Below are 72,089 nucleotides of genomic sequence, written 5' to 3' on the forward strand. Positions count from 1 at the left end.
GCTGGTTGGCATGAAGAGTTCATACCCATTTGCAGGTCGAAGCCCCTGGCCACCGGAACCATCTCTACCATAGATGGTTGCCTGCTCCCGAACCGTTGTAACTACCTTATTATGAATGGTTTCAGCCATCTGTTTTCAATAAATTAAGGTTGAGAGTGGTTAATTAATCTATTGAGTTTGTATTTAATTACAAAATCTAACTTGATTAATATATGATAGACGATAAATTTCTATAAGTTTGTATAAAACAACTCAATCTTACTTTTATAGTCCAAATTTAGTTTAATTTTGAGAAGTTTTATGTTGGTACGTAAAAATTGACTCTGGACCACTTAGATGATAATATGTGTATATGTGGAAAAAAATTTGAGCAGGTTCGATTTAGCAAATTTTTTTTTACGCATGTAAAATCAGCTCTTCCAACGAACGAATCATGTATTCACCACTGTCCATTTTGCGGGTAAATTACATCCATGACCACTGGATTTTACTCATTTTAATATTGTGGCAACTGAACTTCAATTCTTAACGGTATTGTCTACCGAACTTCACACTTTTTAATATCGATGGCTACTCAACTTTAACATATTTTGAAACCACATTTTATTTTTCAAAATCACATTTTTGTGAGCTTTCACTCTCTAAAAATTCATTATCTCTCCTAACTAAAAAACATCTAAATGACCTCAAAACGAAAATTTTCAATAATTAAAGTTCTTTAGAATATCATTAGTTCTTCGAATTTTTTATTTTGAGACTGTCAATGGTCGTTTTGAGGTGTTGAGTGGTCACCGGTGTTAAAAAATGTAAAATTTAATAGCCACAATGTAAAATTGAGTAAAGTTCAGGGGTTATGGATGTAATTTACCCTCCATTTTGCTATAAGACAATCTTACCGGTCCATCTTTCCATTGCAAGTTGCCTCTTTAGGAAGATCAGAAGAAACAACTTCATTTGGCATTAATGGGTGCACTACTGTTATTTAATGACTTTAGAATAAGGGGTTAACAAGTTGCCTAATTTTAATGAAGAGTTGTTTAATGCAGCTAGATATTTTATTGAATGCAATGGATAAAATAAGAGTTATTTAAAACTTATGAAAGTTGAGTGAGAACAGTTAGAGTTTTGGGCAGAAATAACATATGAAAGTTCATGACACAGTTGGAGTTTTAGGCTAAATATTGATTGCGTCTATCTACGCTCACCTCACTAATTTGATATTAGTAAATCTGTGTGCAGTTTTTTGACGTTAGCTAAAGTTCTTTTGATACTTGAGATAAAACAGAAAATGAGATCAAAAGAGAGATCCAAGACTTATGACCTCACTCTGATGTTAAAGTTAACGGAGTTGAGAAAGGTTGATACTGAGAAATATGCAATTACAGTAAAATCTCTATAAATTAATAATGTTGGGACTATGAAATTTTATTAATTTATAGATATATTAATTAATCAATAAATTAATAATTATTAATTTATATCATGCAAAATTCAATTGAGGATGACGGTGAGGATGATTCGGTACTTTTGGAACCAGTCACAAAAAAGGAAGCAATTATAGCATCAACCACTCTTTACAATTTTTTGTTACAATTTGACAAGAGTACACAAGAACTTTTAAATCACGGAGGATAGTTAGTTAGAGATGAAATTCAACTAGATTTAAATTTGAAGAAAAAGCAAAGTACTATAGACTCATATTTTGCTAAATTATCTTAAGTATATATCTATATATACTTGACATATGTATTTAAGAAATTATTAATTTATAGAGATAATAAAACAATGTATTTATAAAGGGTTGTTCCAAAAAATTATTATCTTATTAATTTATTAAAATTGATCATTTTTTCAACCGGCCCAAGTTGGGACCAGAAGAAATTATTATTTTAAAGAGATTATTAATTTATCGAGTATTAATTTATGAAGGTTTTACTGTAGTTGTGCATGAATATATATGTACCTTTAGCTGCATTGCAGTCTATTCTATTTATAAGTGTGTTAGGGGTAAATTTGGTAGTCTAACAGATACGTACTAAGTCAACTCATGAACACATGTTTGCCTTTGAATGGGGAATGTTCGTGGGAAGCTAGTGACCGTTTGCGTTTCAAAACTATCATCCCATGATTCCAATACGTTTGTGTGATTTTGAAACTCTTGTTCTATCATTCTGCGTGACTTAGCAGTTATGTACTACGCAAATCCGTTTCAAAATGTGGTAAGTGAAGTTTTTTTTATATAATTGTGAATTTCTAAGTTCGAAGCTCGTCAGACACTCTTTAAATGGATCATCTTTCAATTAATTTTTTTTATATACGTTAATATTTAAATTCGAAATCTAATTTAAGCGATTTGAAATTTTTAATCATTCAAACCAATTTTAATCGATTGATAACGTTGAAAAATAGCAATATGTATATTAATTATTAAAATTGGATGAGATTAAAGTTTTTGTCAAGTCCATCTATTAAATATTTAATTGGTCATACAATGTCCAAAATTTTAATATTTCGTGGGAAAGGATGGTTGGGTGGGAGCTGACAGTTCATCAATTTAATACTCAGATTTCCAACTTATCCACTTGTCAATTTCTTGTCTTTCTTTTATGGGATAACTTTCAATTTGTCCCCCGTTACATATTTGATACGAATCGAAATCGTCTTAGAGTTTTAATCGTAAACTAACAAAAAATATTTCTTCTCTAGTTAAACTAGAAGGAGTCAATCCCGGTTTTATAGACTAAATCCATAGGAATAATGAAATCCTCATTATTGAAGGTAAAAACCTTAACAAAAGCTTCTTAAAGAAGATGATTAATTTGATTGATGAAAAGTTAGGGATTACAAAGGAAAGAGATGAATTTATATCATCTCAAAATCTAACTAACAAATTACAATAAAGGACAAATCACTTAACTTAGGATAAAGATAAAGGGGTGGTATGGTTGTAAATATGGAGTGACATAGATTGTAAATAGAGAGTGACAGTATTGTAAATAAGGAGGAAGTTGGAGTAAAGAGCAAGTTCATTAAAATGAATCCACGCGGAGCGTGGATTGGTTTTTGAACTTTTCTCCAGATCATTCCTTCTTTCACGCGGAGCGTGTTTTTCCCCAAGCGGAGCGTGCCCAATCCAAGTCCCGCGTAGGTGACCTCCTAGACTTTTCTCCGGATCAATCCTCATTCACGCGGAGCGTGCCTTCCCTCAAGCGGAGCATGCCCACTCCAAGCGGATCGTGGATTGACTGTTGAACTCTTCTCCGGATCAAACCTTCCTTCACGCGGAGCGTGCTTTAATCCACACGGAGCGTGCTTGAGCTGTTGAGCTGTTGTGTGGCACTGTTTTGGCCTCTTTACTCGCTTGTTGCTTGTGCTTGGTTCTTCCTCCGACTTCCCTCGTCTGGACCCGATCCTCCAAGGAGATGCCCCGCATCATACACTCTCTTTAAAAAGAACTTGACCCCAAGTTGCTTGCCACGCATTGATGAGACGTGTTCATTTTGAGCGGACCCAAGCCCTTAAATCGAACCAAGGTGTTGTTCGAGATGAATTCAAGAAGTCCACTCCACATATTGCCGGATTCACCATCTCCTCATGAGCTTCTCCCTATATCTCAAAAAGTGCCTCACCCCAGACTTCATCTTCTGTGGTACTCATCTCCCAATCCCCACAAATATCGAATGCTCTACCCACATCGAATGGTATGTCTTGGCGAAGCTTGTCAAACCACTTCCCAATAAATGCTTGGATGGTCTTCTAACGCCCCTCATTTCGTTGAACGGACCACCCATGGATCCTCTTGATCTCCCCATCACGAACTTGAGGAATCAACACAATCTTCCTCCGCTCATGGCCTACCTCGAATGGAATGTCCCGACGACACGTATCAACCCAATTAGAATCAATCCCATAAATACTCTTCAAAACCCCAACATGACCTTGAGTCGAATATGCCCGGGCCTTAATATACCTCACGCCATCAACCCGGATGCTAGGCTCAACCTCCACTCGCTCATAGCCAACCTCAAATGACATGTCCCGGTGCCATATATCAACCCAAATTAGAGTGATCCCCTGAGTACTCTTCATAACCCAAACATGACTTTGAATTGAATATGTCCGGACTTTGTTATCACTCATTCCACTAACTCGGCTATCATGCTCAATATCTCCTTGCCCATGGCCCACATCAAACGGAATATCCCGACGACATTTGTCAACCCACATCATAGTGAACCCAAGCACACACATAGTAGCTCCTCCCTCACATTGGGTTAACAATCTCGGAACTTCAAGACTTGCCACTTTACTAACTTGGCCATTATTCCCCAAGTCTTGAATTCCGTCTATCTTTTCAACATCTCTCGGACGGCTATCCCCATTCATCAAAGACTTCATAAAACCCACTCTCTTCATCCCAAGATCACTTCTCATTGACTCCTCGTAGGGTTGAGGCTTCCTCAACAAGCACCACATATACCCCCACACATACATGTCAATAAAGCACAAAATAGTGAGTTCTGAGTTTACCAAGTCTTGACTTCCTTCCATCTTTTCTATGTTCCCCGGGAAGCCATTCCCCCTCAATAAACAAACACCAAAGCCCACAACAAGATCACCATTCATGGTCCCATCATAGGGAAGGTTCTCCCTCAACATAAAGCTCACATTCCTCATAACAAGATCACCTCTCATGGGCTCATCATAGGGAAGGTTCTCCCTCAACATAAAGCTCACATTCCTCACAACAAGATCACCTCTCATGGGCTCATCATAGGGAAGGTTCCCCCTCAACATACACAACCAAGATTCCAACACATATATTTCAACAAAACACAAAAGAATAAGTTCAGATTTTACCAAGTAAGGGACTTGATTCTTTTGCATGTGGCATGTGCTAGGTGTCTCGGTGCTATCAATAGGCTTCCTATAGTAACCTTCATCCTCCTCTCTAGAGCTCAACTCACCATATGTAGAGCTAGATGCACTATCTCCCGGATCCCATGCTATGTCATGTGGTAGCTTCCTTAAAGGTGGAAACCCTTTAAGAAGCCCTTTAGGTGGCTCTTTGGAAGACACGTACTTGTCACCCTCGGACATCGGCTTAACTCCCTCACTTCCAACTTCGCTACCCCCCTTCTCAACCTCATTCTCCTCTTTGGATTTAACTTCACTAGGAGAGTGGCTAGCTAACTCATCCATGGAACCCAAGTCAAGATGATTCAATGTCTCACCCGTTCCACCAATGCACCCATTCACGTTCAACTCCCGAGTTGGACAACCTTCCAAAGTGGTCTCCGCTTTCTTACTAGGAGAACTCTTCAAAGGTGTAAGGACATATCGGATTCCGTCTTTGCATATGGTGTAGGTGTTGCTTCTTCCCGCATGTGAGGCATCACAATCAAATTGCCATGGCCTACCAAGTAGCACATCATAAGCATCCATCTCCACAACATCACACATAACTTCATCCCCATAAGCTCCAATAGTGAAAGGAACTTTACACCAATGAGTAACTTGAAGCTTTTCCACCTCGTTGACCCAACCAAGGCGGTAAGGTTTAGGATGTGGCTCGGGAACCAACCCAAACTTGCTCATGGCGGACCGACTAATGATATTTACTTGGCTTCCTCCGTCGATCACCATCTCACACTTCTTCCCAAGAACTAAGCATCGAGTTCTAAATAATCGATGACATTGGCTATGCCCCTCTTCACTAGGCATTAGCACCCTTATTACCAAATACACATTATGCTTATTGCCATCATCATCAACTTCGTAGGTGTCTTCAACTTGGCTCCACTCAACACTTCCCGACTCATCCTCATCTTGGAACCGATCTTCATCATCATCATAAGCTTCCTGTTTCGATTCCACCCAATATTTCCCGACTCATATTCATCTTGGAACTGATCTTCTTCACCATCATAAGCTTCTTCGTTTCGGCTCCACTCTACATTTCCCAACTCATTTTCATGACGGAACCTTCCTCCATCATACTCATAAATATCTTCATTGTAGTTCCGTTCAACATCCTCCAATTCATCATCACAATAGAACCTACCTTCATTATCTTCATAAGGAGCCCCGTGTCGATCCCTCTCAACACACCAACGCTCACTCTCATCATAGTAGACCCCATCTTCGTCTTCCTCATAAGTGGCCCCATATTGGTTCCACTCAATGCTTCGATGTTCATCCTCCCCATGGTAAACTCTACCATCTTCATCATAATCAAACTCATATGCACTATGACAAAGTTCACCATCCTCACATATTTCATCTTCGGAAGCATGCTCTCTCTCTAACCTCATCCTCGAATTCGCCTTCATAATAATCACACTCCTTAGTTCTTTCTAGCTCATTCTCGAATCGGTTCTCCTCTTTATCAATCTCCTCTTCTAGCTCCTCTTCTTCATGTTCGTACTCAAACTCATTTCCTTCTTCGTCCACAATCCATCTTTTCCCACGACCTCTCGTTTCCTTCCACTTCTCCCTATAGTTCAAATCGGCTAACCCATTTGAATAGCTACCCGACCCAAACGACATGTTACACCCAACTATAGTTGAACCACCAACATCTCTCCCATCTCCATAGCCATCAATCTCCACACATAGACTAACTTCTTCATGCTCCTTAAAGACATTAACAAGCCCCAAGTCACTCTCCCCTTCCTCAAGAATAATGCCTTCACCTTCCTCAATCTTACAAACAAGGTTATGCTTAAGAGGCATTTCATCAAACACTTGGGGAGCATCACTTGCTACATGGGCTTTCCCAACATCCTCACCTACAAACACTCCTTCCTCCTCACCCATACACGAACTCACATTCTCATTCATAACATCATTATCAACAAATCCACAATGAGAATCTAAATCCACTTCAACATCATAAACAACATCACAAACATCCAATCTCTTCCTAGAAATAGGACTATCCACAACTTCAATATGAGAAATTGAAAGTTTAGGATTTACCTCTTCAATGTGTAAAAGAGAAAAGATTAGTGATGGATCTTTAGGAGGAACTTCTATGGTGGATTGGGAACTATTTCGGATTCCTTGCTTGAGGCTCTCCACGGATGCCATAAGCTTCTTCGTTAGCTCGTTTATCACCCGAAAATCCTCCCTAGAAGTCTCTCTATACCTCCTCACGATGGCTTTGAGATTTTCCAACCCCTTGTTGGCGGTTTCTTCGGATCTATGAGATGAACTTGGTTGAACCATAGTCGAAAGAAGTCTCCGTTAAGGAAAACGATCGGCTCTGATACCAACTGATACAGATCAAAATCATCTGAGAGTTTTAATCGTAAACTAACAAAGATATTTCTTCTCTAGCTAAACTAGAAGGAGTTAATCCCAGTTTTATGGACTAAATCCATAGGAATAATGAAATCCCCATTGTTGAAGGTGAAAACCTTAACAAAAGCTTCTTGAAGAAGATGATTAATTTGATTGATGAAAAGTTAGGGATTACAAAGGAAAGAGATGAATTTATATCATCTCAAAATCTAACTAATAAATTACAATAAAGGACAAATCACTTAACTAATTAAATGGATAAAGATAAGGGTAATTTAGGGTAAAGGTAAATGGGTGGTATGGTTGTAAATAGGGAGTGGCATGGATTGTAAATAGGGAGTGGCAGTATTGTAAATAAGGAGGAAGCTGGAGTAAGGAGCAAGTTCATTAAAATGAATCCACGCGGAGCGTGCCTAATTCCACGCAGAGCGTGTTTTTCCCTAAGCGGAGCGTGTCCAATCCAAGCCCCGCGTAGGTGACCTCCTGGACTTTTCTCCCGATCAATCCTTATTCACGCGGAGCGTGTCTTCCCTCAAGCGGAGCGTGCCCAAATCCAAGCAGAGCGTGGATTGGCTGCTGAACTCTTCTCCGGATCAAACCTTCCCTCACGCGGAGCGGGCCTGAGCTGTTGAGCTGTTGTGTGACACTGTTTTGGCCTCTTTACTCGATTGTTGCTCGTGCTTGGTTCTTCCTCCGACTTCCCTCGTCCGGACCCGATCCTCCAAGGAGATGCCCCGCATCATATTTATCCTAATTAACGTATGAAATAACATCAATTTTATTAAGGATAAGTTCTTTATCAATTATTTTTCATATTGTGTTCTTTATCATTGATTCGATCTTTATTTAACTTTTTCGTTCAGTTTGAGCGGTACGTATCGTTAGAGCGATTCAGCCTATTATCGTGAACAAATAAAAATAAGAGTTTATTGACTAGGATATATAGAAAGTAAAAAGTAAAAAGACATTAGAGAAATCAATTTTCAGTAGGTTCTTCCAATCTCGATCTTTTCTTTTCTAATTTTACGATTTCTAGTATTAGAACCGCTAAATTGATATTCTCCCCTAATACCAAAATCCATTTCTAATAGGTTCTTTCAAGTTCGATTTCCACATTGAAAGACTCTGGTGGAAATTTATTTTTGTAATTCTTTTTTTACTTTTTACTTTCTCTCCCCTAATTCAGAAAGTTATTTTTTTATTTGTCTATACGGAAATGAAAATGTCTACATCAACAGACCGAATACCTCAAAGGCTCATGTTGCCTAAATTCGATGGAAAAGTTAAATAAGGACTGAATCTATAACATAATTAATGGTCATGGATTTAATATGTTGATTAGAGGTTTGATCTTTAAACAAACAAAGAGATTTATTTTATTTATTTTATTTTTTTTTTGCCTAAATTCATCAATAAATTGATATAGTTTTGTGCTTTTTTTTTTATAGATAATTTGTAATTGTTTTAGTTCAAACAAAATTTATTATACATGATAGATTTACACTAAATATTAATGATACATCTTATCCTAAATGAAAATCTTTTTTTTTTTTTTGAAATTATCCTAAATGAAAATCTTAACTACCTAGAAATCGGGGGTAGATACAGGGGCACGGGGCCTCCGGCCATCGGAACCACCATGACCCACTTCACAAAATTTGAGGTTGTGGTGGTTTCGGTCCCCTTGTCTTCAAGAAATTTAGATCGGATGTTGAATTAGCACCTCCAAAAATGGCCCAAGTCTTGTTAGGTCTAAATCCAAAATTCTAATTTTTTGGCTGCCCTCCTTAAATCCAAATTTCTAATTTTTTTTAGTTTATTAGGCCATTTCTAAATCTGATTTTTTCTATTAGACACAATTTTTTTTACATATTAAAATATTAAACACAATGTAGTTTAATTTTGAAAAGTTTTATATTGGTACTTAAAATTGGTTCTTGACCACTCAGATTATAACACGTGTATATACGTAAAAAATTTGAACAAGTTCGATTTAGCAAATTTTTTTTTTTACACATGCACATGTAAAATCGGCTTCGGCTTCCCAACCGACCAATCTCGTATTCGCCACTGGAGAGAGTATCTACTTAGAAAGGTCATGATCATAAAATAAGGATAATATAAAATAGAACATATGAATTTGGTCAACTTGTATCTTAGTTTGCTAAAGCAACGTATCTGTAATTAATTGTTGCATTTAATTTAACACATCTAACATCTCAATCATACAGAGAGACATGCATGGCGACCCATGCATACATGCACATATATAAATATCTACATATATATACACTATTTCATCAAACTATAAATTGTGTAGAAAGCTTACATTTTTCGTGTTATTTATATATTTTGCAAGGTTTATAAAAAAGAAAAAATGGAGAGTAGTAGTTTCGGAAGAAGTTGGAGAAAAAATACAGCAATGCAAGTTTTCTCCAACTCGTGTCGCGAAGAAGAAGATGACGATGAAGAAGCTCTGAAATGGGCCGCTTTGGAGAAATTGCCTACTTATTTACGTCTTAAAAGAGGTTTACTCAATCAAAATGAGATTAATGTTAATAAACTTGGATTAGTAGACAGAAAAAATCTAGTCGAAAGGTTAGTTAATATTCCGGAAGAAGATAATGAGAAATTCTTGTTGAAGCTCAAAGAACGAATCGAGAGGTATATCATATATTATATATTATAAGGGTATATTCATATATTATATATTATAAATAGAGTTGTTTGATGATATATTTTAATCTTAATCCCTTTTATTAGTAGACCTGTTCATAGGTTCCGGTGTTCATTTGGCCGAGTTTGAAAGAAAAATAACATTAGGTCTCTTTTGATTCAAACTCATGTGGGTGTGAGATTTGTAAAAACATAATATCGATGATTAAATATTTATTTTTAAGTATTAATTTTATTTTTCTATTATTAAAAAACATATATTTTTGGATGGATTTAATTAGATTGAATTTAGGATTTGATTAATATCCACCTAAATTACTAGCATGCTAGGTTGAGTTCGGACTGAATAGTTTTAAGTGAAAGCTAATTCAACCAATGAACCAATCTACTTTTCATTATACTAATATTCATATGGATCTTAATGACTAAATTGAATTTGGTCATTCACCGTTAAATTTAGACTGATTAAAATCTTAGGATGGAGATTTAAAGCATTGCAAGGATTAGATTTAATCAATCTAGATCTAATGGTGTTATTAAAGTCCATGTGAACATTACTGTTTAACGATATATTTTAATTTATTGAGTTTTTCATTAGGATTTGGGGTAAAAAAAGAATACCCTAATAACAACTTCATTTATTAATTTATTTTCAATATATGTTTCAATTTCAAAAGATATTTATACGTGTGTCAAAAATAATGTCTAAAAACTATTCTTAAACTTTATTTATTTTGTTTAACTTTTTAAATCCGACTGGTTCCTTAACATGATATATTGAATGAGGTGTTATTAAAGTATGGTAAAGTACTAGTAAATCAAGTGAAATATGATAATGGTTATGGTTTGATAATATTGTTGCTTTAGTTTGAAAGTAAAAGAAGATAATGTTATATATAAAATTACTATTATAACCTTATAATAAAATATAAACATGAAAAAAGTAAGGGTAATTTTGGAAAATAAAACTACTTTACCATCAAAACCCTTTAAATTGGAGCATTAAAAAACTTAACCAATTAAACTCATCAATTTCCATCACTTATGCACCCCTTAGTTATCCCTCAAAACAAACACATATCTTCCAATACATTTACTTTACCGTACCTTAAGAAACCTGATACCAAACATAGTCTTATCTTGCCATCTTCATTTATTACTGAAATTTCAACGCATGACAGTGTAGGCATGTCTTTATCTACACGTTTTAAATTCAATTAGACATATTCATGTACTCGTATACCCGACCGACCAACCAACCTTTGTTCACGTCTAGTGGGTCGAGCTTGGACAAAAAACGACTTTAAGTCGACTGGTCTGTTAAAATCCATCTATATCTAGAACGAGTTTAAATTTTATAAAATAGTCCAGACGATCCAGCTCGAGCCATCGTGTTAATATATAATTAATTTTTTTTTCTATTGAAAATGCAGAGTTGGACTTGATATGCCTAAAATTGAAGTCAGATTCCAGAATTTAAACATTGAAGCAGAAGCTTACATTGGAAGTAGGGCATTGCCTACTATTCTCAACTTTTCCACTAATTTGTTAGAGGTGTGTGTTTACATAATAATATATTAATTTTTTTACTGGATTATGAATATTTAAATATAGGGTTAATTTTAAATAAAACTATGTGGTTTTACGTTTTATTGGAAAAAAAATTATTTTGTCAAATTTGGCCGATAACAACATCAAAATGAAATTTTTGAAGAATTAAAGTTGTTTAGTATCATATTTATTATGGAACCACATTTTTTAATTTTCAAAATCATCAATTTTAGAGTTTTCTCTCTCTAAACATTAATTTTCTCTTCATAAAAAAACAATACATAAATGACCTCAAACTTAAAAAGTTGAAAAATTGAAGTTGCTTAAAATATCATCTAATTCTTGAAAATTTTCATTTTAAAGTCATTATCAGCCAAATTAAAAAAAATGAAAATTTTGCCAACTACATTATCATCTGCAAAAATGTGAAACCACGTGGTTTTGTTTGAAATTAACCCTTAAATATATATTAATCATAATTAATGATTTTGCATTTGCTTTTGTAAAGGGATTCTTGAATTATATTCACTTGCTTCCAAGTAGAAAAAAACCATTACCAATCCTTAATGATGTTAGTGGAATCATAAAGCCTGGAAGGTAACCATACAATTTATTATTACTATTATTATTATTATTTATGTAACTAAAATAATAACAATAATATTTTACTATATATTATATATATTATTATTTAAATAGATTTTATAATCCTAATTTTGCAGGATGACATTGCTATTAGGGCCACCAAGCTCAGGGAAGACCACCTTACTACTTGCTTTGGCCGGAAAACTTGGCAAAGATTTGAAGGTAATTAATTTGTTGTCCAATGATCGTGCTCCAATTATAAATCCAGTTTGATAATTATATATAACTTATGAGCAGAGATGCTTCTTCTTTTAATGATAATTAATTTGATAGTAGTAGATTGATTAATTTTCTATAATATTTTTAGTTCACAGGGAAAATAAGTTATAATGGACATGAAATGGATGAATTTATAGCACAAAGAACATCGGCATATGTAAGTCAATATGATGTTCATATCGGTGAAATGACTGTGAGAGAAACTTTAGCTTTTTCTGCACGATGTCAAGGTGTTGGACCTCGCTATGGTAATTATCTAATTAAACTTTGTTAATTAATAAATTTATTCATTCAGTTAATTAATTTACTGAAATTTGTAGAAATTTTATCGGAATTATCACGAAGAGAGAAAGAAGCGCATATCAAACCAGATCCTGATATTGATATGTTCATGAAGGTGAGAGTAAATTACAACAAATTAACTAATTTGGTGTTATTAATTATAATTTGAGATTAATCATGAATTAACTGAGTATGCAGGCGGCGGCATTGGAAGGACAAGAAACAAATGTAGTTACAGATTATATACTTAAGGTAAGTAGTAACTAATTACTCCCTCCGTGAAAATTATTAATAGAGAGATAGATGGTATTTTAGTTTATTTTCCGTAAATTTAATGCAAATCAATTATCTGCTTAATACATATGTGATTTAGTCGAATACAACAAATTAAATCTAGGAAATAAGATTTAAAAATAATATTTCATTTGTTTACAAAGGTTGTTAATTTATGAATAAAACTTAATTAACAGATTTTAGGACTTGAAATATGTGCGGATACTATGGTTGGTGATGAAATGATACGAGGTATTTCTGGCGGACAAAAGAAACGCCTCACTACAGGTACGTATAATAAATTACTATTTCTAAATATATAATTAGCATAATACATTATCAGCTCTTGAACTTATATAAAAAAAAATTGTCCCTAAATTTTCAAAGTATTTGAATAACCTTTTAACTTGCTTAAAAGTTAAGGAATCAATTACGATACTTTGAAATTTCATGTGATAATTAAACTTTTTAGATAAATTCAAGTGGAAATGATAACAAGTTTTTCTGAACAAAGAGTCAATTAGTGTCATAATTTTAGTATCAACCGAATGACATACATCAAATGACGTTTGTTAATTTCTACATTTGTTAATATGTTCTACATCTCCTCTTAAAAAAGTATTATTATTAAAAAAATAAACGAACCAAGCTTGCTCAATATCATGTTTACGAACCTTACAATCGAGTTTACTCATGAACTTTCGAACCAAATGCCATCCTTAAACTCGGTTGATTTATAAATCGAGCCGCTCCTAACGAGGTGATTTACAGCCATAACTTTAGCTACCAAATAACTATTGGCAGCTTTTTCACACACTAATAAAATATCCATGTTGTTCTGTTTGAAACGAAACAAAATTCACTAAAAAGCCCCAAACAGTCACTTAATTTTCTTGTTAAAATTTATGTTGAGATTGTAATTAAAGCCTTCATCAAATCAACACTCCCAACCCCAAACCCCAGTCTGGGCTCGAGTTGGTCCAGTCAGGGCTCCTTTTTTCCTCCTGAACCCCCTCCCACGCGTTAGTCTGTAGCCACCAGCACCGGCACCGGCAGCAGTACAATGCCTTTTACCATTAAGTCGACAAATCCTCGCCGGAAGATTATCCCAGTTTCTGGAGAAGCTTTTGAATGTTGTAGTTGCCATCGGGTATGGAATTTAACTGAAACGGAAGTGAGATATGATTTATAAAAATTGAGTTTGATGATCCTGCTGTATGTGAGATTTTTTCTAATTATTGCAGAATGTGGAAAAGAAATATGTAGTTCCCCTTAAATTGTATTAAGAATTTAATGTTTTTCAATCTTCGTCCTTCTCAATGCCGTGTTTCTATATAAAATGATTCACTCAAATTCAATATGTCATTGTATAGTTGTGAATGTATTGCAGGGGAAATGCTGGTTGGACCAGCAAGAGCATTGTTCATGGATGAGATATCAACTGGATTGGACAGTTCAACAACATTTCAAATTGTGAACTCACTCAGACATTCAATCCACATTCTCAATGGAACTGCTCTCATCTCTCTCTTGCAGCCAGCACCAGAAACTTATGATCTTTTCGATGACATAATTCTCTTGTCAGATGAGCAAATTGTGTATCAAGGTCCACGAGAAAATGTGCTCGAGTTCTTTGGATCCATGGGCTTCAAGTGTCCTGCGAGGAAAGGAGTTGCTGACTTCCTGCAAGAAGTAATTTCTATGGCATTTACTCTTTTTGTTTTTTTAGATATATGCACTGTTAACTCCTAGAATGATTTGGACTTGTTAATGGACTTCCCTTGTTGAAAATTGATAGGTAACATCAAGGAAAGATCAAGAGCAGTATTGGAATTGTAAAGACCGGCCTTATAGATTTGTTTCTGTCAAGGAATTTGCTGAAGCATTCCAGTCATTTCACATTGGGAAAAGACTAGGTGATGAACTTGCTACACCATTTGACGAGTCTAAATCCCATCCTGCTGCACTAACAACTAACAAGTATGGTATCAGCAAGAAGGAACTCCTAAAAGCATGCATTTCCAGAGAACTTTTGCTCATGAAGAGGAACTCTTTTGTCTACATTTTCAAAATCGTCCAAGTAAGTAACATTTGCTTTAATGGGAATGATATTACATAATGAACTTTTAAGCAAATTCTGAAACTGTTTAATGGTTGTAATACGGATATGAAAGAGAAGTGATTCCATTTAGATGATCGACTTTTGAGTTCCCAAGTTTTCGCAAATGTTTGCAGATTCAAATTAAAATGTTGAACGTATGATTAACTATTCTTTTTCCCTTTCAGATTATTATTTTGGCTCTCATATCAATTTCAGTATTCCCAAGAACAAAGATGCATCATGACACGCTAACGGATGCTGCGACTTATCTTGGTGCTCTTTTCTTTTCCATAGTTACCCTTATGTTCAATGGATTCACTGAGCTTGCATTGTCGATTATGAAACTCCCTGTCTTCTATAAGCAAAGGGATCTTTTGTTCTTCCCTTCTTGGGCATATGCTTTACCCACATGGATTCTTAAAATTCCAATCTCATGTGTCGAAGTTGCCATATGGGTGATTATAACTTATTATGTTATCGGCTTTGATCCCAACATTGAGAGGTAAAAAAATGGAAATATCTTGATATTGCTTTTCCTTGATTTGGAAAGTGGCATTTTGAAGAATTTTGTTTAACTTCTTTGATGGCAGGTTTTTCAAGCAGTACATGTTACTTCTATGTACAAACCAGATGGCATCTGGTCTATTTCGTTTGATGGCAGCAATCGGAAGGAATATAATTGTTGCTAACACTTTTGGTTCATTTGCATTAGTTGCAATACTAGTTTTGGGTGGATTTGTCTTGTCACACGGTAAAATTGACTCATTAATGCACATATTTTATGTAACTCAAGTATTTAAAACTCAAAACATTAATGCAACCGATTGTACATATCCTAGTTCTTGTATGTTACTTGAATCCTGATGCTGAAGGCGTACTTTATTTTGTGCTCCAGATGATGTGCAGAAGTGGTGGTTATGGGGTTACTGGGTCTCCCCATTGACGTATGTGCAAAATGCTATATCTGTCAATGAATTTCTTGGGGAATCATGGAGACATGTAAGCTTTGTTTCTTTGACCATGTAAAAGAGGAATTTAAATCAACATGAAAGACTTTTTAACATGATCCGATAAATATTTATGACTAGTTTCCAAAAATATGTGTTGCAGCCTGCTCTTTTTTCAACTGAGCCACTAGGTGTTTATTTCTTGAAGAAACGTGGAATTTTTACTGAAGCATGCTGGTATTCTATTGGATTAGTTGCTTTGATTGGATTTATTCTCCTTTTCAATATCCTTTATACCTTGGCCTTAGAATATCTTGATCGTAAGTACCCCTTTGTCACATTTTCAATGTTGGAAGTACGACCAATATTTTAATGCTTGAACTGGTTGCAGCCTTTGGGAAGCCTCAGGCAATAATAACAGAAGAGGCCTTAGCTGAGAAAAATGTTAACCGAATTGGAGGATTCATTGAACTACCAAAAGCGAGAAAAAACTCTTTCAGTGAGTCAGAAACTTTCCTATTTTTGTTAGTCTTTCTTCCTTATTCTAAGTTGTACCGTTATTAATGAATGTAGAAAGAGGGAATGAGAACCGTATAGGCATCTCAATTGGTTCACGATCTGCAAGAGTGGGAAGTTTTAGTGATGCAATTGAGAACAAGAGTCGGGGAATGGTTCTACCTTTCGAACCTCTTTCTATGGCTTTCAAAGAAATCAAGTATGCTGTCAACATGCCGCAGGTAGCTTTTGTTTATCTGTTTCTTGTATTAATGCATCGGATTATACCTCAAGACTTATATCAAGATTTGACAAGCCTTGATATTTTGATGTAACGAAATAAATGTTCACTTAATCAGGTGGAGTTCGTGAATGTCTCTCAAGTTTGAAGTTTTCACTAAATAACTATTTTCGAATTGTTTTAGCATTCTCATAGGCCATTACTTTCAATCATCATTCTATGACTGCAAATTGCAAGAAGAACATGTGTTAATTTTGTTGTCATATAATTTCTAAATATACCTACTTTTTTAATATTCATATTACCTTCAGGAGATGAAAGCTCAAGGTGTTACAGAAGACCGTTTAGAACTTCTGAAAGGTATCAGTGGTGCATTCAGGCCTGGAGTCCTAACTGCTCTAATTGGTGTTAGTGGTGCTGGCAAGACCACGTTAATGGATGTCTTGGCTGGAAGAAAAACTGGTGGTTACATTGAGGGAAGTATCTCAATATCTGGGTATCCAAAGAAACAAGAAACGTTTGCTCGGATATCAGGTTACTGTGAGCAAACTGATATCCACTCCCCACATGTTACTGTCTATGAGTCATTGCTCTATTCTGCTTGGCTTCGATTACCCCCCGAGGTTGATTCTCATGCAAGAATGGTACATATCACGAGCAATCTTTTTTCTCTGTTCTTATAAAATCAGTTTTGTGTTCTATTCATGCTTTAGATTATTGAGAGTAAGGAATAAAGGATGCTTGATGGATTTCAGATGTTCATTGAGGAAGTAATGGAACTTGTGGAGCTGACCTCTTTAAGAGGAGGACTTGTTGGACTGCCTGGTGTGGATGGTCTTTCCACTGAGCAGAGGAAGAGGCTGACAATTGCTGTTGAGCTTGTCGCAAATCCATCTATAATTTTCATGGATGAGCCAACATCTGGCCTTGATGCTAGAGCAGCTGCCATAGTTATGAGAACAATTAGGAACACAGTAGATACTGGGAGAACTGTGGTGTGCACAATACACCAACCAAGCATTGACATTTTTGATTCTTTTGATGAGGTGAGACATGTTTCTGGGCAGGGAGTTGCTGATCTTTATCGGTTCCTACTCAGGCAGTAATGAATAATGTTTTATGATATTACAGTTAATTTTATTGCAAAGAGGAGGTGAAGAAATTTACGTTGGTCCAATAGGCCGACATTCTAACATTCTAATCAAGTATTTTGAGGTTAGCTTTTCAGATGCATGATAAATTAAATTATATAAATCTTTCTCCTACTTACCGGAAGGCATCTCCTTTAAGGATATTCAAGGAGTTCCGAAGATTAAGGATGGTTACAATCCAGCAACTTGGATGCTGGAGATTACTTCAGCAGGACAGGAAGCAGCTCTTGGAATTAACTATGTTGATATCTACAAAAGTTCAGAACAATACAGGTCAGGGACAAAGGTCTTGTTAATATTTTGTTCAGATTTTTGTAGTGCCAATATTTTGTGGGAACACTGAAGAAGTTATGAACTTGTGAGAATAGTACATTGAAACTTAAAAATATAAGTTACATCACTCCTTAATCAAACCTAAATAAAGTGTCTTCTTACCGAAAAGAATAAAAGTAAAGTTTCTGATTTATTGTATTGTTCAATAATTTAGGAAAAACAAAGCCCTGATTGAAGAACTAAGCACGCCTCAACCAGGTTCTAAGGATTTATACTTCCCTTCTCAATACTCACAGCCTTTCTTGACCCAATGCATGGCTTGCCTGTGGAAGCAACATTGGTCATACTGGCGAAACCCACCGTATACTGCAGTGAAACTCCTGTTCACAACAGTTTTAGCTTTGATGTTTGGAAGTATATTCTGGGATTTGGGCTGTAAAAGGTACAGCGGAATGCAACACAATATCTGAAAACGGCTAAACTATTTTTCCATGAAACTAAGTTTTGCGAAATGTTCATGAATTGCAGAAGAAGGGAACAAGATATTTTCAATGCGATAGGTTCCATGTATGTTGCTCTCTTTTTTATTGGAGTACAAAATGCTGTAGCAGTGCAGCCAGTTGTGGCAATTGAGAGGACAGTTTTTTATAGAGAAAGAGCAGCTGGAATGTATTCTGCATTGCCGTATGCCTTTGGGCAGGTAAAAACGATTTCTTGAGTCACTCTTCTTATATAATCTGAGAGAAGTGAGCATTCAGATGGTTAAGTAATTTAGGCTTTTGCAGTTACTTGGGTTGGGTATTAAAGGTGATATATGAATAACTTCATAATTTCTGAGATTTTGATTCTAATTGGTTCTTCATCTGATTATTTGTTCTGCCTTTCAGGTTATGATTGAAGTCCCTTATGTTGCTATTCAGACTATTATCTATGGCGTTATAGTATATGCCATGATTGGTTTTGAATGGACAGCATACAAGTTCTTTTGGTATATCTTCTTCATGTTCTTCACCTTCTTATACTTAAGTTTCTACGGAATGATGACTACAGCCATTACACCCAATCACAACATTGCTGCTGTAGTTGCATCTGCCTTCTACGCAATCTGGAACCTCTTTTCAGGATTTATCATACCTCGACCGGTAACTTTTGTTCTCTTTCCTTTCCGCTTTGCAATAGAGACGATGAGTTAAAATTAACCATTGTAAATGTAAATGACAGAGGATTCCTATCTGGTGGGCTTGGTACTATTGGTGTTGTCCAGTGGCTTGGACTGTGTACGGATTGGTTGCTTCACAATTTGGAGACATAAAGGATACGTTAGATACTGGTGAAACGGTGGAAGATTTCTTGATGAGTTATTTCGGGTTCAGACACGACTATGTTGGCATTTGTGGTATTGTGGTAGTTGGATTTTGTATTCTCTTTGGCTTCATCTTTGCCTTCTCTATCAAAACGTTGAATTTCCAACAAAGATGACGAGTTCTTGTATGCAAATTAGTATCATTCCTCCAATTGTAATTAATACATATTAAGTTTTTCTTGTCCTTAGGCTGTTGTGCTATTATTGCCAAGTGTTTCTGCAAATGTTAATATCAAATTATGCTGTACTTCAGGGTCAAGCAGTCAGTGTTTTTACTATATATGAAGAAAAACCATATTTTGGCCACTCGACTTATCTAAATTTCTTCAGTGTGCTTTGAGTTGACTTTAGTTATCCTTTGTACTAATTTTTGGATAATCTAGCCATTTACTAACAAATTTGTTTATATCTGTGGCTCTCTTATGTGTCCATGCACATTGTAGTGTTCTGGTCAGTGGAAGATTCCGCTTTTGGTAAATATTTTTCCCAATCATTCTCCACCAAGAAACCGTCTCAACATAAACCAGCAACTATTAATAATATATTCACTAGAAGCAGAATGCTTTCAAAGTGTCATGAAGCCGTTTCAACCAAAAGCTCGAGCTTTTAGTTCAAACGGTTCCATGACATGGTAGCCAGTGTGATCAAGTGGTCCAGGGTTCGATCCCTGGCAGTCCCATTTGTGCTCATTTGTTGAGTTATTTGGAGGACATGGTAATTTGGGTGGGTGGGGGTATGTCAGCTGTTAATATGAAGTGGACCTTTAACTATGAGCTCGAGCTTTTAGTTCAATCGGTTCTATGGCATGGTATCTGAGCCAGTGTGACCAAGCGGTCCAGGGTTCGATTCCTGGCAGACCCATTTGTTGAGTTATTTGCAGGACATGGTAATTTGGGCCTGTGTTTGTGCACGCTTCAAGCCCAGTGGGCATTCGCGTGTAGGATTGTTTCAGCTATTAATATGAAGTGGACCCTTAACTATTAGCTTGAACTTTTAGTTCAATTGGTTCCATGACATGGTATCAGAGCCAATGTGACCAAATGGTCCAGAGTTCGATTCCTCTTTGGGCCTGTGTTGTGCACGCTTCAATGGGGGTGTGTCAGCTATTAATATGAAGTGGACCATCTGTGTTGTGCACGCTTCAAGCCTAGTAGGCTTTCGCGTATGGGAGTGTGTCAGCTATTAATATGAAGTGGACCTTTAACTATCAGCTTGAGCTTGGTTTTGAGTTGTATTTCTGGATTATAATTTGGATCCTCGTGTAGTTTTTTTTTTTTCTGCATTAGGCTTAATTACATGAGGGGCCTCTACTTGGCCAAATAATCCGATTGCCCCTAAACTTCATAGATGTCTCATTAGCACTTTAAATTTGCTTAAATTGATCTAATTACCCCTTGAACAGCTGAACTTGTTTAACGTGATCTATTGGCCTTTGGCTTGCTTAAAGTGATATGCGTTTAACTTGTCTAAATCTCCATTTTTCTGTGCCATCTATGATTTAGGGGGTTAATCACGTCACTTTATGCAAGTTCAGGGGCTAATGAGACATCTCCAAAGTTGAGGAGACTAATCGGATTATTTTAGCCAAGTACGAGTCAAATAAAAATATTTAACGTCCCAAATGTAAATTTGACCCCTATCAGTGGAATTGCAGGTGTAATAAATATACATTCAGTGGTAATTATGTTTGTCTTCTGAGCATTTTGCAGGCTGCAGCAATGCAATGCAATTAATAAACGTACACTGTGTCTGTGATGATGCTGAAGCAATAGGAGGTGAAGGACCCTACTCTGCACTTATGAATAATACTTCAAATCAATCAAGAGCCATCTACTTCATCAATCTGCATTAAATATCATTATGAATATATACCTTCTATTCTGACTGTCTGTGCATAATGAGTAGCAGTGCAATTTTTGGCAGTTTCAGAAGAAACAGTACAGACAATGGAAGTTTTCTCCAATTCTTCTCGTCGAGAAGATGATGAAGAAGCTCTGAAATGGGCAGCTTTGGAGAAATTGCCTACTTATTTACGTATCAAAAGAGGTTTACTCAGTCAAAATGACTTTGATGTTCATAACATTGGATTAGTAGACAGAAAGAATCTCATGGAAAGGTTAGTTAAGAGTGCAGGAGAAGATAACCAGAAATTCTTGGTGAAGCTTAGAGACCGGATTGAGAGGTACTTATTAAGTATTTGGCTAGTTATAAATTTAAATAAGGCCTAAACCATACGCAACCCCTGAACTTGTCAATTTTGGTCATTTTGTCCCCTGAACTTTATTTAAAAGTGGTATTAGCAACCCCCTATTTTCATTATAACGGAAACAAGATGAAGTTCCAACATTAGTAAAAGTGTTCATGGAAGTATTGGAACCATGATTTAGAAGGAGTTAAAGCTATATGCAATTTTTATAAGGGAACTTGTGTCAGTCTATACTAGCCTCATTTGCTACTTGTTTTAGTAGTGCACAACACTTTTTATTATGACCTTGGTGCTTGCAATGAGAAAATTTAATGATTGTTTCCGTTATAATGAAAAGAGGGGATTGCTAATACCACTTTTGAATAGTTGAAGCGGTAAATAGGTCGTCCCGTAAGTTCAGGGGGCAAAATGACCAAAAGTGACAAGTTCAGGGGCTTTATATGATTTAGGCCTTTAAATAACGTCTCACTTTTAAATGTGAGACAATTTTCTTCTTTGAAGTAATTTTTTTTTTTTTTTTAATCAACACAGAGTTGGAATTGCTATGCCAACAATTGAAGTTAAATTTGAATATCTAAATATTGAAGCACAAGCTTATATTGGAAGTAGAGCATTGCCTACTGTGTTCAACTTCGTCACTAATTTGTTTGAGGTATACATGTATTTGATTACGCTTTTATTCTATAATTAAGATGTGGTTTATTTATTTTATTTTCTTTGAATATAGGAAAAATACCCTGAGTTCTCTAAACACTTGTTATTTTTATTTTTGTTGATTAAACTCTAATTTTTATTCTAAATCAGATTGACCACTCAATCAATTATAATTGCGTATATTAAACTGCTAGTTAATAAGATAATTAGTACGCTGTGAATATCAAATTCAATTAACAGTACATAACTCGTGTTTCTTATGCGTTTTAAATTACATCTTTTACGGTTTTAAATAGATATAAATGCAATTTTTTATGCAAATAAAATAACACGCGTTTGATATTCGCAATGTGTTAACTTTTCTAATATTAAGTGTTGTAACAGATCATGTAATACACTAGACTACATGGGATACCATGTAGATTAAGAGTCTACATTGATATATTTTACAATACACATATATATATACAAGTAGTAGCTCCTGATATTATTCCTACAGTCAAGGAGACATACTGGCCCTACTAGCAGCCTAAGCATGTCCCAACAGCCCTTCAGCAGCCTTAGGCATGTTATTCATTAATTACATTGACTTATACTCTAACAATTACATTGACTAATACTCTAACACTCCTCCTCAAGCTGAAGCATGGATTTTAATCATGCTCAGCTTGCTATAGATACTTATAATATAATCTCAAGACAATACAACTCAAAACAAGAAACTCAAGATACTTTGGAATATAAAAACATAATTCGCGAGATGCAACCTAGAAGAACACATCGAACAGGAGAGACGCCAGAGGAACATCAAACTTCGTAGGAAACAGACAAGCAAAACTTAGTCGAAGCAACACGTAAGAGGCTGCCAGCAACGTGATTGCATAAAAGGAGATTCACCTGCAAACTAACCGGACAGACAGGTCGGAAACAGAGAGGCGACGACAGCAGAAGAGGAACAGCGACAATCTGTTGAGGTGAAATCAGACTCTGCTCACAAGGCAGACAGAAATGCCGAAAGAAACATCCCAAAATTACAAACCCACAAATTCTGCTCACAAGGCAGAAAACAAATTCTAGAATCTTAATCCAGAAACCCAAGAGAGAAGCCGAAACAAGGCTCTCATCCCATGTAAGGAGGACTTTTCTTACAGTGGCGACGACACAGGGTGGCCGGAACGTGAGAAAACGCCGATTGGAAGCGGAGAGGATGAACCAGAGGGGTGGTGAGATAGAATGACGTCCCAACAATGAGTATTCAAGAGACCCAAGCTCTTGACAGAAATGGAACCCTAGGAAATACTACCCAGCAAATATTGCACCCTTGCAAAAACACAACTCTGGAAATACTTCACAACTCTGGAAATGCTACCCAGAAAAAGAATTCAGAAACCTTAGACCTTAGGCTCTGATACCATGTAATACACTAGACTACATGGGATACCATGTAGATTAAGAGTCTACATTGATATATTACTTGGGAACAATACACATATATATACAAGTAGTAGCTCCTGATATTACTCCTACAGTCAAGGAGACATATTGATCCTACTAGCAGCCTAAGCATGCCCCAGCAGCCCTTCAGCAGCCTTAGGCATGTTATTCATTAATTACATTGACTTATACTCTAACAATTACATTGACTTATACTCTAACAAGTGTCAAAGCAACCATTTGATCTAAAAGGTTAAGCTTATAGGTAAGATCCAACAATGACTTGACTTCTATTATATTCTTTGACATAACCACCGCATGTGAACGCTTTTGGGTTTGTAGCGTGTACAACGCAAGTACATCTCGCTATGTGTTGACAAATACAGACTACAGTTGCCAGAATTTGAACCCTCAACCACTTGATCTAATCTGATACTATATCAATAACCATTTGACCCCAAAACTTAAGCTTATAAATAAAGCCTGTTTCATTATCTGACAATCAAAACTTAATGTGTAATTTTAATTGTCCGAGGAATCAATATGTTAAATAAAAATATTAGTGGCTTAATGATTTTTAAGTTTGATATATATAGTTATTATATGATTCACATCTTATAACATTTTGTATATATTATTTCTGAAAAGGAATTCTTGAATCATCTTGGCTTGCTTCCAAGTAGAAAGAAATCACTACCAATCCTTCATGATGTTAGTGGAATCATAAAGCCTGGAAGGTCAGCATTGAATTAATTATCAATTGTTATATATACTTAACCAGTGGCGGGGGGAGGGGATGCATGTGTGTAAGGGCAGAGGGACAAGGGGTCATGGCGGGTCCGTCGACCCCGACTCTGGAAAGAAAATGACAAAAATTATAATTACTGACGATAATTTAATTGTATTCAGAATCTGACACAGATTTAACATCAACGACGGATGGAATTATCCGTCGCTGATGGTTAGTCCTAAAAAATGTTTATTTTTTAACCCTGAGTATTTGATTCTGGCTCTGCCATTGCATCCCTGGCTACTGGAATTCATCTTGAGAGGGGTGGTTCCTGGCAGCCCTCCGCCTGCGAATTAGAGGGTACATGAGTGTTGCAATGGCACCATTACAACCTCTTTTCTGACTTTTTCACTATATATATTACTGTTTAAATAGATTTTGTAATCTTAATTTTGTAGGATGACATTACTTTTAGGCCCCCCAAGCTCAGGCAAGACCACCTTACTACTTGCTTTGGCCGGAAAACTTGGTAAAGATTTGAAGGTATAGTTAATACAAAGTAACATCAGTGATTAATATATTATAATTACTCTGATAATGGTAAATTAATTAATGTCCTGAAATTATTTCAGTTGACAGGGAAAGTAAGTTATAATGGACATGAAATGGATGAATTTGTAGCACAAAGAACATCAGCATATATAAGTCAGTATGATCTTCATATTGGAGAAATGACTGTCAGAGAAACTTTGGCTTTTTCTGCACGATGTCAAGGCATTGGATCTCGTTATGGTGATCTTTAATTTGATTTTCAGATATTATTCTCCTGAATTTATAATTTGTATATATTGAGCTCAGGAGTCTCGATTAATTAGAGTCACATATATTGAGTTCTTGATTAGTAGAATGAACATCAAACTCGATTAAAAGTATTATCATGTTTTCCATCATTTGAAGAAGAGTCTTGTTGTTATCCGTCCTCTACATAGTCATATCAAACAGATAAAAAAATCCTTTCGAATTGTGAAAAAATCGATGTCACATGCGATGAATTTTTTATTAGTATTTGATGTTCATAGTTTATCGGTTTGTTAACTTATAAGTATTTCAGTATGTGCAATTATAATTAATCTTTCTGGGAAGAGTGTATAAAAATAAATTGTTATTGTTATTTCATCTGTGAGCATTAGCAGCAGATTTAATGTGCGCGAGTTATTCTTAAAATGTCAAATTTGCAGAATTGCTATCAGAATTATTACGAAGGGAGAAGGAAGCAAATATCAAACCAGACCCGGATATTGACATCTATATGAAGGTTAGAGAAAAACAACTCACACATATATATAAAATAAATTTCTGAACATTATTTAGATATTGAAAGAGTTTTCTGTATGATAATTATTCCATCAAGTTATTATTATCATATGCAGGCAGCAGCATTAGCAGGGCAAGAAACAAATATAGTTACAGATTACATTATCAAGGTAATATTTAATTATGAATTAAATTCATATATTAATTAATTGGTACATATATATGATCTTGAAGTATAAGATTAACTTGACAGATTTTAGGACTTGAAAAATGTGCTGATACAATGGTCGGTGATGAAATGAGACGAGGCATTTCTGGTGGTGAAAAGAAACGACTCACTATAGGTAAACAAACAAAAAAAAAGATTAATTAAATAATATTAATTGGCCTTTGGATTTTATCTTAATTAATACTTTTTTATCCAATTAATCTCTTGAGCATTATTCAGAGACGCCCTTTAAATTACTCATTTACTACGAAAAAGAATATATTTTAGGCCTATATAAGCATGACTTGAGAGTTTTGAAGCTTGTGCTCTTGGAATATGCATATGTTTGGACTTTTGGGTATAATCGGGTCTCATGATAAAGGATTACATTTCTTTGCTGTTGTACCAACTATGTAAATGGGACGGGGATTCCCCGTCCCCGTTAGTGACCCGCCCCGACGGGGACGGAGGAATCCACGATAAGAATCCTCATGGGACGGGGATGGGGATAGTTTTGTCCCCCGCGGTGGGGATGGGGAAAGGTATCCCCTCCTCGTGGGGATCCCCGTCCCCGCCCCGTTAATTCTTGATGGGGGATCCCCGACTATTCCCCTTGATAATTGATTTTTTTTGTTGATTTAAGTACATTTTAATTAGGTGATTGGTTGTTTTCGATTTTTAGCTTTTTATGGTTTGGTAGCTATTACATAAACGGTGGTTCCTCGCGGGGAAGGAGGAATGGGGAATGGAGAAAAAGTTTTTGAAACATATATAAACGGGGAATGGGGATCCCCGTGGGGACGGGGATTCCCCGCGGGATGGGGACAAATCTCTCCCTGTTTAACTCGCTGGGACGGGGATGGGGAATCCCCGACTAGTCAGGGAACGGGGATGGGAAATGCATTCCCCGCCCCACCCTGTTTACATTCCTAGTACCAACTTGTCAATTACTAATGAATTATGTGCTCCTTCTTGCCCATGGGAAGCATAAATAAGCGAATCACATCAACCTTTTATTCTTGTGATTGTATCTTTAATTTCTTATTTAGCATATCGAATATATTATATCAATAACGGATACAATTCCTAATTGCTTAACTTGTATGTTGCAGGGGAAATGCTGGTTGGACCAGCAAGAGCATTGTTCATGGATGAGATATCAACTGGATTGGACAGTTCAACCACATTTCAAATTGTGAATTCAATCAGACAATCAATCCACCTTCTCAATGGAACTGCTCTCATCTCTCTTTTGCAACCAGCACCAGAAACTTATGATCTTTTTGATGACATAATTCTTCTGTCAGATGGACAAATTGTGTATCAAGGTCCGCGAGAAAATGTGCTCGACTTCTTTGATAATATGGGCTTCAAGTGTCCTGAGAGAAAAGGAGTTGCAGACTTCCTCCAAGAAGTAATTTCTAAAAAACATCATTAAAAGGGATGAAGTAAAAAATTAGTCTATGGTTATTGAGGGAGAATTGATTTAGACTTTGTATATAATACCGTGAAATATTAGCACTAACATTTCGTAAATGGAGCAATTTCATGTTAATTTGGTTCCACGTATGCACCATCTAATTATGTTCCACTAGCGTACTCGTGTAACCAAAGTTAGTGTCAATATTGTACGGTTTTACACGTGAGTCTAAATATGTTATTCGCGAATAACTATGGGGCTAAATTTGTACCTTAAGTAGTGCAGACGTGGAACCAAATTAATGGGAAACATTAGTGCTAACATTGCCCCTTGTTATACGTGGAGTGTAATTTCTTTCGCACAGAGAAAGAGGGCCATGGAGTCCGTTGCCCGACTCTAGAGAGAAATAGAAAAAATTAGAATCGCTGAAGCTAAATGAAAACTTTCCGACAGTAATTTCACTTTATTCATAATTTGTAACAGATTTTGCATCTGCCACAAAATCAGGACAGAATTATATGTTGTTGATGCTTAGTCTGAAAAAAAGGGCCGAATACATCCCTAGCCCTTGTACCTATACTTTCAAAACGTGCTATTTACCCCCAAAACTTGGTTAAAGTACCGATTGACCCCTAAAATCCACGTGGCGGAGTAAGGGGGATTTTGGACAAGTTGAAGTGCGTATGCTTTAAGCACGTTCAAGAGGTTAATAGATAAAGTTCAAGGAGTCAATAGGTCATTTTAAGCAAGTTCACTGGGTAAATAGGGCATTTCTAAAGTAAAGGGTGGCAGTTGACTTTCCTGCACTATTACAGGGGGCTACATATATGTATTGAGCGAAAAAAACCCACAATTTTTTTATATATTTTTGTCCATTGACTCTCCGAGTATTTATTTCTGGCTCCGCCGCTGCCCCCAATAACCATCGGGCTAAATTTGTACCTTATCCCTTATTAAAACCTAGAATAATGTATTGGATTTGTTTATGAATTTCTCTTGTCAAAATTTGATAGGTGACATCAAGGAAGGATCAAGAGCAGTATTGGGCATGTAAAGATGAGCCTTATAGATTTGCTTGTGTTAAGGAATTTGCTGAAGCATTCCAATCATTTCACATCGGGCGAAGACTAGGAGATGAACTTGCTACACCATTTGACAAGTCTAAATGCCATCCAGCTGCTCTAACAACTACCAAGTATGGTATCAGCAAGAAGGAGCTCCTAAAAGCTTGCATTTCAAGAGAACTTTTGCTCATGAAGAGGAACTCTTTTGTCTACATTTTCAAAATGATCCAAGTAAGTTGCATTTACGCTTAATTGGGGATACTTTTCAAGAATCAACTTTCAGTTTTGATTAGAATTTGAAATTTCATATAATGTCAATGGAATTCCATTTTGTTAGGAAGTGATTGAGTATTGATTAAACAAGATTAATATTGCATACTAAATCAAAATACAATATTTACATGGTTCGGCTATTTTGTCCACGTTCACGGGATAGGATAAATATTATTTATGAGAATCAAGATTACAGGATTGAGGAACACTCGCCAAAACACTTTGCTTTTTCTCTCTAAAACTTGTCAAGGTTAATACAATGTTTTTAACACTTAAAACTAGGGATGCAAACAGGGCGGGGCGGGGAATGCATTTCCCATCCCCGCGAGTTAGACGGGGATAGATTTGTCCCCCATCCCCGTTTAAAAACACTTTTTTCCTATTCTCTATCCCCGTTTAAAAACACTTTTTCACCATTTATATTTTAAAAAAAATCAGTATATATTTCTTTTCTCTTCTCCTTTCTAATTCTAGTTTAGTTTAGGTTAGGAAAAATATCCATTTAGTCCTTGGCTAATTTTTTATTTGAAAATAAGTCTATTTAATTTAAGTTAAATGTTATAAATTATAATATTTAAAGTATAATTTTAATTATAATGGGGAATAATTAGGGATCCGTCGGGGATTCCCCATCCGGAATTAACAGGGTGGGGATACCATCCCCGCCCCATCCCCGTCACGGAGGATAAAATTATCCCCATCCATGTCACGGAGGATAAAATTATCCCCATCCCCGTCCCATGGGAATCTTATCGGTGACTCACTGTCCCCGTCGGGGCGAGTCACCGACGGGGATCGGGAATCCCCGCCCCACTTGCATCCCTACTTAAAACACTCTTTTAATGCCTTTATATAGGCTGCATGAAGTACCGTTAGACATCCCACATTGCTAAATGAGGAAGCTATATGGCTCCTTAAATATGTGAGACAATCCTCACCCTTTGAGGTACCTTTTGGGGTGAGTTAGGTCTTTGTTTACATGGTATCAAAGTCATGAATGTTGGGGTTCCCGCTGATATTAGCATCACGCACCAAATGAATTGGGCGTGAGGGGGCGTGCTAAACATCCCACATTGCTAAATGAGGAAGCTATATGGCTCCTTAAATATGTGAGGCAATCCTCACCCTTTGAGGTACCTTTTGGGATGAGTTAGGCATTTGTTTACAGTACCCATATTCTTAAAAGACCTTATGAGATCATAATTAGGAAGTATAAACAAAACAAGAATCAATTTCCTATTTTTCGGAAATTTGACAGAAGAATAGCGACGGAATTTACATTCTGATAGAGAACTTGTAGAGTGGAAATTAGAACATGCCGTGTTCTTTTTGCTGTTTCTTTTCAAAAGCTTTCTTGACAAACTTTCTCTTTAGCCCAAAATGATTCAATAACATCCTAATCGACCCTGAATGACTCCTGAGTGTTCCCCGAACTTAACCGTGTGTTTCCTTCTACTGGTGTCTTTTAGTACCAAATTTATACTATTTTGTGTCTCTTAACGCAATAGACTGAAAACAAATAATTGACTTCAAACACTTCTAATTTGATTAGAATTTTGAGTCTTTCTCGACACATTTATATGGTCAAATTGGATTTCATAAATGTTTGCAAATTCAAGTTAAAACAATTTTGTAACTATGATTTTTGTTTTTCACTCGTTGCCTTTCAGCTCATCATTATGGCTCTCATAGCAATTTCAGTATTTCCCAGATCAAAGATGCATCGCTACACACTAACAGATGCTGCAGTTTATCTTGGTGCTCTTTTCTTTAACATAATTACACTTATGTTCAATGGATTCACAGAGCTTGCACTGTCCATTTTGAAACTCCCTGTCTTTTATAAACAAAGAGATCTTTTATTCTACCCTTCATGGGCATATGCTCTACCCACATGGATTCTCAAAATTCCAATTACGTTTGTTGAAGCTGCCGTATGGTTGATCATAACTTATTACCTAATAGGCTTTGATCCAAACATTGAGAGGTAAAATTTGAAATGTTTTGATAACATCTTTCCTGGTTTAATCACACATATGGTAGCATATGTTTGGGCAATGTTTATATGATCACAAAAGTTCATTTTGTCTCAATAAAATAACACATTTTTTATATTGTTCCGATAAAGTCACATTGAATGTTTTCCGGTCCGGCTACACTTTCATCGGAACTGCTGACATGGATGCTTACTCAAATCATCCATTCCACGTGGACGCACCCTTTAACCCTAAAAGCTAAGTCCGACTATTAAAATTATATATTCTGTTAGGGATGGAACAATTTGTATGTCATGTGGTTTTAAATGAATTTATGTAGCGCCAACATGGAATAGATGACTTGAGTAAGTGTCCATGTCAGCAAAGTGTGGCCGGAAACGTTCAATGTGACTTTATCGATACAATATTAAAGATGTGTTATTTTATTGAGACTTATTGGAACATTGTCCAAACATGTATAACCGTCTGTGTGATTTATCCTTATACTTTTCCTTGATGTTTGAAAGTTGCATATTTAATTTTTTTATTGAACTTGGTAGGTGTTTCAAGCAGTACATGTTACTCTTATGCGCAAACCAGATGGCATCTGGTCTATTTCGTCTGATGGCAGCAGTAGGAAGGAATATAGTCGTTGCTAACACTTTCGGGTCATTTGCATTGCTTGCAATATTAGTTTTGGGAGGATTCATCTTATCAAGAGGTAAACTAGACAGATTTATGCAACAATTTTTTGGCTTAGTACATCATGAAGGATTTGAAGCGAAAACATGTTGGTATTTAAGAGACGAATTTCAAAAAGTTTCCCTAAACAAACAATCAGTGTGATCCAATCACTCTGATAAACAGTTAAACATTCGATGTCTGACATCAAATCCTTAACCAAGATCAGTAAGTTCTTCAATAATTAAATTGATATTTATACTACGAGATTGGAAAAATACCTCTTATAGATTTCAATCGGATATTAAAGCTTCTCTAGTAGTAAAACCTCTAGTCAGTCCACTAAATCAATTAGATCAAGCCTCGAAGGAATTAGAACTCTTGCTCAATTGTGTTCGTTGTGATAATAGCAATCGTATACAAAACCTTGAAAGTTTTGTATATATATATTTGGAAAAAACGTACGGATTGAATTCCATGAATTCAATCCATACAAGACATGCATTAGGACACATGTCCTAATGCATGTAATTTAATTTAATAATATATTTAATATAATAATAATAATAATTAATATTAAATATAATAATAATAATAATACAAAATCTTATTATTATATATAATAATTAATTATATTATATTATTATTATTATAAATATAAATATATATAATAATAATTAATTAACCACTTAATTAATTATTAGTATATCCTTTAATAAAATTTTAGAGGAGCTAACTCAAAACACCTCTAAACTATTGTATTTTGAAAAAGCCATCAACTTAAATTGAGCAAGAATAATACTTTATAATTTCCTTTCAATTGAATATTAAAACAATGTTAGAATGTTTTGTCAATCCCATTGACATATTCAATGTGTCAATTAATTAATTAAAACACTTTTAATTAATCAATATAATAAAAGCTTGATACAAACAACTTGTATGTGTGTGACTTTCTAGGTTCATCTTTAACTGACATTAGAGGCATAGTACTAACTCTTAGTAAGTATGTTAGGAATCCAATTCCTTGTACTATAAGTGTATCCTATATAAGTTTAGCTTATATTTACTTATAGTTCTCTAAAGGTCATGATCTCCAGCTAACACACTGCGCCATGACTTCCCAATTAAAGAAAGAAGTTACTTGAACTTATAATTAAACTAATTATAAACCATCGATCATAATTTCCATGCACTAAAGTCCTTTCATTAAAAATCCCGATCTTGACTAGAGCCACAAAGTGTCAAGCTCTAATCGCCAAGATACTAAGAAATATTGATGAAGTCTTTAATAAAATAAGACTCTTATCAAAGAACCATTCTTTGATACTTATCTCATAAGATGAGTCTTATTGTCCTGGCCAGGAACTCATTCCATCAAAAAACTAATCAATAACTATCTTAGGATTTATCTCTATTTACTTAGAGTAATGAATCCTCTATTAGCAAACTTTTGTTACACTACTCAACTAACTATAGCGATTCACTGCCGGATTACCAGAATTAAGATCCCAGTACAAAGCAGGAACAAACTATAATTACCTGCGCAAGAACAACTAAGTTTCCTCAAGTCAAAGGACTATATGCACTGTTATGACCTAGATAATAATTATGTTGACTAGGAGTAAACCTTTGTGCAATTATTATCTAACGTCACAGTTCGAACCATTCGCCTCTTCGAATGTCCACATATTTATTCTGATATCAACATATCAATTAATATCTCATACTAACCGAGAAAATAAACAGAGGTGATAGTCTAAGGATAGATGAGTGTCCAATTCATTATCCACCGACTATGAACATTTAAGATTATTATTTTACCAAAGAAATATATCTCATTATTATTAACTCTTAATAATATTATTTCTTTGTAAATAATCTTTGGACTAATGTATATATATATATATTCATTAAGTAATTAAACAATACAAATAATTACACATGAATACATATATTATTAACTGCCATTTGGATACAAAATTCACACTGTATAATAATATACAAAAGGAATGGACTAGGGCATACAACACTTACACATCAGGCCCGTGGTACTTGGCCAAATAATCTGATTGGCCTCCTGCGGTTTGGAGATGTTTCATTAGCTCTTCAAACTATGATTAACCCTCTAAGTTCTATGTGGCAGAGTAAAGTGATGATTTGCACAAGTTGAAGCATGTATCACTTTAATCAAGTTCATGTGGCCAATAGGTCACTTTAAGCAAATTCAAAAGGTCAAGAGATTTTAAGCAAATTTAGGAGATTAATGAGATATCTTCAAAGTTAAGGGTTCAATTGGATTATTTGGCCTAGTAGTAGGGGGCACTGATGTGTCAAGCCACATTTTTTGCATATTTTGATTATGTGTGATCATATCATAGCTTTTACATGTAACTTGAATCCTGGTGCTAAGAGTACATTGTGTTAAGGTATTTTCTGGAATCTTATTTAGTTTGATTTTCCTAATTAGAATGCCGACCCCGAATCATTTCGGGACTAAGGCTTTATTGTTGTTGTTTCCTAATTAGTATAGGAATTGAAAACAAGTGAATTCTAGTAGGAAAATGATTATGTTTTTAGGTCAATATAAGTAATGGTTGTTTGCTTATTTATTTGCACTTAGAGTTTTGAAGCTTTTGCATGCATATGTTGTCAGAAATTAATATAAGATCTACGATTGGACCTTAACTATGAGTTTGAGCTTTTAGTTCAATTGGTTCCATGACATGGTATCAGAGACTCTTGAACCACGTAAATATCTTGTTTTCCAGTTTCACATGTCAAACTTGTTATAATCAACAATATCCAATCTAATTCCTATCACATTGTTTTGCTGCAGATGATGTGCACATATGGTGGTTGTGGGGTTATTGGGTCTCCCCATTGATGTATGTGCAAAATGCTATATCTGTCAATGAATTTCTTGGAGATTCATGGAGACATGTAACCTTTGTTCCTTCACCATTTTAATGTCAAATATAATCAAAATGAAAGATTCTTCGACCAGGTTTGATAAATTTATGGGACAATTTTCTGAAAATGATTTTTGTGCAGGGTACTCTGTTTTCAACAGAGACACTAGGTGTCAATTTCTTGAAGAAGCGTGGAATTTTTACTGAACCATGTTGGTATTGGATCGGACTCGGAGCTCTAATTGGATATATTCTTCTTTTCAATTTCCTTTACACCTTGGCCCTAAAATATCTCAATCGTAAGATCCAATTGTTACATTTTCGATTTCAAAATTCATACCAATATTTAGGGGTAAAATACATCCATGCCCGTCCGAACAACAAAGCTACTAACGTCATGGCCCCTAAACCTTTTTTCGTGACATAAAAGTTTTTGAACTTTACATTATTGTAACATTAAAGTTCAAAAATCAAAGAAAATCCTTTAAAAACTTAACAAAATGATGATTTAGAATGTATTTATGATTTATGGTTGTATGGATAAAAAAAGGCGATGATTTTGTCAAACTTGTCTAGACCACCATTTCATTAATTTTTTTAAACGGGTTTGCTTTGATCTGGACTTTAACATTATAATAAACTTTTATGTCAAAAAACAATTTATGAGCATAATGTTAGTAGCGCTATAGTTTAGGGGTCATGATGTATTTGATCCCAATATTTTGATGCTTTAAGGGATAGGGGTCATGAGGGTCGGTCGAATCCCCGACTCTTAGTAGAAAAAAAAAACACCAATGGAGAATCTTGTCTAAATATATAATTTCCGTTAGTAATTTCACACTATTCAGAATTTGTAATAGATTTGGCATCAGCGGACGGAATCTAAGACGAAATTATCCGTTGTTGATGCCTAATCTCTAAAAAATATATATATTTAATTTTTAACATATTTTCGTCCTTCGAATATTTGTTTCTGGCTCCACCATATGGCAGCCTTTGTGAAGCCACAGGCAGTAATATCAAAAGATGCCTTAGCTGAGAAAAATGCTCAAAGAATTGGAGGATTTATTGAGCTATCAACAGCTAGAAAAAGCTCTTTCGGTGAGTCAAAAACAAGGTTTTCCCATTTTTGTTGGTTTTTCTGGCTTGTAAGTTTAAAATTCTGAAGCAATGCAGAAAGAGGAAATGAGAAGCAAAGGAGTATCTCGTCTGGTACACGATGTGCAAGAGTGGGAAACTTAAGTGAGGTTGAGAACAAGAGAGGTGGAATGGTTCTTCCTTTCAAACCTCTGTCTATGGCTTTCAATGAAATTAAATATGCTGTAGACATGCCACAGGTACCTTTATGGCTTTTCTCCTTTTCTATATAAAAAAAACCTAATACATATACTGCTCCTCCATAAAAGCTTATTAGCTCCCTGAACTTTGAAAATGACCAGTTAATTCCTTAAAGTTGCTTAACAGGTCACTTGAACTTGCTTAAAGTGACCTATTGATCTCATAAACTTGTTTAAAGTGACGTGGGCTTCATTCAAACTGTCCAAATCTCCACTTGCTCTGCCATGTAAGACTTGGGAGGTTAATCATGTCAAATTAAGTAACTTCAAGAGACTAATCGGTCATTTTAAATATTGATGACGTCATTAGACTTTTCTGGACAAGTTTGTTAAGCCTTAAAAGAAATTGATGCAGTAAATTGTAACTTAAGGCTTCTATCTAAATTTGACAAATTCTTGATAATTTATAATAGTCTCGGAGCAATACATCCAACCAATCAATTGATGCCGCTTATAAACATTTTATTTTTAATACCAATCATCTCCCATGAATAGGGATGTTCTACACTGATCCTGAACCGTTAAGGTGATGCCACGTCAGCATCTCTGCTGATGCGGCATCATCTCAACAGTCCCGGACCAGTTTGGTTATTTTGATTGGCTGGGTGTATTCATCTAGGAGTAGAATAGAAATTCTCATACTTAGCAGACATTCCATGACTGCAAATTTCATCAAGCATAATTTCTATATTACCTTCAGGAGATGAAAACTCAAGGTATTTCCGAAGACCGTCTACAACTTCTGAAGGGTATCAGCGGTGCATTCAGGCCAGGAGTCCTAACTGCTCTTATGGGTGTCAGTGGTGCTGGCAAGACCACGTTAATGGATGTCTTGGCCGGAAGAAAAACCGGTGGTTATATTGAAGGAAGAATCTCAATATCTGGATACCCAAAGAAACAAGAAACATTTGCTCGGATATCAGGTTACTGTGAGCAAACTGATATCCACTCTCCACATGTTACAGTCTATGAATCATTGCTGTATTCTGCTTGGCTTAGACTTCCATCTGAGGTTGATTCTCAAACAAGAAAGGTACATATCAATAATTTGTTCTTTCCTTTTCTTGTAACATAGTACAGAAAGAGCAAAGTCTGAACAATTTGGAAAACAAGTCAGTTTCTTTCTTTTAGGAGATTAAGATCGGCTTATGCGAATTAATCAAACAATTGAAAATAAAATAAAAATAACCAACATAAAAAAATTATGTGGTTCGGCCAATTTGTGTGTATATCCACGGAGGAGAAGCCTTTATTATGGAAGCAACCAACAACAACTTAGAAGAGAATTAATGAACCTCACAAACCCAAAAATTTACCTAGAAATTCTATGCCTAAGTGTTTAACTCTTTATTGTTTCTTTGCTCTCAATGATAATCATAAACACCTTTGCATGTATTTATACAGACTCCAACTTAAAACACCTGATGAAATCATAATTAGGAAGTGTAAAACTCATTAGTAATCAAGTTCCTACTTTTTAGCTATTAGCAACGTCGCCAAAATAACTCGCCGAGTAGGGACCTTTGTTTCTTCACTTACGCAAGTTTAAGGCATAACACATCCTAGTCCCTCCAAGCCATAAAAGCATATTGACCCCAAACTATGAAAACGACCTATTAATCCCTTGAAGTTGCTTAAACTGACATGATTAACCCCTTAAGTTCTATATGGGAGAGAAAAGTGGAGATTTAGACAAGTTGAAGTGCGTATCAGGAGCCAATAGGTCACCTTTAAGCAAGTTCAAGGGGTCAATAGGTTTAAGCAAGTTTAGGAGGCTAATGTGACATCTCCAAGTTCAGGGGTCAATGTGATCACTTGGCCAAGTACAGGGCCGTGATGTATTAAGCTCAAGTTTAATTTGATTTCATGCAAATTACTTTTTTAACCCAAAGTAATTTAACAACTTCCTAACTGACCCAAACTTGTTCCAGAACTCCAAATTAGCTTGTTGAATAATGATTTAACCTCAACACTTTCCGTTAATGCTTTAGATTATTGAGAGTAAAGATGATTGATGGATTTGCAGATGTTCATTGAGGAAGTAATGGAGCTTGTGGAACTGACCTCTTTAAGAGGAGGACTTGTTGGATTGCCTGGTGTGGATGGTCTTTCAACTGAGCAGCGAAAGAGGCTGACAATCGCTGTTGAGCTTGTCGCAAACCCATCTATAATTTTCATGGATGAGCCAACGTCTGGCCTTGATGCTAGAGCAGCTGCCATAGTTATGAGAACAGTTAGGAACACAGTAGATACTGGGAGAACTGTGGTGTGCACAATACACCAACCAAGTATTGATATTTTTGATTCTTTTGATGAGGTGTGAGTGAGACATATTTCATGGCTAGGGAATTGTTGATCTTCATTTGTTACATATTAGGGTTAAAAAGCATTGAAGGTCATCGAAGTTAATGTCTGTTTCACAAAGGTCATTGAACTTCATATTTTATTTCAAAAAAGTCGTTCCGGCCAATTTCTGTATAGAAACTCATTGAAATGTTGACATGGCACAGAAGACAGTTGACTATATGCCAACTAAGCATCATGTCAGCATTTCTTACTTTTATGGTTGACGTGACAATCAAGTGTGTGCCACGTGGCACATTCTAAGCCACACATTAATTTACAGAATCATATCCTTATCCAACATGGCACTTAGTTGGCATGTACTCAACTGTCTTGGGTGTCATATTAACATTCTACCATTCTGGTGAATTTTTATGCATAAATCGGCTCAAAATGACTTTTATTGAAATAAATTGTGAACTTCAGTGACCTTTGTAAAATAGACATCAAACTTCAGTTACCACCAGCATAATGTACCCATATATTAGGCAGTATTGAACAATGTTGAATGACATTACAGTTAATTTTACTGCAAAGAGGAGGTGAAGAAATTTACGTTGGTCCAATAGGCCACCATTCATACAATCTAATCAAGTATTTTGAGGTTAGTTTCATACATAAATGTGAAATGATGTTATATGAATCTTTCAACTTACTATATGATGGTGATATCAATTTCTTAAAAATTTGAAGGCTATTGAAGGTGTTCCTAAGATTAAGAAGGATTGCAATTCGGCGGCTTGGATGCTGGAGATCACTTCAGCAGCACAGGAAGCAGCTCTTTGGATTAACTTCGCTGATATCTACAGGAGTTCAGAACTATACAGGTTAGTCACTTGAATCAGATTGGATATTAATTAAAGAAGCTTAATATGCGGAAAAGAAATTGCAAGTTAACTTATAACACAATATTTACGTGGTTCGGCTAATTTTTCCTACGTCCACGGGAGAGGAGAAATACTATTTCTAAGAAACAAAATTACAAGATTGAGTGACAAGATTACAAGATTGAGAAACACTCGCCAAAACCCTTTGAGTGTTCAAGAACTCTTTTTAACGTCTTTAAAACACAATATTTACGTGGTTTGACTACTTTTGCCTACGTCCATGAAAGAGGAGAAATACTATTTCTAAGAAACAAGATTACAAGATTGAGAAACACTCGCCAAAACCCTTTGAATGCTCAAGAACTCTTTTTAACGTCTTTAAAACACAATATTTACATGGTTTGGCTACTTTTGCCTACGTCCATGAGAGAGGAGAAATAATATTTCTAAGAAACAAGATTACAAGATTGAGAAACACTCGCCAAAACCCTTTGAATGTTCAAGAACTCTTTTTAACGTCTTTGGTTATGTCTCTAAGTCCCACCAATATTCATACAAGTTTTTTCACACTTCAAACACTATTTGTATGCCTTTATATAGGCCCTATAAAGTCCCCATGTACTTAAAAGTGCTAATCAGATCATAATTAGAAAGCCTAAATTAAATAGGAATCAATTTCCTATTTTTCTGAAATTAACAATGGAATTGCGACAGAATTTCCGTCCAGATAAAGAACTCGCTGAGTTAATCAACAAAACTCAGCGAGTTATATTCATGTTTCTTTGATTTATACCAATTTTGGTTTACTTATTGACAAACTTCCTTTTTAGTAAAAAACAATTCAATAACTTCCTAATGGATTGGGAATGACTTTCGAGTATCCCGAAACTTATCTGTGTGCATTCTCAAACCTTCTTTGATATCTTTTAGTTTCCAATCTTCAAATATTTTTGTGTTTAAAACTCAATAGTTTGACCCCGAAATAAATTCTTGACTTTAATTACTTCTATTTTAATTAGAATTTTGAGTAATTAAATTTTATGATATGATATATTGGTGAATAATTCAGGGTAAACAAAGCGTTGGTTGAAGAATTAAGCAGACCTCAACCAGGTTCCGAGGATTTATCCTTCCCTACTAAATACTCACAACCATTCTTAACCCAATGCATGGCTTGCCTATGGAAGCAACACTGGTCCTACTGGCGAAACCCACCATACAATGCAGCCAGACTCTTATTTACAACAGTTATAGCTTTCATGTTTGGAACTATTTTCTGGGACCTAGGCTGTAAAAGGTACAAACCAATCCTGCCCACATAAAAAGGCTAATCTTGTTCCCACATTACTCGGGTTAATTACATCCATGATTCTTCAAGTATCGGAAAGGGATTTGAAAATGATTTGTAGCAACAACCTTTAATTTCTGATACTTGGAGGACTATGAGTGTAATTAACCTCACATTACTTTCTAATTTTTATGAAATGTTCATGAACTGCAGAAGAAGGGAACAAGATATTTTTAATGCTATAGGTTCCATGTACGTCGCTCTGTTGTTTATTGGAGTACAGAATGCTATATCTGTGCAGCCAGTTGTAGCAACTGGGAGAACAGTTTTTTACAGAGAAAGAGCTGCTGGCATGTATTCTGCTTTGCCCTATGCCTTCGGACAAGTAAATATTTATGGTTTCTTGACTCATTCTTGTTCTATACCGTAAGAAATCTGATAGAGAACGCCCCTATTGCTACCAATGGGGGATTTTGGGTATAAAAATCTGATAAAATCATTAAGGAAAAATAGCATCTTTTAAGGCCTTTTTTTTAGATTGAGCCTTTGATCTTTCAATTTGATATGAGCCCTCGATCAATTATAATCACACATTACTTGTATATGGCTCCTTTGAGGCAATCATCCTCCTTTGAGCTACCTCTTGGGACGAGTTAGACCTTTCTTTACAACTAATTCAGTTGGAAGAGTATTACTCGTTTCATTTGCGACTGAAAATATATCTTAACAGTTTGAAATAAGGTTTTATAGTTTCCTTATAATCACATCGGATATATTAAAAAAACTGTTTTCGTTGTGGACCTACAATGTGTCCTTGATTGAAGGAGAACATGTGTATTGCTCTTAAGTAAAATATATCAATGTAGTATCTTAATCTACATGGTATCCCATGGATTTCTCTCTATTTCCATAGTCTATAACACGAACTATTAAAAATGCAAATTTCGAATGTAGATGAAATGAATAACACTCCGTTGACATGAATTTATATCCAAAGCTTACTATCCTGGAAACAGAGGACTTAATGTATACAATTATAATTGATCAAATGCTCAATGGTATCCCATGGATTTCTCTCTATTTCTATGGTCTATGACACGAACTATTAAAAATGCAAATTTCGAATGTAGATGAAATGAATAACACTCGGTTAACATGAATTTATATCCAAAACTTACTATCCTGGAAACCGAGGGCTTAATTTATACAATTATAATAGATCAAACGCTCAATGTGTCAGGTTGAAAGATCCGTTGCTTAATCAACAAAACACGAAAGAATCAGGAGTCTCAAATGCTTTTATTTTTCTATCAATTGACTAATCTAATCTAATCTGAATTAATTATTTATTGTGTTTTTTCAGGTAATGATTGAAGTTCCTTATGTGTTAGTTCAGACAGTTATCTATGGTGTTATAGTTTATGGAATGATTGGATATGAATGGAAAGCAAGCAAGTTCTTTTGGTATATCTTCTTCATGTTCTTCAGCTTCTTGTACTTCAGTTTCTATGGAATGATGATTACAGCCATTACACCCAATCACAACATTGCTGCTGTTGTTGCATCCGCCTTCTACGCCATCTGGAACCTCTTTTCCGGATTTATTATTTCTCCACTGGTAACTTTCCTTATCTTTTTTTCGCCGGATAAAATACATCCCTGGCCTCTGACATATGGTATTTTTAATATTACGATCTCTAAACTTCATTTTATGATGTAAAAGTCCTTGTAAATTTATATTATACTAACATCAAAGTCCATATCAATGAAAATCCGTTTAAAAAATTAACAAACTCATGACATGGACAAGTTTGATTATATCATGGACTCTCTTTTTACCCATTTCACCATAAATTATAGTCAAATACCTATTTTCAGGTTTTAATAGCTTTTCTTTGATTTGTATTTTAATATTAGTATAATGTAACACAAAATGAAGCTTATAGACCATAATGTTAGTAGCGGTATAGTTTTGGAGCTATGGATGTATTTTACCTTTTTTCCCATTTATTGATAGATAAATGGAGTGAATTACATTTATAGCCCTTCAATTATAACACTACTAACTTATGGCCCCTAAACTTCATATTGTGACATAGAAGTCTTTGAACTTTATATCACTATACACTAAAGACGGTCACATATTAACATGAATTGAGCATTTAATTATTAGTTTGAGTTCATTTCAGTTGGTTCCATGACATGGTATAGGAGCCTCTTTGACCAGATGATCAAGGGTTCAATTCCTCTCAAACCCCATTTATTGATTTAATTAGGACATGGTAATAGGAGCCTCTTTAAGCCCACTGGACATTCGCTTGCAGTGGTGTGTCAAATATTTTGGGCTTTTAACTATCCGTTTAAGTTTTTAGTTCAATTGGTTTCATAATAAAGTCCAAATCAATAAAAAATGGTTAGGGTAAAATAGGTATTTTTTACCAACCTTTATGGTGATACGGGTAAAATAAGAGTCAATGGCGTATAAACTTGTCCAGATCATCATTTCGTTAGGGATTTTTGTTTGACAAAAATTTACTTTAAAACAAAAATTCTGTCGATAGAGCCATTATTTACAGAATTTCTGACAAAATCAGCAGCTGAATTAGGGACGGATCTTCTGTACTAGCTCTTAATCCTATCAGATATTAATAAGGAGTGGACCTTTAACTATCCGTTAAACCTTTTAGTTCAAATGGTTCCATGACAAATCCCAAAAAAACTTATGTTTCTTTACAAAAACTTTATCCACCGACCATCTAAACACAAATATTTTATCCACTGACCCTCGAACTTTTTGTCCTGCTTCCGCCACTGATTGATGAGTTGAAAGCATTATTATGTTTGATTGCAGAGAATTCCCATATGGTGGAAGTGGTACTATTGGTGTTGCCCTGTTGCTTGGACATTGTATGGATTGGTTGGTTCCCAGTTTGGAGATATTAATGATAGTTTAGATACTGGAGAAACAGTGCAACATTTCTTGAACACTTATTTCGGGTTCAGAAACGACTTTGTTACCATCTGTGCCATTGTTGTCGCTGGATTCTGTCTACTCTTCACCTTCATCTTTGCCTTCTCTATCAAAACATTCAACTTCCAGCAAAGATAGACAACTTTTAGCTCCGTGTCAAGTTCGAAACGAGTAAGTAATACTCTCGGGCCTAATCTTTTCGATTTTTGTTGAGTAAATTTCTGATATTTTGATTTCAACATTGGGTATCGATGAATTGTAATCGCACATATTTTAAGCTCCTAGCTACTAGGCGTCGTTGAGATCGAAAAATAGCTTTTGATAGGGTATCAGAGATAAGGTGACTGTAGTCTTTCCGTATAAATTCCGATGATAACAGTTATTAAAAAAAACTCAAATGTTATGTTTATGTGTTTTGCACTAGTTGCATATAATTTGATTCAAAAAGCACGAGTTTTGCAATTTCTGGATATGTTTAGGATGAATTATGTATAAGCTCGATGGGATATTTGTTTTTTTTTTTCCAAATATTTTTGTCCAATACGTGTATAACATGTGATAAGAATCCGAACAAGATGAAATTACACGATGCCACATGTATACATGTGTTACTAATGAGTGATAACATGGTTCATAAGTGGAGCGGAATAACGGGATTCATAATTAAAGAGATGAGTTTGTTAATAATGTCTGAAATTGATCCATTTTGCCTATGGGAGGCTCTCAATGAGGGGCGGAGCCCCCCTAAGAGAGTCAAATCCTAGATATAGATGTGTTATTGTGATAGAAATTCAGTTTGGAAGAGTTGGTTTATGTGTTTGCTAAGTTCAACATCATTCGTAATAGGTGTGTGGTTCGAACCACCAGCTACCCATATTTTTCTCCCTAATTTTAATTTTTTGGTTTAAATCAAAATCTAATTTTTTTTTTTCTCCTGTTATTATTTTTTCTCCCCAATTGTAATTATTTTTGTTTAAATCAAAATCTAAATTTTTTTTCCTGTTTTTAATATGGGGCTTTTTCTTTTTTGTTTAGTTTTTATGTGTTTAAATTTAGGAGTTTTGGTTTAAGGATTTAATTTACTATTGAATTTATAAAAAATTTAAATGTGTCTATGCTTTTCACGTTGGTCATTTTTTATTTTTTTAGTCAATTTCACCAAAACGAAGCAATTTTATCATGTTGGAAGCTAAAAAAATTTGCCCTGTCTATGCTTTTTACGTTGATCATTTTTATTTTTTTTAGTCAATCTCCAAAACGAAGCAGTTTTATCATGTTGGAAGCTAAAAAAATTTACCCAGTCTTGACGGGCTGGACTTTGAAAAATTATCATCAACCGTAAGGTTAAAATTAGCCTCCAAATATGAAATCCTGGCTTCACCACTGCTCTCAATCATATCATTTATGGTAGCACGATTAACAATACTCTTATTAACAATAGAGGTATTTATATACCTTATCTCAGTATAAATATATAAATCAATTGAGTGTAGCTTAATTATACATTTAAAGTGAGAGGTAATGAATTCAATACTCAAAGTTCGAAATGCTCAATCTCTTTAAACTTGTATTTTACCATAAAAATATGCTAAAAATGTTTTGAGCTAGCTCATAGCTGTGTGGGATTTTCACCTAGTATGCTTTATTCTAGTAAGTTTTTTAATCACATTGATGTTTTTATTTATATAAAACCTATCCTTTTTTTTAGAAGTGTAGGTTCATCCATAATATATGTAATGCAAAATTTTACTATTCATATTTTCCAATCAATATCAGTTTTACTTTGACCTAATAAAAATATTGAACGGATTGATTTGTCATTATTTGATTGGTGCTTGAATTGTTCTATCAAACATTTATAAAATTAATTATATCTAAAATATTCAGTGTTACTAATGAAGTTTCAAACAATATGCCAAAATGATAACAACTAAGTACATTATATATAAATAAGTTAATCACAAATGAAATTGTTTAAAATGTATGTTATAGAGTTATAAATAATCTATTAAAATATACAAAACTTCTCCAATTTATTAATGAAATTATTTGAAGATCTAATGAGACAATCAAACAATAATCAAATCATATGATATCAAACTACTATATAGGGATATACGTAGACCAATGAGATGGTCTTACTCACAAGAATAACCACTACGCCAAAACCCCCTTCAGACGACGGTTTAGAAACCGTCGTCCCGCGAGATATAAATCTGTCACAGGGCTCGCTGCCGTCTATTGCACCTTCAGACGACGGTTAGGTTCTGTCATTTGAAGATACTATACATAACATCAGCCTAGTTTCGTACTGTCATATGAATATTGTTACGATGCATCTTTTTATTTATTAACGTCACTTTTAATCTCATCACATGACATACTAATAATTAAAAATGTCAAGTCGTTATATGGAAAATTGGCATATTGGTATTCGCGGTGACAGTTTTTATAATAATTTCTGTCGTAGTAACTTGTATCAGATGACGTAGGTCTTAATCAATCATGTCAAGAGATTTATTTTAGATGACAGATTCTTTTAATTTATTTTCTTTTTATTGTTGTTTAGATGATATTTTTTTAAACGTAAATGTCACTCCTTGCCTTCTTCTTCGAATGATTCTGGAAATGAACAATAATTATCAAATGAACAAGAATTTATGTATATCAATGATTTTAATTTTATTGGAGACTAATGCTCATAATCTGTTTACATTTGAACTACACAAATTTCTGAATGTAGTAAGGTTTAAAAAAAAAATAAGCAATCAATGTATCTCCAAATCTGTCAATATGTAGTCAAACTTTCAGAGGCGTGGTGGTGTTGATTGGAAAGCCAAATCCAACTTGAACTGAAGCATATCTAAGTCATCATCTCCTAGAATCCCCAAAGTCTTGATATCTGCAAAACCAATTGATGATGCTCATTAATTACGTACCGTATACAGATAGACCTAATTAATCTCCTTTTACCCTTTCTCCATTCTGAGACCCTTCACTTACCCACCCACATTATAAATAGGAAGCGTTTACCAATTCTCAATAGTCACCCAGGGCAACCTAACATTATACTTACAGTTTGTTATTTCGAGCATGGATAGACTTGTAAGGAACCTCTATCGTAAAGTTGAGTTTCAGATTGACCAACTCCGATATAAGGCACCCAGGTGGCTTGTCAATATATATGGTCCTGACCAGCGGCAATGGACTGCCGTGATGAATGGCCCTCCAAACACCCCTTATGAAGGAGGTGTATTCATAGTCGACATGGACTTCCCTGTCGATTTCCCCTCCACACCTCCAGTTGTAAGAACATGCATAAACTTGTTAACACACATAAATCAGTTCATATATTTGTAAATACACTCATGATATTACTATTATTCGCAGGTCATATTCAGGACCAAAATTTACCATCCTAATATCGGTCCCTTGGGGCATGTTTCTATGCCCCAGCTACTTGATCGCCATGCCCATAGTATTGCCACGGTAAGATGATGCTATAAATCTATGTATTTTTTACCCATAAATTTATCTATTCATGTTTGGGGTCTAGTTTATCTACTCATGTTTGGGGTCTAATTTAATTTATCTATGCATTTTATAGCTGCTGTAGAATATTTATGGACTGCTGGTAGAGCCCTTCATTGAGGGGCCATTTCCTGGCCGAGAGCGAATTGTTGAACGATACATCAGCAACAGGGCAGGTTATGTAGCAACTGCCAGGAGATGCACTGAAGAGCATGCAGTGGATATATGATGTGCAAATAGCAAGCAAGGGGGGCATTATGATGTGACGTGCGAATAGCGTACAAAAGGGGGCGTGATGTGCGAATAGCAAGGAAATTTGGATGCTGGGCAACCATTGAGTTAGATGGTGTGGACTACTGGATGGGCATAGAGCCAATCTTGAAGAACAGAATGATTACTGATTACAAATGTATTTGGTAATCAATCTGATCTTCAATGTTGGCTCCATGCCCCTCCAGTATTCGACGCCATTTAACTCTAATGGTTCCCCATCATCCCGATATCCTTGTTTACCATCTGCACATTCTTAAAGAAAGGAGATTTGGATGCCAAAGAAACACTGAGCTGGATGGTGTGGACTACTGGATGGGCATAGAGCCATTCTTGAAGAACAGAATGATTACTGATTACAAATGTACTTGGTAATCAATCTGATCTTCAATGTTGGCTCCATGCCCCTCCAGTACTCCACTCCATCCATCCAGCTCCAGTGTTTCTTTAGCATCAAAATCTCCTTTCTATTCGCGCATCACGCCCCCCCTTGTACGCTATTCGCACGTCACATCATAATGCCCCCTTGCACGCTATCCTTTTTTGATAGGCAATACAAAGTAGACAACTTATTCAAGTAGACATATCTATGTATATTCAAGTGGATCATAACATGATATAACAAAGTAGTCAACTTATTCGTTTATGTCTATTAAATTGAATCAGTTCTACTTCCTAACACATAACATGCTAAATTAATATGAAACATATGTCTATTCCTGAATCAGTTACTTCATAAACAGAACATAAAACAAGCCAACATGTTTCATACATAGACACATAACACATAACATGCTAAATTGACATGAAACATATGTCTCATCAGCATAACTCATGTTAAAATAGAAAACAATCAGGCAAGTTAGTATGCATGATCAGCTACCTTCCTAAACATAATATCAAGTTCATAACTTATGCTGATAGCATCGAAAACCCATCAACATCCTGAATGGTTTCAATCAGATAACAAGCTAAGTGGAAGGTATATTGTAAACTTATCTCATCACCATCCTGAATGGTTTCATAACATTTCCAGCTTTAAGAGTATGCCTAACATGTTATAACGAATAGACAACTTATTCGTGCATGTCTAAAACTTGTTCTCATAGCATCATAAAGCCACCACTATGTACCTGCCACTTGGATTGTACAGTTCATGATGAAGTTAGCATGGTGATGAAGTGTATGATACTGTCACCACAAGCTTAGTCATAAACTTGTGTTGTTAGAATCATACAACTTCATCACCATGTTAAACACTTTTCCATAAGCATGACAAGCCAAGTGACATGATACATAGTAATGGAGATTTAGGAGTATGCCTAACATGCTATAACAAGTAGACAACTTATTCAAGCAGACATGTATATTCAAGTGAACATGCTATAACAAGCATACAACTTATTCCTTACTTATCATCATAGGTCATGTTCAAATAAAAAAGAGTATGGTGATATCTTATCATTTTGCAAGCCATATCAGTACATGCAATTAGCCTAAATTTACCCTTTAATACATGCTTCATACATGCTCAATGACCCTTTTACAATGTTCCTCTAATACTTGATGCATGATTAATAAGCTACATGCCCAAATGAACAATTGTACACATACTCATACAGAACCTCAAACATAAACATCAACAGAACATCAAACATAAACATGTTTCATACACATACACATACTCAATCACTTCTATCAGTATAACTCATAGGTGTAAGAGTATTGTCAATCAAAATGAACATTCAAAGCTTTAGAGTATGCCTAATCAGCCAAATGTTTAATGATCATTCATACATAAACTCTATGAGTCCTAGCTTCCTAAACAGTTATATCTAACCAATCAGTTCATACCAATCATTTCATCATCACCCACAACATCATACATATATGTAATCATTCAGTTCAAATCCACATAACAATATATATATACTCAAAATCAGGCTAGTTTCCTAAATCAATGAGTTCTATGTTCATATACATACACATACTCATTCAGATATATAACAATCCAAGTGGAAGATATATTGCAAACCTATCTCAGCAGCACCACCCACAACAACATCATACATGCAACCAATCAGTTCAAACCAACATAACAACAATATATACTCAATAAGTTAAAGAAATCTTCCCATATGCTAAACGCAAGAACTGATTGACTATCTCTTGAGCCAGCCTTCGCATGTAGCATTCTTACTATCCCTACAAATATTATGTTAAAATAAAAAGAAATCAGAACATCTTCAGCAACCGGCACTGTATTGCCCTAGGTTAAAAAAGATAATGACCTAAGAATTTCAGCGGTGAATCTAACAATGAATACAATAAAATCAGTATCTAAGCGAGAGATCTAACCCTTTAAATCATAGCTCTGAAAATCAATAAATCTTTATTCCAGCTGTTGAAATCGACATACACAAAAGTAAATCGGATGAGGAAAAGAGAGAGTAAGGAACAATGAAAATCAATAGATACTTACCAGTACCGTGTTTATAGCTCACCCAGTGATTGCATGTTCAAATCAGCCATGGAGATAGAGAGGGATGAAAGGGATGAAGCTCTTGCGTAACCTAAACTGGGGTTTGGGATTAGAGAGAGTGTTTATATATCAGCTGAAATTTAAGTCAAACAAGAGCGCCTAAAATTTGGTATGGCCGCGTAAGTGAAATTTCATTTGCCGCTTTTTTGTTTTCGGCAAACAATGACATTCATTTATTAGAAGTGTCATCTGTTGAGTAAGTGAAATTTAACGAAAACGCGCGTTTTCTTTGGATGACAGGATTATGTAATCGTAATGTCATCTGAGAATCGAGCGCATTTTTTATTTCGCTTTCAGATAACATACAGTTAAAATACTGTCACGAAAAATATTCAGACGACACAAAAACAAACGTCTGTCATGTATCTTGTGTCATGTGAAAGGGAAAATGGCATAGTTAACTAACATGACACGTGGTTCAATCAAATAGAGTCTTAAAGAGCATACATGCACACCATCATTTCTCGTCGGAATAAGTGGAACAACATGGGGTCTTTGAACGTAACCGTTATTGACTCTCCCATTAAGAGATTGTCATGTGGCTACCCACTGAAATCTAGGGCACTGTCTGAATCTACTATAAATATAACTTACAATATCCAAAAGGTACACACACTTATTCATTCTTCCAGTTCACTTAAACTCACAATTTTTTTACCATTAGGTATCAAAACGGAGTCGCGTGTTCCCGGGCCCTTCTCTAAGCGATTAGTGGATCCAACAAGCTCAATTTGGAAATCATTACATCACCGTTCGTTCAAAAAAAATTATTAGATAGTGTTAGAATTGACATTGCTTAAAAATATTATAATTTTAGCATTTTGTAGAAAAATTGTATCTTATTTCTATATTTAAAAAAAAAGCAACAATAAATTCGTATTAGTGAAATAACCAAGTTATTAATAGATGAATAAGAGTTCGATTTAATACATCACGAGTTTTGAACTTGGTTTAAATAGGTGATTTCAAGTATTTCATTAGTTTTTCAACTTACTTAAAATGATATATTGGATACCTCAATTTGTTTAAAACGACTTATTGACATCTTGAATTTATTTAAAATGATCTTTTGACTTCTAAACTTGTTTAAATTAATATATATTTCAATTTGTTTAAATTCTTCCTTATTCTATTATGTGGAGTTAGAGAACTAACCGTAAATAATTAAATTAACTAAGACCCTGTTTGATAACAACAAAAATCACTTAAATTAATAAATTAAGCACTTATTTAATTTAAATGTGTCTGATAATGGTATTTTATTAACCACTTAAATTATTCAATTAAGCTACATATCACTTATTTTGATAAGTCAAAATATTTAACTTAAATTTTTTTTTTGATGAAATTTAACTTAAAATTTTAAGTTAAACATTATCAACTAATATGGGGCAGGCACTATGGGCAGTTCCCCGGGCAGTGCCGGGCAGGCTAGGGCAACGGCTGGGGGCCAGGAGCAGTAGGTCAGGGGAACGCAGTTTCTCCTAGATCTAGGGTTATTGTTAATGGGATTGGGAAAAGTTCTTGGAAAGATACTGTTATGGGAGTAGTAGAGGAGGAGCCTTGTATGGAGGAGGTGATGATGGTGGGGGAGTCCGAGGATCTGTACTCGGATTCTGATGATGAGGAGGGTATCCAAGACGATCCTCTTTGTCCTGTGATCAGACTCTCTTCAGCCGAGAAGAGGGAGCTTAGAGAGAAATGGAAGGTTTTCCTAATTGTTACGGTGCTTGGGAAGCGTATTAGCTTTAACTATTTTGCACAAAGGATCCAAGCTCAGTGGGCAAGGAAAGGGAAAGTCAGTATTACTGACCTGGAGAATGACTACTATGTCATTAAATTCACCAGGGTTGAAGATTATAATGATGTGATTAAGGGAGGCCCATATATTATTTCCAACCATGTTTTGGCCTTAAGGCCTTGGGTTCCTAATTTTAATCCTCACGATTGTTCTGTTAACAGGATTTTGACTTGGGTTAGGTTCCCAGGCCTTCCCATTGAGTATTATAGTGAAAAGTTCCGCAGCAAGATTAGAGGGCTAGTTGGAAAGGTCCACCACGTAGACAAAAGTACGGTGGGAGCTATTAGGGGCAAGTTTGCTAGGGTTTGTGTTGATGTTGATCTTGCTAAACCTTTGTTATCAAAATTCTGTGTTCGAAACAAAGTGTTCTTTATCGAGTATGAAGGGTTACATAACATTTGTTATGATTGTGGCATGTATGGTCATTCTCAGGAGGGTTGCCCGAAAAGGGAAAAGGTTATAAAGGAGATTGTGGTGGATGGTGTGGATAGATCTGAAGTGAGCCAGGGGAATGGTGGGAATTTTGGGCCATGGATGGTGGAAAAGAGGACTAATAGACGAAGAACACAACCTTCAGTTGAGCAGAATCGTCCTCCTGATGTTAGTATTAACTTGAAGGCCTCCTCTACTAAACCTCTTGTTCTTCCCAGTATCAAAGAGAAACCTATCTCTAATACTAGGGAGGAGCATGGAGCCGGTTCAGCTTTCACATCAGGATCTAGGTTTGGGGCCCTGTTGATGGAGGAAGTTCAGGATCCTGACCAGGGGGATGTTCAAAGCATGCCGGGTTTGGAGTCGGTTGAACCATCTGAGAGGGTGGTTGAATTTGTTAATCCCCTCTTTGTGCCTAAAGACGAAGCCCAGGGGGGTCACTGGCCGTGTCGGGCCAGAGTATGAAGAAGATTAATGAGGTTAGTATTCCTACTCTGTGTGGTGATCCTGGGATTGGGAAATCAATGGGAGTTACTAAAACTAGTTTGAAAAAGTAGATTAAGGGTAAACAGAAAAGTATCCAAAATACTTTGGGCTTACCAGAGAAGAGAGGGCCGGCAGGTACCTCGGCGAGGCTCTCAGGAGCCCCTAGCAAATACCTGGCTTAGGGGTGTGGGTGCGGTCAGTTTTCCTCCTTTCTATGGATTTGTTGTGTTGGAATGTTAGGGGTGCGGCTAGCAAGGCTACCCGTGTCCATATTAATGATCTTATTAAACAGTTTAATCCTTCTTGTTTCGCTTTATTGGAAACTAAGATTAGTGGAGATAAGGCAGATGAGGTGGTTAAAAAGTTTAAAAACTGGAACTGTGTTAGATCGGAGGCAACTGGCCGGGCTGGTGGGATCTGGCTTTTCTGGAGGCCAGATCGGGTTCATTTCAATATTATTTGCATGGATAAGCAATTTATTCACTGTAAAGTGAGTGTCCCCGGTAATGTTTCTTTTTTTATTACCCTTGTATATGCTGACCCTATCCTAGCTAATCGAAAACGGCTTTGGGAGGTTCTCTACTCTATGAGTGTCAACATTTCTGAACCCTGGTTCGTGGTGGGTGACTTTAATGATATCGCCTTTATGAGTGATCAAAGAGGGGGTTCTAATCATTATGTTAATCGCTGCCTTCATCATAAGAATAGTATGGATTTATGTGAGCTGTCCGATCTGGGGGCTTCTGGTCATAGATTCACTTGGAAACGTAACAGTGCCTTTGTTCGGTTGGATAAGGTCTACGCTAATGTTTTAGCTCAGACTTCTTACCCTGAGAGTTCTGTGTTAAATCTCCCGTTCCGACATTCGGATCATTGTCCTATTTTATTTAGGCTTTTGAGAGGTAACCGCCCTAGGGGAGAGAGACCGTTCCGGTATCAGTTGGCTTGGGAGTCCCATCCTAAGTTCAAGGATTTTGTTCAAGAGAATTGGAAACCTCTTTCGAATGTCCTTTAAGCTGCGGAAGGGTTCAGGAATAATGTGCTGGGGTGGAATAGAAATGTCTTTGGGCATATTATTAGAAGAAAGAACAAGTTATTAAAGAGGAAGGAGGGCATTCAGCGTAGGTTGGAGGTGAGGTTTGATCACAGTTTGGATGGCCTCCTCAGAACCCTTCAGAATGAGCTAGAAGCTGTGCTCAGGCAGGAGGAGCTTCTCTGGTTTCAGAAATCTAGGAAGTCCTGGATTAAAGATGGGGATCGGAATACCAGATACTTCCATCTTTCTACCATGATCAGGAGGCAGAGAAATAGAATTGATGCCATTAAGGATTCTAATGGGGATTGGGTGTATGAAGATGAGGAGATTCAGAAATTAGCCCTGGAGTTCTATAAGGATCTGTTTAAAGAGGAACCGGTCCAGCTGGAGAGGGCTCACTCTGTTGCTTCCTTTCCTCTGATTAGTGTGGAAAGCAGTCAGGATGCCTTTAAACCTATATCCCGTAAAGAGATAGACCAAGCCATTTTCAGTATTGGGGCTTCTAAAGCTCCTGGGATTGATGGCCTGCATGCGGGCTTTTACCATAAACATTGGGAAGTTGTGAAGGATGGTATCTATAATTTTGTCATAGGTGTGTTTAATGGTTCTCAGGATATTGAGATGGTGAATAGAACCCTTCTGGTTCTGATTCCTAAAATTGATAAGCCTACTTCCTTTTTGCATATGAGACCTATCAGTCTTTGTAATGTTCTTTATAAGACGGTTACAAAGATTGTGGCTAATAGAATCCGTGGCATTCTTCCTGCGATCATTTGTCAGAATCAGGGTAGTTTTGTGCCCGGTAAACAAATGATGGACAATGTGGTGATTGCCCAAGAGATGGTCCACACTATGAAGATTAGGAAGGGGAAGAAAGGCATTGTGGCTCTGAAGCTGGATCTGGAGAAGGCCTATGATCGTATCAACTGGAATTTCCTGATGGAGAGTCTGGAGAGAGCTAGAATCCCAGACACCTGGAGAAGGTTAATTAAGGTATGTATCTCTTCTCATGTGTTTCAAGTGATGGTTAATGGGGATATGTCGGAGGAGTTCTCCCCGGGCCGGGGTATCCGTCAGGGTGATCTTATGAGTCCCTTCCTTTTCGTTATTGCTATGGAAAGGTTATCGCACCTGATTCAAGATGCAATTGATAATGGGAGTTTCCACCTGATAGCTATCAATAGCTTCTGTCCCCAGGTGACTCACTTATTCTTTGCAGACGATGTCCTCATCTTCCTGGAAGGTAATGAGGAGCAGTTGAGTATTATAATGGATATTCTTGATTGCTTTTGTTCGGCCTCTGGGCAGAAACTTAACATCCAGAAATCCAAAAGATGTGCTCTAAGAATATGAATCCGAGAGTCTGTAAAAGGTTAAGTGATCTCTCTGGTATTCCTCTTACTGATTCTCTTGGGAAGTATCTGGGCATTCCCCTCCACAGTGAGAGAGTTTCTAAAGTTTCCTTTAAAGATACTTTGGACAAAGCTAATATGAAGTGTGCCATTTGGAAAGCCAAGAATCTTTCTCTCGCTGGCCACCTCACGTTGATTCAATCAGTTAATTGTGCTACTCCCAATCACATTATGCAGGCTTATCAGCTTCCGGGTCCTGTTCTTAATGATCTTGATAAGATCAACCGCAGGTTCCTGTGGGGGGAAGCTGTGGAGGGAAGAAAGATCCATCTTGTGCCTTGGAGTGAGGTTTGTCAACCGAAAGTTTCTGGTGGCCTGGGCATTAGGAAAGCAAAGGATAATAATAAAGTTTTATTAATGAAACTCCTTTGGCGTATGTGGTAGTGCCCCTCCTCTCTTTGGGTTCGCCTTCTCCGTGGTAAGTATAGGAAAGACAAAATCTTTGGGGGCCCTAAGGAGAGAGTTGTCAATTGTTCTTTCCTCTGGAAAGGGCTTAGCGCCGTGTTTGCAGAGTTCTGCTTGGGGGTTGGTCTGGAGGTGGGTAATGGTAAGACCATCAGCTTCTGGTTTGACACTTGGATTGGGGATCAACCGTTAATTGATGTTTGTAGCTCCCCCCCTCCTAGGGACACCCATAACTGGAGGATTGCAGATGTAGTAGACTCAGAGGGGGACTGGATCTGGTCTAAGTTTGATACCTTCTTTAGCCTGGAGACTCTCCTTAGAATCCGGGGAGTGAAGGTTAGTAATCAAGAGGAGGACATGGATAGGCATTGCTGGGCGCTGACTAATAATGGAGTTTACTCTTGTAAGTCTGCCTTTGAAGCTTCTACCCTCAATAGGTCCGATCCCCCCTCGGATATTTGGAAATCCATTTGGGCCCTCAAAGTCCCTTATCGTATTAGAAGTTTCCTGTGGCTGGGAGTTAAGGACAAGTTGCTTACTAATTCGGATAGGCACGGATGGCATTTGGCGGACTCTGGAGCTTACAGTAGATACAGTGGCCATGTTGAATCTTTGTGCCATGCTCTTAGGGATTGCTCTAAGAGTAAAGAGGTTTGGAAGAAAATTCTCCCACACCATATTCTCTCTTCCTTCCTGGCCCACTCTGAGTTTGACTGGTTCTCTGATGGTATCAGTGGGAAGTTACTGACTCACTTGGAGCATGGGGACATTCTCTTTGCTATAATCTGTCACCAAATCTGGAAGTGGAGAAATGAGGAGATTTTTGGTAATAAAATTGTTGTTATTCCAAACTTAGCTGAGTTCTTCTCCAAAAAACTTTCTACTATTATTGAGAGTCTTAAAGGGGATTCCCTTGCCAGGTCTACCCAGGAAAGTGATGTCCATCTCGTGGGGTGGAGCAGGCCGAGCGAGGGGGTTGTCAAATTAAATACGGATGGCTCATGCCTTATCAATGGTAAGATTGCGGCCGGAGGTGTTCTTAGAGATACGGGGGGCGCCTGGCTCTCTGGGTTCACACAGAATCTTGGGTTGGGCTCTTCCTTCTCTGCGGAGCTCTGGGGTATTCTCTCTGGCATCAAGCTTGCTAAAAACCTGGGCGTTAAGAAACTGTCTGTGGAGTCTGACAATTTGGAGGCCATCAAAATGATTACTGAGAATCATGCTATTGGTCTTAATAGCCGCAACCTTATCAAAGCTATTAAGAGGCTTTGCTCTTCCTTTGAGATCTTAAAGTTCAGTCACATTTTCAGAGAGCAGAACCATGTTGCGGATTGCTTGGCTGCGGCTGGCCATGAGGAGGTGTTACTACCCTTTCTGATCCCCCTACCTTTCTCTCCTCTCTTCTTTTAGAAGACAGGGTTGGGGTTAGCTTCCCTAGGCTAATCCCAGGTTAATTGTTCTTTGCTTTGTTTTTTCCTTTCCTTTTCCTACCAAAAAAAAAATCAACTAATATTTTAATATTCAACACTTATTTTTAATATTTATCAAACACTTATATCATTTAATAATTTCAGCACTTATAATATTCAACACTTAAAATTCAGTTATATTTTCAGTTTAATATAAGAGGAACCTTGTTTGATAACCCACTTAATGACTTAAATTAAAATATTAAGCACTTATTTAATTTAAGTGCGTTTGATAACAATTATTTACCCACCACTTAAATTAGTAAATTAAGTTAAAAATCACTTATTTTAATAAGTAAAATATTTAATTTAACATTTTAAACTAAATATTATCCACTAATATTTTTATAATAATTATATAATTCAATATTTTTTATCACTTATATTATTAAGTGATTGAAAATTGTTGTTGACATGTCTTTGTGCTAGTATAAGACAATAATGAACTTTTCAAAGTGTTGACTTCATTTTATTTTATTTTTGGTTACTGACTTCATTTTTTATTTTAAGATTCCTTTTCAGAAGATTTGACAGTAGTTACCAATTCTCAATATTCCAATTTTGTCCTATCTATTTGACTTACTATTCTTCAATCTAAATTCTTTTTTCTTAGTTTCTTCAATTTATAAATAACTAAAAAAAAGGAGTACAAAGTGTTTGAATAATTAACACAAAAGTTTAGGAAAAGATACCAACTATCCTTGGAATTTATAAAAACAATAAATAAGAATAATATCTTCAATTATTGGTTTAGTGATTTCTTAATCAGTAGAAACAACGAGGGGGCGGAGACAAGGGGGCGGGGGCCTGGTCCCTCTTCGACCGCCAGAACCACCATGATCACGAATAGTTTTAGTCCTTTCTGGCTCTACGAAATTTAAGGTTGTGGTGGTTCTGGCCCTCATGTTTTCAAAAAATAATGATCAGATGCTGAATTAGCATCCCAAAATTGGCCTAGGTCCTGTTAGGTCATTTCTAAATCAAAAATTCTATTTTTTTACCTATTAGAATGTCTTTAAATCCAAAATTCTAATATATTTTTTGGCCTGTGTTGAGCGATTTCCGCAAGTGCACGACATACGCTTGTAGTAATAAAAGATATCGAACCCACAGGGAACGCTTTTTAACGAAAACTTATTTTGAATCAGTTAGATTTACTTTAAGGTTTATAATATGTAAAATCGTTTAATTGAATTTGGTTTTGAAATTGCTAGAGTAAGAATTAGATTAGAGTATAACGAATGTTTAGAAATCACTTCTGATTTAAGGATAAATTTACAAAACAGAAACGTTTAGTTCTTTAGAAAAGTAAACAAATGTATTCGTTTGCATTAAGCAAAGAAAACAACTTTAAACTTTGTATAAAGCATAACAATGAAATAAACGTCGATTCCTCTAATTTTAGGGCTTTGAACTGCAGTCAATCCTCCTACGGTCGGGTTAGATCGCTACCTTAACCAAATTGATACTCTACTGATGATATCAATTTGCCTAAGTGTTCAACAAAGTTTCCTTGTAAAGATTTTGAATTTAACTACGTTTTAATGAAAACACCAGAACTCACTTCGGATCATTTACCAAAGTGCTACATAAAAATCCATCGAATAGAATGAACTTTATTAGATGAAATATGAATTTGATACAAGTTTACAGAGAACAAGAAGCATGGAAACTTTCGACGACTTGCAAGTGAACGAGTTGTCAATCCTTTCCTTGGGTTTCGTTAGAGTTTGTCAGGCTCAGGGACAGATCCTCTACTAAATCTTCTCGCTGTAACTTCGTAATAGAGATACGGTCGGCTATTACCAAAATGTAAACTAATATGAACAAATCTAAATGTTACTGTGTTTGTAATTATTTAATAAACAATGTGTGTACATCATATTGCTTTTTACAGAATCGAACTTCTAATCTCTGACTCATTTCTGAGTCAGAGTTTCTGCATAACTCCTGCACTAATCTTAAAATCTAACTTTCTCATTATTTTTAACTTTCAATCAACTCTTTATTTATAGATGTTGAAGAGTCGTGATTGAAGTGTCGTGTCCGTTGTGGAGAGTCGTGTCTGCTGCGAAGAGACATTTCTATCCACCCGAACGAATGCGTTTCTTGGAATTTAAACATGTGTTTGTTGTGCTGCAAAGGCTGCTGATCTTACCGAGAATAATTAATTCTCGGCCGAGAATAGGGAAGTGAAATTTCAGCCTTTGGACGAAAGGGAGGAGGTGACTGGCGACGCGTGCCGCGATCGAGAATGGAGGATTCTCGGTCGCGACATGGAGTATTTTCCGTTTCTTCGACTTCGTCCTCGTCCTCGTTTTGGCGTGTTTGATCTTCGTCGTCTTTGACTCCTTTTGTAGGGGTTTTCTTTCGTTTTAGGCTCTTTTCGTTCCTATTTGGATTTTACCAAATATCCAAGTACCTTGCATGAAAGAAACATATCTGAAAGTAAAAGTATTCTAAACAGGTATAAATAATGTGAATTCAAAGCAAAACTTGATGTAATTATTGATGATATTTTAGGTATATTTTGGGCTTAACAGCCTATTAGAGCATCTCCAACACAGCTCACTAAACAACGTTTTTGCCAAAAATAGTGATTAAAGCAGTGAGGATGCATCTCCAACAGATCGATGTGGCTAGCTATTTTTTTGGCGATCGTATTTTGGCTCGTTTGTTTTGACGAGCTTTGGAGGCTCTCCAATTGAATACTTTAGTATACTTTCTCTCTCTTGCTTTCCTCTTCGTTTGTTCAAGGGTTTGCAAGAAACCGAACCAGTTCCATGGTTGAGGTTGAAACTCAGAGAAACTGTTGATGGGTTTGGACGTAGCTGGTTAAAATTGATAAGGTTTGAGTTTTTTCTTCTAATTGATCTCCATTTTCTGGGATTTACTTTTTTTATTTTGTTTGGATTTCAAATTTATAAAGTTTAGGGTTTCCTTTGATTTCCATTCCATTTATAAGGTTTGGGTTTCTTCTTCTTCTAATTGATCTCCATTTTCTGGGATTTGCTTTTTTTTGTTTTGTTTGGATTTCAAATTTATAAGGTTTCATTCCGTTTATAAAGTTTGGGGTTTTTTTTCTTCTAATTGATCTCCATTTTCTGTGTATTAAGTTTGTTTGATAGTTGAAAAAATGGAATGAGTTTGATTTGATTAATTGTTTGATCTTACATAATTTTTCCAGACTTGCTTTTCAATTGAATTTCCTGATGCCAATTTTATAGTTGAAACACAAGTACTATCAGTTCTGTTTAAGAGCTAATTCGACTCCTATATTACAAATGAAGTTCTGTTTATATTGTAGTCTCTCGATAAGTGATGATACATTGATGACTTTTAGCATGTAGTATGTTGCTTCATGGAAAGTCTTAGTGTTTCCTTAAATTGCCATACCTTGAACAAACATCTTGATTTCTCTGGCATTTATCTGTCTGTTTGATGTGTATCATGTAATCTTTTATATTCTTATGATGTTCTATTGATCATTTGTATGAGGCCAATTGTGGTAGAACTAGTACAAGGATGAGAAGAGTGAACAATGTAGCTTAGTTGCCAATGCAAAGTGAGAAGAGATAGGTCACTAAATACATCCACACATGGAGGGCCGAGAAGCGTTTACTATGGCTAAGTATTGACATGAGAGGGTAATGTAAGACATCTATTAGATCATTTATTTGCTAGAAATTTATTCTACAACTGTTATTCGGCTGGTGTGTATGCATAAAAAGTTTAAAATTTAAAATCTTCTAAATTAAAATATGTGAAACAGTACTCTTCTACCACTATTACTGACCTTTTTGATAACCTAGCACACACATGGGAGGGTAATGTGATGGTTAGTTTATAAGATATATTTAGTCTTGATGCTGTGGAACTTTTGAGTTTTAAATAGTTTGTTTTAGAATAGAAAAGTGTGGCAGCCAGTAGTGCAATCCCAGTGCAAATGTCTTCTTCCTTCTTGTAAATATCATGGAAATAAACTAGGTTTGTGTTCTTGTTGTTGATTAATGAAGATTCTGTTAAACTCACCCACCCAATATTTATCGCATCTGTCGCATTTTATCATAATGCGACAGACTCCAGTAGTACGAGCTTGTCGCATCTGTCGCATTTTATCATAATGCGACAGACTCCAGTAGTACGAGCTTGTCACATCTGTCGCATTTTATGATACGACAGACTTTAGTAGTACGAGCTTGTCGCATTTGTCGTATTTTATCATGATACGACAGACTTCAGTAGTATGAGCTTATCGCATCTATCGCATTTTATCATGATACGATAGACTCCAGTAGTACGAGCTTGTCGCATCTATCGCATTTTATCATGATGCGACAAACTTCAGTAGTATGACCTTGTCGCGTCTGTCGTATTTTATCATGATGCGACAGACTTCAGTAGTATGACATTGTCGCGTCTGTCGCATTTTATCAGTATAAGCCATTATTATTGCAATCGATATTGTAAACTGATTACACTTATTTTATTAACTCTTTTTCTTGCTCTATTTATCCAATATTTCTTTCATGTAGGTTAAAAACGTTTTATCATGGATTCATATTTTACAAATTTGATAATAACCATGAAGAACATATGTCACAATCACCTCAACTTTCTCAAATTCCCACCACACAAGATAAGTTTCCTTTTCAATCTCAGATTGGTTCTTCTTCTGAAGGTAATAAACAGAAAAAGGTTCGAACAAAAAAATTCTCTTCACAAGAGGATATGTTACTCATTTCAACATGGCTAAATGTTAGTATGGATCCTATACATGGAAATAGTCAAACACAACAGACATGTTGGAATCAGATTGCTGCTTATTTTCATGAACATAAGCAATTCGATTCTGATCGAAATTACAACTCTTTAATGAATCATTGGTCCTCAATTAACCTTGCTGTGAGTAAGTTCCAAGGTTATTATAACCAAGTAGATGCCAGAAATCAGAGTGGAGTAACAGAACAAGATAAGGCAAAATTTTGTACTTATAAGTTTACATGCATATAAATACTTTTATTTATTTATTAGTTGATATTGATGTTATCTTTAATTATTAGGTATGTCAAGCATTAGAGATGTACAAGAGTTTACAAAAGTCTTCTTTCCCATACATGCATTGTTGGAATGAGTTGCGGTATGCACCAAAATTTGCTTCAAACTTGTCAAAGAAAAAAACAAAGACATCACAACATACAAGCCCAGCTGCCTCCTCACTGTGTACTACAGATTCTATGGGTTTAAACGATGCACACGATGAAGAATTTGTTTTAGAACGACTAATGGGAAGAAAAGCCACTAAAGAATTATTTAAGAAGACCAAAAAGAAAGATAGAGAAGTTGAAGATGCCTTAATGAAAGATTTTTTGCTTGAAATGAAAGAAGCACAAACTATGGCAAGAAATGAAAGGAAAGAAAGAGTTGATGAACTATTGAGATTGGAAAGGGAAAGATAAGAACGAGAAACAAGAAAAGAAGCAAGGGAAATGGAAAAGGAAGAACGGGAACGAAGAAAGGAAGAGCGGGAAGAAATGCTTTATGAAGAACGAATATTGTCTACTGATACTACTAACATGGATGCAAATCAAGTTGAATATTTTAGTTCTCTCAAACCTTCCATTATGAAAAAAAGGCGCATTACAGGATTTCAATTGTAAACTACTATTTTTATTATTAGAAACACTAGTAAAAAATCAAACTTATTAGAGCACCCGATAATTCAACCATGATTTTTCCATATGTGCTCAATGAGATCATTTTGGAGTTGAAGATGAGCTTGTTTGTCTCGAATTTGATGATGTATCTATATGAACTCCATAATCTCTTTTGTGCAATTGTGAGATACTGAAATTATTGGAGTTTCAGCAACTGTGCCATAATTGAAATCTGTATGGCTTATTTCCCATTCATCTTCAACAATCATGTTGTGCAATATTATACAAGCCGTCATTATATGTTTCATTGTTTCGACATCCCAAAAACGTGATGGTCCACGCACTATTGCAAATCGGGCTTGTAGCACTCCAAATGCTCGTTCAACGTCCTTTCTAGCAGACTCTTGTACAGTTGCAAAAAGGTTTCTTTTATTTCCTTGAGGAGATGCAATAGTTTTGACAAAAGTATGCCATGAAGGATATATACCATCAGCGAGATAATAGCCCATGTTATATTCATGTCCATTGATGGTATATCTTACCTGAGGTCCATGACCTTCAGCTAGTTCTGCAAATACATGTGATCGATCCAATACATTGATGTCGTTTAGTGATCCTGGTAAACCAAAAAAAGCATGCCATATCCAAAGATCATATGAAGCTATTGCTTCCAAAATAATGGTAGGTTCATGAACATGACCTGTGTACATTCTGTGCCATGCAGTTGGATAATATTTCCACTTCCATTGCATGCAGTCAATACTGCCTAACATACCTAGAAAGCCACGTTGATTAGCAAATGTCATTAACCTTGCAATATCATTATCATTAGGTCGTCTCAAGTATTCATTGCCAAATACTTCAACAACTCCTTTCACAAATCTTTGAAGACTCTCTATTGTTGTGCTTTCGCCGATTCTAACATAATCATCCACAACATCTGCAGGCGTTCCATATGCAAGCATCCTCATTGCCGTTGTTATTTTTTTATAGTGATGATAAGCCAAGAACTCCTACGGCATTAGCTTTTTGAACAAAATATCGATCATGTGCTTCCACAGCTGCTTGAATCCGTGAAAATAATGATCGACGCATTCGAAACCTTCTACGGAAAAAATGACTCGGGATATGTAGGATTATTGGAGAAATAATCGCGAAAAAGTCTGTCATGACCTTCATCTCTATTACGGTCAATGACGCGATGATGCATTATTGATCCACCATGGTATGTTTCATGATTTTGACGCCTACGTCGATGGCGTTCCACAGCAGCTATAGCAATATTCATTGTTGTTTCATCTTCTTCCTCTTCTGCATCAAGCATTTCAATCGTTATTCGTATATTGTTAGACATGGCAACTTGTATAGAATGACTCAAATTAGAGTAGTGATAAGTTTAAATGTTTCACCAAATGTATCATCTATTTATAAAATAAAAATATAGCCGTTGGAATATGGCCGTTGAAATATGACCGTTAAAATATAGCCGTTGGAAACATTTAAAAATAGTCTAATTAATTTTTTATGAATAAAATAATAAAATAGAGAGTGAGATAGCTAATAGTGTTGGAGCGCACACACATATCAAGAAAGTTAAATTTAACTTTATAATATTTTATAATATTTTAGAGAGTCATTTAGCTAATAGTGTTGGAGATGCTCTTAAGCCCACTTTGAATCCAAATTTTTAGTTTGTTGGGCTTGTTAGGCCTTTCGTAAATCCAAATTTCTAATTTTTTTTTTTTGCCTGTTAGGCTCTTCATAAATCCGATTTTTTCTATTAGGCACAAATTTTTTTACATGTTAAGAATCTTATACAGAATATAGCTTAATTTTGAAATTTTTTACATTGGTACTTAAAAATTGGTTCTTGGCTACTCTAATTATAACACGTATATATACGGAAAAAAAATGAACAAGTTCAATTTAGCAAAAAAAAAAAAATTATACACCAAATGTAAAATCGGCCCTCCAACTGAACAATCCTGTATTCGTCACTGGAAACAACACTCATGAATCAATTAATGTTGGTTTGATGCTTAAACTACTAAAAACAACAGCACCAACTAAAGTAAGAAGTTGATATTTTTATTTATCGCTTTATTAAAATTTAGTATCTATTTAATCAGTTGTTTACCGTTCATAGTAGATATTTTGTTTGGATTTTACTTGTGGACTTTATAACTACTCTTTAAAATAAAACCATAAAAAGAATGATGTAAAAAAAAAGGATTAAGAGAAAGAATGGTTGTTGATATTGACCTAAATCTATAAAGAAATTCACAAGTTCAAACTTGTAGAAATGAATAAATTTCCAAAATAGATAGAAATGAATTTTAATTTCTCTCCAAAGAGAAATTTTGAAATTTCAACAATAATATTGATAAAAAGTTTATAGTGCAATAAACAGAGATGAATTTATATCCATTTAATTTTAAGAGTAAAATTATCTCAAAGTCAAAATACAGATAAAGAAGTTATTAGTTTCTGAGTTTATACATGTTCACTATTCAATCCCTCTAATTTTAGAAACACATTATAAAGTCCCTAAGTTTCTACTTAATACACTAGTCAGTCCCTCTGTTTTTAAAAATAATTATATAGTCCTTCAGTTTTTAGTTGCATCAGCTCTTTAGTCCTTATGTTTGAATCAATGGTCAAACTATACCAAATAAATTTCAAAATACCAAAATTACCCTTTACTCTGTATTTTAATAATAAAACATCTATTTTTCCGATTTTATGTTTTTTTTCTCATTCTTTCCTACATAATCTCTACAATATTTTTTCCTACATAATTTCTACAATATTGAGTAATTAAAAATATTTCAAAAATTATCAAAATAAGAGCAAAACTATATAAATTGTAAAAATTAATCTTTATTTATCCCTAATAAATTTTATAAATGAAGAAAAAAATATGATTTTTAAAATTTTTTATTAATATTTAATGCTAATTTAAAGACATTATATTAAAAAAATAAAAATTTAAAAGAATAAAAATATATTTTTAACGATTTGTATATACAATTATATAAGTTTCGGTATATATCTTCATAAACTTTATTAAAACTATTTAGATTAAATTTTAAACTAAAAAATAAGTTTATTTTATGTAAATAACTAGGGGCAATTTGGACTTTCATCTACAAAAACACATGGAAGGACTAAAGAGTTGATTAAAATAAAACTTAAGGACCTTATAATAATATGATGGACCTACTAGTATGTTAAGCAAAAATATAAGGACTTTATAATTATTTACCCTAAATTTTTTTAAGTATCAATAAAACTAATTACTTAATTCATTTATCCATAAATTTATATAAAATTATAAATTTACTCTTATCTCACTAATACATTTTCATATATATTTAATTAAGTTTTATATGTTTTTTTTTTACTATATTAATACAAGCATGAAAATAATATTAGTAATAATTACATTTGTTATTTAATGCATTTTAATTAAATACGTTAATAAATTTATTAAATTAGTATTTTAATATGAAATAATGAATATATCTTTACATAATATTTATTTTATGTAGTGGGACTTTATTATTGCATTTTAATTTATTAATTAATTTAATTTAATTTTCTCAATAAAAAAATAATTAATTTAATTTAATATAAATTAAATTAAATAGTCATTATTTTTACAAATTGATCAGTAAATTAATATTTATGAAATAATTAATATTAAAAAAAGGTAATGCAAGTACAATTCTGTCTATTTCTTTTTTTTTTTTTTTGGTAGAAAAGGAAAAGAAAAACGAATAACAACAAACTACCCAGGAATTAGCCTAGGGAAGCTAACCCCAATCTTATCTTCTAAGAGAAGATGAGAGATGAAACTAGGGGAAACAGGAAGGGTAGTAACGCCTAACGTCCCTTCATGGCCCGCCGCCGCCAAGCGATCAGCAACACGATTCTGCTCTCTAAAAATGTGTCTGAACTCTACGAACTCAAAGGAGGAGCAAAGCCTTATAATAGCTTTGATGAGGTTGCGACTGTTAAGACCCATAGAATGATTCTCAGAAATCATTTTGATTGCTTCCAAATTATCAGACTCCACAGAGAGCCTCTTAACACCCAGCCTTTTAGCAAGATTGATTCCAGTAAGAATAGCCCAGAGCTCCGCAGAAAAGGAAGAACCCAACCCTAAATTCTGGGAGAACCCAGAAAGCCAGACGCCCCCTACATCTCTAAGCACACCTCCAGCCGCAATCTTACCGTTACTGAGGCAGGAACCATCAGTATTCAGCTTCACAACCCCCTCTCTTGACCTGCTCCATCCCACGAGATGGACATCACAACACTGAGAGGCTCTGGCAAGGGACTCTCCTTTGAAACTATCGATAATAGAGAAAAGTTTTTTCGAGAAGAAATCAGCTAAGTTTGTCATAAAAACAGTTTTATCTCCAAAAATCTCCTCGTTTCTCCATTTCCAAACTTGGTGACAGATAATAGCAAAGAAAATGTCACCATGCTCCATGTATGGAAGCAACTTTCCTCTAACACCATCAGAGAACCAGTCGACCTCAGAATGTGCCATGAAGGAAGAGAAAATATGGTGTGAGAGAATTTTCCTCCAAACCTCTTTACTATTAGAGCAATCTCTAAGAGCATGGCACAAAGTCTCAATATGGCCTCTGCATCTACTGCAAGCTCCAGAATCAGCCAAGTGCCTTCTGTGCCTATCCGAATTAGTAAGAAGCCTGTCCTTAACGCCCAGCCACAGGAAACTCCTAATACGGAAAGGAACTTTAAGGGTCCAAATCTACTTCCACACATCCGAGGGAGGATCAGATCTAAAGAGAGAGAAAGCTTCAAAGGCCGATTTGCAAGAATAAACTCAATTGTTAGTCAGCGCCCAACAGTGCCTATCCAAGTCTTCCTCTTGATTACTCACCTTCACTCCCCGCATTCTAAGGAGAGTCTCAAGGCTAAAGAAAGTATCAAACTTTGACCAGATCCAGTCCCCTTCCGAGTCAACCACATCGGCAATCCTCCAGTTGCGTATATCACTAGGCGGGGGGGAAGAACACACCTCAATTAACGGTTTATCCCCAATCCAGTTATCAAATCAGAAACTAATGGACTTACCATTCCCCACCTCCAGGCCAACTCCCAAGCAGAACTCATCAAACACAGCACTAAGTCCTTTCCAGAGGAAGGAACAATTAGCAACTCTCTCTTTCGGGCCCCCGAAGATTTTGTCTTTCCGATACTTACCACAAAGGAGGCGAACCCAAAGAGAGGAGGGGTTTTGCCACATACGCCAAAGGAGTTTCATTAATAAAACTTTATTATTGTCCTTTGCTTTCCTAATACCCAGACCCCCAGAATCTTTAGGCTGGCAAACCTCACTCCAAGGCACAAGATGGATCTTCCTGCCCTCCGCAGCTTCCCCCCACAGGAACCTACGGTTAATCTTGTCAAGATCATTAAGCACAGGATCCGGAAGCTGTCTATTTCTAACATCAGACAAACTAACTAACTAACTATATATATAAATTAAAAAAAATAAGGATAATTCTTAGCATCATGTGAGACGTGACATTATATAATAAAATTAGAGATTAAATGGAATTTATTTAATTTGTTTCATTGGATGGAACATTTAAACAAGCATATGTCATCTCAAGTCTTACCTACTGATTAAAATAAATGTTTGGTGCCAATTGTGTTAATTTAATTACTAAATTAAACCTACTTTCAATTAATTTCATTTTTAAACAATAAATTTATGGCATTGGTTATGGTTACTTTGTTTTTTATAAAGTACCGTTATCCAATGGTGAAAACCACACCAAGTAACGGTACTTTGTAAGTAACCATAACGGGCACCATAAATTTATTGTGAATTATCAAATTGTGTTTTCAATCAATATACAACTATACTATCAATTAATGTTTTTGAGCTGGGTGTAATATATCATTACATTTTCCCTTCAATTCAATTTTACCATTTTTCAAAAGATTACTTTAAAATTGTGTAGGTTATTAAAAAAAATACTTGTAATTTATTTGAATTTATTTAATTTGTTCCTGTTGTAATTATTTATTATTTATTGTTAGTTTATTATTATTATTATTATTATTATTATTATTATTATTATTATTATTATTATTATATAAGAGCTCTTTCCATCTCTCGACTCCAAGAATTGGTAATTATTTCTATCCAGAACTTGTGAAATCAGAGTAAGACTAGGACTGTCACTCAGATGCAAATAGAAAAAATTGGACGGATTTTGAGAAGGATCAAGATTAAAATTGTTACCAGTCGATGTAGAATCATTAGATTGAGGATTGACTCCTTCTGGCGCCATTGCAGATCAAAGTGAATTCAAGATTGAGGCTTGGAAACTGAAAAACAATGAATCGGTAACAATGAAGGATATTCCTTCTTGCGATGAAATAAACACCGATTATAAGAGGAAAGATTGAGAAGATGAATCAATTGATTCAAAAATTGAATTGCGGAAACAATTTCTCTGATATCATATCAATGATTCAGATGGAAAGGAAGAAGAAATTTTTATACTTTCATAAAACATAAACATAATGGTGTCTTCTATGCTTACTTTGTTTTTTATAAAGTAAATTTTACTTTGTTTTTTCTACCATTGGATGAACATAAATAAAGTAAGTATAGCTTAACCCAAACATAATACAAGGTTTGCTTATAAAGAGCAATTGCAACGGTTATAACAGAAAATGATAAATATCTAACTAGTCCTTCTATTAACAATTTTATATTCCTTCTATTAATAAAACTTTACAATTATATCCCTATGAAACACAATTCATGAATTATCATCACAAAAGGGGAATAAGAAAAGATTAACAAGAGACTTTAATTAGTTTTGATATTAGATGCTCTTAAAACACACCCATAGAGGATGACAATACACATGGATAAGTTTCAGAATAACTGGAAGCAGCTCGGGTCAATTAGAAGTTATTAAATTAATTTGGACTAAAAACAAAGTTTGCCATTGAAAACATATTGAATGGCGGCAAATCAGTTTCATATGAGAAACGCTAACGAGTTTTAGCGACAAAATTCCTTTGCTTTGCTGTTTTACCGATGTTTTTATAAAGGCTTAATGCTTCTCCAGCCCCCTTAACTTGTTTAAATTGGTCATTTTACCCCTTCAACTCATCGAATGTCCTATTTACCTCCTTAACTCTATAAAAATGGTATTTCTCACCCCCTTAACTTGTCCAAATTTGTCATTTTACCCCTCCTCAACTCATCAAATATCCTATTTACCCCCTTAACTCCATAAAAGTGGTATTTCTCACCACTTATGATCTTATTTACCCTCTTAACTGTATAAAAATGGTATTTTTTTATCCCTTTATGGTAGTAAAAAAAGTTGAAAAGAGAAAAAAACGAATAAAAAATACAAATAACAAGAACATTAATATAAACAAGTTAAATACATTATATGTAGGGATAATGTACCAAAATAGGTTTATGATTTTTAGGAAGGTATCATTTTAGGTTCCACTTACAAAATAGCATAAATATAGGTTTAACGTTTAAAAAAAGTTATCAATTTAGACTTCGATAACGGATTGTAATGGGTGAAAAATACCACTTTTATGGAGTTAAAGGGGTAAATAGAACATTCTATAAGTTGGGGGATAAATGGACAAGTTGAGGGGGTGAGAAATACTACTTTTATGGAGTTAAGGGGGTAAATAGGACATTCGATGAATTGAGGGAGTAAATTGACCAATTTGGACAAGTTAAGGGGGTTGGGGAAGCATTAAGCCTTTTATAAATTTGAAAATGGATTTCTATTGCGTTTGTAATTACAATATGATTAGGTTTTTAAAAATCCTAGAGAAATTTTATTATGGTTCCGGTCCATTGGACCATACCAATAGAAATATGACTTTTGTTATAGAGGGTCGATTCTTTCATCGGCAAATTCTTTATTCTCAGAATTCATGACAAATTTAATTGCACAATAGAATTTGCGATGCATTTTCCTCCAAAAATTGTGTTTATATTCCTTTTTTTTTCATTTAAGCATTCAAAGAGATGATTGTTCCAACAAATATTCTTATCTGAGTTCATTAATAATATTTTTCCTCCCCGATTATGTAACATAACTAATCGAATTATGTAAATATTGTGTTTTGAGTTAGCATATAATTGTTTTTTCCGCATATTATAATTGTGTAATAAACACTTTGTCCAATTCAATTCAAAACAGAATTTATCATTTTTGGTTGCAAAATATTTCGGTTGAACTTTAAACTTTAGAAATTTCTCAATAGCTTTTGAATTTGTTTAAACTAACATGTTAACTTCCTAAGTCTTCGATATCAGAGCAAAATGAAAATATGGACAAGTTGAAGTACATATCATTTAAACGATATATCGTAGAGTGACATTTTAGACTAATCCATATTCGAATAAGTAGGTTTCTATCAAGCGGCATAACTCTTCTACCAAACACACTTTTTTTATTCTAAGTATTCAACTCTTAATAGAATGGTTAAGTTGATCAAATACTTCAACCACCTAAACACACTTTGTTTCTTTCTTTTTTTTTCTTAACACCTCCCTATGTCACGGACACAGCCTCTTGACTATCTGTCGACCGTGCGGCACTAGTAATTTCACCCCTATTACTAGTTCAGCCTTAACCTCGTTTGTTAGCTTGCACGCTAGGCAACGTAATGCAGCGGAAAAACAAGGATCTTGTACAAATGCTAAGTGAGGAAAACACTCTTTATTAAGAAAGAATGCTTTACAAAGGTTAGAACACAATAAGCACTCACACTTGCTCACACTTGTGTCTTATATGTCAACTCATCTATGTATGTTACAAATGAGGCCTCACTCCTATTTATAGCCTCCCTAAGAAGATTCTAGAATACTTTACACAAATAAATCCTAGAATAATCTAGATAAAATACAAGTAAGAAACATAAAGAAAGGTTGGGACATTTCTACATTGTCCCTAGAAGCTTCTTGGGCCATTCCCGCACATTCCGGAATATTTCTCGTACCTTCCGAACTATTCCGACACGTTCCGGCACATTTCGGCACGCCCCGGACAAATCTGGCACGTTCCGGAAGTTTCTGGCCCGTTCTGGCACGCTCCGGGCCCGTCTGGAATTTTCTGGGCCCGTAGCTCGGCAAACAGAGGCTCTGTCGGCAGGCTTCCTCGCAGCTCCTTGCAGTCCCTGGGCCTGCTGCCTGCTTGCCCCGCACGAACAGAGGCTAAATGTGCCTGCTGGCACGCACACGGGCCCGACGGCTCCAGCTCGGGCCCGTAACTTTCTTCCTTGGCAATTTTCCTTGCCATTAATATTTTCCCCGCACATCCTTGAGCACATAGCTCCATAAAGATCCCAAGGAACCATATACCAAATATGAAGACATTTGAAATCGTCTAGACATACCTTAGGAAAACTTGTGGTGTGTGGGGCTTGGCAATGTTCTCCGACAGTGTGTCCCAAGTTGGTATAAGACACACTATAGGGGGGACCATCTCTTGGCCAAATCCTCCCCCGGTAGGCACGGGCCCGCTGCCCGGCTGCCTTGTGCACGATTGCATATACAATTGGCCCGATGTCCACCGGCATGTCCCGCATGGTCCCGATGAACAAGAAAATGATCGTTTTTCCCCTGGCTCCTTTCTCTTAGTCCTTTGGGCATTTCGCTCGGGCCTTCCTTCGGATGACTTTAGGCGGGCCGTGAGATCCTCCCCCACCCCATTTGGCAACGTCCTCGTTGCCATCCTTGGGTGTGCCACGCCTCCTTGCCCACCATGTCTCTTTGCGGCCTTGCTTGGACGTCTCCTCCTTGCTTGGCCCTTCGGTTTGGTCGCTGCCCTTTCGATATGAGCAGCT

General features: G+C 35.5%; 2 protein-coding genes and 1 pseudogene across 3 annotated transcripts; all 3 read left to right on the forward strand.

Annotated features, from left to right (window-relative positions):
* The first annotated feature begins 9,682 nt into the window (after positions 1-9,682).
* Positions 9,683-14,227, forward strand: LOC136203876 (pleiotropic drug resistance protein 1-like; annotated as a pseudogene).
* Positions 13,852-19,726, forward strand: LOC136202650 (pleiotropic drug resistance protein 1-like). 2 transcript variants are annotated; one of them, XM_065993404.1, is made up of 17 exons: positions 13,852-14,101; positions 14,325-14,643; positions 14,750-15,031; positions 15,238-15,554; positions 15,643-15,803; positions 15,948-16,051; positions 16,163-16,319; positions 16,391-16,498; positions 16,573-16,736; positions 17,047-17,379; positions 17,491-17,781; positions 17,867-17,950; positions 18,026-18,159; positions 18,374-18,601; positions 18,688-18,859; positions 19,047-19,301; positions 19,381-19,726. In XM_065993404.1, the coding sequence occupies exons 2-17, from the start codon at positions 14,347-14,349 to the stop codon at positions 19,636-19,638; spliced, it is 3,345 nt and encodes a 1,114-aa protein (XP_065849476.1). In that variant the 5' UTR covers positions 13,852-14,101; positions 14,325-14,346; the 3' UTR covers positions 19,639-19,726. The 2 variants fall into 2 exon arrangements, with proteins under 2 accessions (XP_065849476.1, XP_065849475.1); XM_065993403.1 differs by having other exon boundaries at positions 13,853-14,101; positions 14,342-14,643.
* Positions 19,727-21,220: 1,494 nt separating this feature from the next.
* On the forward strand, positions 21,221-43,616 carry LOC136202759 (pleiotropic drug resistance protein 1-like). The gene is made up of 25 exons (XM_065993612.1): positions 21,221-21,297; positions 21,452-21,704; positions 22,260-22,380; positions 24,465-24,553; positions 25,005-25,089; positions 25,179-25,338; positions 25,785-25,861; positions 25,977-26,030; positions 26,114-26,204; positions 27,181-27,482; positions 28,502-28,783; positions 30,496-30,812; positions 31,362-31,522; positions 34,322-34,425; positions 34,537-34,693; positions 35,388-35,495; positions 35,571-35,731; positions 36,432-36,764; positions 37,758-38,048; positions 38,595-38,678; positions 38,768-38,901; positions 39,971-40,198; positions 40,403-40,574; positions 41,553-41,807; positions 43,041-43,616. The coding sequence occupies exons 1-25, from the start codon at positions 21,246-21,248 to the stop codon at positions 43,296-43,298; spliced, it is 4,329 nt and encodes a 1,442-aa protein (XP_065849684.1). The 5' UTR covers positions 21,221-21,245; the 3' UTR covers positions 43,299-43,616.
* Positions 43,617-72,089: the final 28,473 nt, after the last annotated feature.

This window comes from Euphorbia lathyris, chromosome 8 (assembly GCF_963576675.1).
Source record: "Euphorbia lathyris chromosome 8, ddEupLath1.1, whole genome shotgun sequence".
Taxonomy (NCBI): domain Eukaryota; kingdom Viridiplantae; phylum Streptophyta; class Magnoliopsida; order Malpighiales; family Euphorbiaceae; genus Euphorbia; species Euphorbia lathyris.

Excerpts from the sequence above, each read along its gene's own strand:
- LOC136202650 (XM_065993404.1), top strand. The coding sequence starts at position 14,347 with ATGCTGGTTGGACCAGCAAGAGCATTGTTCATGGATGAGATATCAACT. Across the intron at positions 17,380-17,490 it reads TTGATTCTCATGCAAGAATG|ATGTTCATTGAGGAAGTAAT; the intron begins GTACATATCACG and ends GATGGATTTCAG. Across the intron at positions 18,860-19,046 it reads TGCCGTATGCCTTTGGGCAG|GTTATGATTGAAGTCCCTTA; the intron begins GTAAAAACGATT and ends TCTGCCTTTCAG.
- LOC136202759 (XM_065993612.1), top strand. The coding sequence starts at position 21,246 with ATGCAATTAATAAACGTACACTGTGTCTGTGATGATGCTGAAGCAATA. Across the intron at positions 21,298-21,451 it reads TGATGCTGAAGCAATAGGAG|AAGAAACAGTACAGACAATG; the intron begins GTGAAGGACCCT and ends TGGCAGTTTCAG. Across the intron at positions 38,679-38,767 it reads ATCTAATCAAGTATTTTGAG|GCTATTGAAGGTGTTCCTAA; the intron begins GTTAGTTTCATA and ends AAAAATTTGAAG.